Here is a 72,089-nt window from a genome sequence, read left to right on the forward strand (position 1 = left end):
TTAATTATATTCCCTCCAAAAATGGCTTGTTTTAACTGAGTGCTTCCTGCAGGATATTCTGGTTACAGCCAGATTCCAGCACAAAACAGGTCCCATTCCCTCTTGTAATGAATAAAGTCTTAGTAGTGCCAGTTGCTTTTTGCAGACATTATTAACCCTTTATCATATGGATGGTTATTTTTAAATCAGTAAACTTTCATTAAGTGATTTGGCATCCACATTTTCGTATTTGTTTTGCTTTTAAATTCCCTTTCCCATCTCTGTTGGCTGCCACTCAGGACCTTCTTTTGGCTAGGAGGGGAAAGCAAGTAGCTGACTATGCAGCAGTACTTTTGCCAGTGCTTGGCTGGTTGCTTTGGCTGGCTGAGTTGGAGTGATGATGCATAGAAAAAATATGTTGTTCCTCCTCTGCAACTGCGATCGAGGGTGTTTGAAGGCCAAATTAGAGCTGGATCCCCATAACATTTCCTTGCACTTTCCCCCCACCCCCATTCTGAAAGGGTATGCTCCTCTAACTTTATCCTATTGTTGGCCAGTGGGAAGATGGTGCATCCGTGCAGCTTGCTCAAAGTCAAGAAGTTTGCACAGCACCAAGATAGTCTCATGATATTCCCACACCTAGGGGATAAACAGTAAGTAGATCTATACTTGAATCCTGATATTCCATTTTATTTGGGACATATCCTGATAGTCCAAGGATCTTGACCTTAATGTTCCTTCTTGACCTTAACACCCCATTTGTCCCATTAGTTGAGGTTTTAATGGCATTCCTCAGCCTTTTTATGCATTTCATTAGCTCATATATTTTTTACTTCCAAGTCCCTAATTCAGAAAGGCACATAAGCACATACTTAATTTTAAATGTATGAGTTACAGCATTGTAGTCAATGTGACTCTATACATTCTTAAAGTAAGGCGTATGCTTAAAAACACTGAGTCAGAACCTTAAAATGACATTGTTGATTGGTGAATAATCTCCAGAAACACTCTACTGTATATCTTCAGGAGACATCTGTGCACACCATGCCTCTGATAAGTGAAAGAAACCAAGATGTTGGCATACACTCATATGGAGGAATTACCATACTCTGGATTGGGAATTCCAGATCTGTTCACAGTTGTGAAAAGCACAATCATTTTGATTGCAGAGGTTCATGTGAACAGTCCCCTTGATTTAACTACCCTCTTAAATGCTGATTTTGTTCCTGGATTCAAGTAAATATAAATGTATACAGTAAAACTCATTTAAAATTTCTAAATTTCTCTCCACGTTTGGATAAAAGCCACACACAAAAAATAGCTATTCCCTTCTCCTGAATTCCTCATGGCTTTGATGAAAACCACAAATCAGCCAATGCTCTTTTGAAATTGGTCATGGGTTCAGAAGAAGATTCAGTGGTCCTGAGTGAGGCAAGAGTTTTGGTCTGAACATTCTGCAGAACTAAGAAGTTATTCTGAAACAGTCCAGTCCCACAGATGGACTTTTCCTGTTGTGAAAAGATAGTATTTCCCTAGGAAAGATAAACAGCTTTGTAACAAAAAGTCCATTTAGAGGAACTTTTATAACTGCTATTTCTCTTTAGAGGATAAATAGCAGTTATAAAAGTTGGATCTTTTTATAAAAGTTGGATCTTTTTTGATGTGCAGTACTGTATCTTGTGAACTAGGAACTTCACAAGCTGTTTGTACAAAGCCCTCTTCGATTGTAAAATATCACTTACATATAGCACAGTAAGTTCAAAAATGCCTTAATGAAGCACTAAGCATTTATTGAACTTCACTTACTTTAACTGCAGCTGGTAAAAGGTTTCCTTTATTGTCCAACCCCAGAGGACAGTGGTGAAACCAAAATTTCCATGAATGTAAATTCCAGCTTCAGCTAATTTTGATGACAATGACTGGCTCTTCTTTATGAGGTGCATAATGAGATGGACCACAGTCCAGCCAAAAGCCATGACAGGCTCCAAGCATGCCCCAGTGGCAACCACTGCTTTTTGTACCCAGTGTTTAAATACAGACTTGCCTCCAGTCAGTGTTCATGAAAAAATAAGCTATGCAACAGACAAATGACTCTTTTGTTTTACATTCTTCTTTAATTAGCCTTTTTTTAATGACCTAAGTTAATAAGTGTCAAAAGGTGCAAAACACAGCAGGACTTCATTTTTAAAAGAAAGCATTTGCCTTTAATCTCATAAGTAGAGCAAGTGCCTTCTTTAAATATCAGCTGTGAATCCAGAGATGACATTGGGCATTAGAATACAGTGCTGAATATTGTAGATTTCCAGCCTTCTGACCAAATAGCTAATTATACTGAAATCTGACTGTACAAACTTGTTTTGGGGGTGATCACAGTGTTGTATATCCTGTCTCTTCCAATTTTGTCAGAGCGTCTGTGAATTTAAATGTATTTTCAACCCTTCATTGCTAAAATAGTGAATTACGGTTTTTGTTACTCAGTTGTTGGCACAGACCTAAAGAAGTTGTTTTCTGATGAGAATTCAGTTGCTACTGAAAAACAAACAATATAGAATAATGTAGATGATACTATATTTTTTTAATGTATCATGAATTTATGAGTAAGGATATGTTGTTTTTCATGCAGCTCTAAAAAAGGTGTGAGGTTTATCCCAAGTAAATATCCAAAAAGAGTTTAGGTTGCATATTTCTCCTATATTCTTTTTTTTTCTTTTTTTCCTTTTTTTTTTTAAGTTGGCAAATACACTATTTTAGTCTCCTCTTATTTTTCCCTTTTGGAAGCACATTAGGAAACAATTTTGCTTTATTGGAAGAATTTACCAAGAATTAGTATTTTTGTATTACGATAGCATCTACAAGCCCAACCAGGATTGAGGGCCGGTGGAATTAGGCACTGTACCAGTACACAGTAAGTGACAGTCAATTTAGTGTATATAATACTTCAAAATTATTTGCAGGTCTGTGAAACAAAGGAGATGATGTTTGATGGTTATTATGCCGACTTGCTGCACAGTGTGTTAAAGAGGTTATCTAATTTCCATATTTATATGTTATGTCCTGAATTCTCTTAGACTGCACTTGAAAAAGCTACCAAGAGGCTAGAAGTCTACATCCTTTTAGACCAAGTTCTACAGAACAGGGGTGTTCAAACGTCATTGCAGTACAATCCCCATCTGACAACAAAAATTACTACAGAGACCAAGGAGCAGGGATTGAGCCTTAGCCTGCCAGAACCCACCACAATGGGAGGGCAGGCAGGCCAAAACCAAAGCCCTTGGGTTTTGGCCTGTCTGACCTTAGCCCCAGCTTCATGCTTTGGCTTCAGTCCTAAGCCCCAGCAAGTCTAATGGCAGCACTGGCAATCCTACTAAAATTAGGTCATGATCTACTTTGGGCCCCAACCCATAGTTTGAGAACTTCTGCTCTAGGACTGTGGCACCTACCAACCCATTCTACCTGGTGTGCTGAAATTCAATGAAGAAAACCTCATACACTTCCTTGAGTATAAGAAAAACACTTTATAGTCAACGTATAACTTTGGTTGAGTCTCCTAGTTTAAAATATTTGATTTCATTTTATGGGAGAGTTTTGTGCTCATAAAAGCAATGGAGTAATAGCCATGACCAATGCTAGGCTTCATGTGAGTAGACACTGGGTGTCAGTGGACCTGCATATCACTGAATATACTCCTCAAGCCTGACTGTGCAATACCTCAGCTATTTCAGACCTGGGCTTTTCTGAAGAGGAGACTGCCAATCAAGCTGAATTATGCCAAAGTATGTGTAGATTGTGTAATACAGACACTACTTTGCACCAGAGATTAGTATGAGACAACCAAAGTCATTTTTACTTGTGACTACAGATAGACTGCAACCAAAACCCTGGATCCCAAATTCTCATCCTTGTTTGGGAGACATTCCTATAAAGATCAAGAATCAAACTTTGTGGCTCAGTGTCATCTCACCTTGTAACTAAGAACTGGATTTAGACCTAGAGATTCAGAGATGAAAGCCAGCAGACTAATACCTATCTTCGCCTATCTTCTTTGTAATATTGATCTGCTCCTGCAGCTAACAAAGAGAAAATTGTCTAAATACTATAGTACATCTGTACAGGAACATATAGATTGTACAATAGCTAACATAGACACTTATAATAACATCTTTCTGCAGACCTACAAGAACTCATTCTGTTTATCAAGAAAGCACTATCCTCTATAATATTGTATCTGATGAAGATAACAGGAAACAAACAGTCTTTTAAAAGTAAACCTGACTATAATAATAACAGTATATTGTAAAATCATTTTTAAAAATACATTGCATGAAAACAAAACTGGTTTGTGTCTTTAAAAAAAATAACTTTTTTCCCTATAAATCTAAATATTCCTAACTTTACTGGACCTCAGTCATTAAGCAGGGAAGTATACTACAATAATAAAATTATCAACAGAGCTTTTGACTAGCAGTCATGTGCTTGTAAATGAAATTTATTTAGGTGCCACTCAAACCATTGTAATTAAGGGGTACAGAACATATTACCAGATGGTTCCTGTTTAGTATCTATTTCCTTTAGAGAACTAGGTGATTAGAGTGAGCCCTAACTTGTAACTGAGCACTAAAACCCCAGCGGGCCTGATCCTGCTCCCCATTGAAATCAGTGGCAAAATTCTCATTGCCATTCATATAAGTAGAGTTGGGTCCAAAACTGCTATATTTTATTTTCGATAAACCTGTTTAAAAACCAGATACAGTATTTTTACTTTAAAACCTTTGAAATGGAAAATAACTCTCATTCTCACACATTTTTAGGGCTACTTTGGCTATTTTAAGCACAGATTTTAGACCTAGCAATAAACATCTAATTGACAGCATTATCAAACTCTTCTGCATTTAAATAGTTCAAAAGTAGCATTCGGCAGCAAAACATGCCTTTTAGTTTCATCAACACAGAGGACTAGATGTCTTCTTGAACAACTGTGACTTAGAGAAAAAAAAGACCTTTAATATTCATGAAAGAAATTCCACTAACCAAAACCCAGAATGAGATTTGTGTGAGGGTGTATAAAAGATACGTCTAGACTGTGGGGGTTTTCTGGGATACTGGAGATATACGTGCTCTTTCCGGGAGCCCTGTATACCTTGTTCTATGAGGAATATTGGCTCCTCCAAAAGAGGAGGCTTTTCAGCCATTTGGCTCTGTCTAGACAGGGCCAAATGGCAGAAAAGCCTTTTCCGGAAAAGCAATTGGAAAAAGGTTATAGCGTAGACCAGAGAGAGAGAGAGGGTACGTCTACACTGCATCCCTAGTTCGAACTAGGGATGCAAATGGAGACAACCGAAGTAGTTAATGAAGCGGGGATTTAAATATCGCGCGCTCCATTAACATGATCTCGCCAGCGCGTTAGTTCGAATCACAGCTGATTCAAACCAGGAAGTGCGCGCCGGGACGCGTTAGTTTGGACTAAAGCCCTTAGTCCGAACTAATGTTACTCCTCAAAATTAGTTCGGACTAAGGGCTTTAGTCCGAACTAACGCGTCCCGGTGCACACTTCCTGGTTCGAATCAGCTGTGATTCGAACTAGCGCACCGGCAAGATCATGTTAATGGAGCACGGGATATTTAAATCCCCGCTTCATTAACTACTTCGGTTGTCTCCATTTGCATCCCTAGTTTGAACTAGGGATGCAGTGTAGACGTACCCAGAGAAAGTAAAACTCTTAATTATTTAGTTTAATGATACCACAAAGAAAATCTTCTTAAAAATTAGTTTTTAAAAATTACAGTTTGGCATTTCAAAGTGAGATTATACACTCCTGGTTTGAACAAAAGGACAATATTTTTTTTTAAAGGAAGGGAAAAACCCCATTTCCTTCCTGGACTTAAGACTGGTCTACATTACCATGCTACACTGGTGCATCTGCTCTGCTGTAGCACATAAGTGAAGATGCTCACATCAGCATAATTAATAAACCTCAACTAGAATTGGAAACTTTAATGAAAAAATGTTTTTGTTCTTCTAAGAGAACTGATTGCCTATAAGTTGTTGTAATGAATAGGCTAGATCACAGTACACTTGCTTAGAGAGAGTAGCCCCTTGGATGTCAATGGGAACACTCATAAAAGCAAACCACAAGGGTGCGCCTTACATATTGACTCATCCCTGAAAGGTGCTAAGCATTCTGGCCCTGATCTCACACAGCACTTAAGCACATGCTTAACATTATGCATGTGAGTATTGCCATTGACTCCACTGAGTTACTCATATGTTTAAAGTTGAACACATGCTTTAGTACTTTGCGGGACTGGACCCTATGTTCCTGAAATTCTTAGCAAATGTGATAGAAGTTTGCTTTCAATTTCAATAAGAACAGGATTGGACCCTAAAACCTAATAATTTCCTCTGATTATTAACAATTTTGTTAGATTTTCTGCTATTTGTGCATAGAAGCAGAGGCCAATAAAGAATATGGGAACCACATATGTTTTCTGGAGTCTCATAGCAGTGTTGTACCTCTGGTAAAATGTTTTCTGTATAACATACTTTAACTGCTTTATTAGAATTTCAGCCTCAATGGTAATTACTTGCATAAGGCCAAAATGTCCCTCTTCCTCATAATGTCCTTCAGGAGTAAACCAAGGGTGATAAAATTCTGTAATGTTTCATTCAAAGAGTTCTCACCACATTGTTCTGCTAGAGGGGGCATGGTTTGCCCTCCCTCACTCCTATGGAATACCAAATCCAATCCCCAAATCAGAGGTAGATCCAGTCATTGGCAATGGATCATCATTGGCAATGCAGAGGTGACCTGAATTTCTGTGCTATTTCAAGGCCCCCAGCAGCTCTTCTTGCTTCCGTGCCAGAACATCTCAGGCCTGTACGCAAGGGGGGGAGTGAAGGGTGCAAAAGAGCCCCCCATGATCTCCCAAGTATGCATGCTGTGGCCAGCCAAGGGAAGGCAGAAGCAGCACACTGTCCAATCCTCCCTCCCCCATGCCCTGGCCGTCCAGAGGAAGGTTGGGGCTGATTTCCCTGCTTACTTGGGGGATCATGGGGGTGCATTCATACCCTTGCAATCCACATTTACAAAAAAAGCACACACACCCCACAGAAATTCCTGAATACAGGCCTGCATCTGCACCTTCCTCTGAGAACCACCACTTCAGGAGCTTCTTAAAGGGAAGCGCCTGGCCCTGACCTAGGCTGTGAACCCTCCCATGAGCCCTCTCTATGGGGGCTAGGAGAGGTAAATAATGTCATGAAGGGTATTGATCCCCTCCCTCCTTCCCCCATGGAAATGAGAGCTCTATTTGAAGAGGCTCCCGAGAGATAACATGGCCTCTACTTATTGAACTGTATTGTGCCTTCTGTGCCTGTAACCCTTAGCATTGACTTTCATAATGAAAATGTGACACTCAGTTTAAAAATAAAAATAAAATATTAATTCTCATTTAATTAGAAATATATAAAAATATTTCACTGTATATATTTTTAAAAAATTGTAATGATCCCAGTTCTTCTTTCAGTATCGGTATATACTTGCTATTAATTTTAAGAGGTGCTGGGACAATCTATATAGGCAGAATTTTGACCCATTCTAAAAAAAATGCAGTTTTAAAAATGTTAAATGAAAAAAAATGTTTTTCATCTGTGAACTATAGCTATTTGGCTGTTTCCTCCCTTAATCTCTCTAACACACACTTTATATTTTCCTACAGTGGCTATTCAAGTCAGTTAGGGTCCCATTGGTGAAAACTGCGAAATATGAGCTACCTGCATGAATGGTGCAAAGGCCCAATATTGCAGTCCTTATTCGCCTATGTAAGATTTATCCTCACAAACAAGAATAGCAGAACTATTACCTGGGACTATCCATATTGCATGCATTAAAGTGTGTGTATAAATCTTACCAGAATCAGAGCTTTAATATGCTAAAAGTGTAACTTCTTTTAACATCCTCATTTGACTCAACTTTGAGGGTGAGAAATTTATTTTCTTATTTTAAAAACTCTGAGAACATTTTTGCACAAAAGCCCAGGCCTAAGGCCCTCCCACTGCTTGGCAGAATCAGGCTTGTAATGATTTAAATGGTGCTGAAAACTTCACCTGTACTGTTATAATCATAAATAACTACTTTAAGTGTTGTTTTACCATGCAGATTGCTAGCTCCACCATAGTCTCTGCACCAAGGCTTCATTGCAAAATTAAAAACTTCATTGCCACTTAGGAAACAAAATCACATTCAAGTGGTAAGCTACTTTTGAAAAATTAATCAGGAAACCAATCTTCAATTAACATCACTTGCTTTGAGAAAAGAAAAGAAAAGAAAAGAAAAGAAAAGAATTCCCAGTAAAAGTCAGTGAAAATGTCATGTACATATTAATATTTTGCAGTCTTCATTATTTTAACCCACAAATAGATCATTCAGGAACATCATTTCTTGTTCTCTGTTTACCATCTTATGAAATACAGTACTTTTCTGTAAAGCCATTCCTTTCACTGTTTTCTTTTTTCTTTTTTTTTCTTTTTTTTTTTTTTTTTTTTTTTTGGCGCCCTCGCCAGTTACAATTAGTTGCCCTCATTTCATCTAATTAAATTTAGCACAGGCATATTTGTCACGTGTTGTAAACTTTCCTCTTTCTTATCAAATACTCTACATGGTTTAATGACACTTTTTTAAGGAAAAATTCATTGTCACTGAAATATATTAATTTAGATTTTTGAAAGTATAGATTAAGCTAGAATGGGATTGATATATATTTGCCAGAATAACAGTACACCTACTACATTTATAAGTAAACAATGCCAGAATTCCAGTGTCTAATTAGCGTACTGGATCAGAATCAGTTAAATCTTCTTACAATAGGAACCAAAAGCAAATACTTTATATACTCAGACAGCATTTTTAAATTTAACTTATCCATTATCATGCCAACATGCATTTATAATTAACTAAAGTCAACAAAGTGACTAGCTTTTGACACTTCACCAATATCAAATAGAAAGCATGAGATTTCTTTTCTCCATGCTGAACATCAAGAACATTTAAAAAAAAAATCTTTAGCTGTACAAACTTTAATTTCAAATCAAATGATCCTCTCTGTATTCCAAACAATTTTTCCCTCTGACACATTTTAATGACAATAATTTTGTAAATTGTCAATACATAATCATATCAGCTCATGCCTGCTTTTCAATCGGCACCTCCAGATTGTATTAATTAAACAGCCTTCCTGACATGGTATCGTCTTAGTAAACAAATGAAGTGAGATTTTCAGAAGCTACGGTGTGAACTCTTTTCTGGAAATCAGTTATTAAGCTGCAGGTTTCTGTTTCATTTGCCTGCCTTTCACTTTAAAGCAAGCAGCAGCCACTGAGAACACAATAATGAAAGAGGTCATGGAGCACCAGTTGTGCATGAAAGATGCGAAAATTTACTGCAAATGAGACAAGAGCAGTAAATTCATTTTTATTCAAATTACTGTCATCATACATTACCACTTCTCCTGTAAACATTGTGCTTCAGACAGTGTGACAGCATATTATTATTTGTGAGATTATACTATTATTAAGCTATTAACATGTCACCTCCTGCTTGAAACAATGACTCAGCTTGGTACTGCATAATAGGACAAGTTAGGGAGACAAGCTGAGGTGACTGAAAGGTTAGTTGTAAGAAGGCAGGCCATGCATAGAATGACAGCTGGCACTTAAAGGCTAAACATTTATTCAAAAGAGCCCACATAATGAGGTTACGATTCATTTTTATTTAAATATTTCTCTCTTTCCACAAACTAGTTCTTTTTCTTTCCAACTGCACAAACAACCCTATTTTAATATTGCTAATTATTTTTTAAAAAACATATTTCTTCAAAGGAGCCAGGAAGCAATGTTGAGAAACAGCCTTAAATGGTTAAGTTACCAATCAGATAATGTTGCTTCTTTTACAACATCGGTTGGGCTAATTGTGAGTATTGGTGTGCTTAATAAACACAAGAATTCACTAGTAGAGCTCAGCTTTGACCATTCAACTGCTCAAAATGAGAGATCAACAGTGCTTATAAAATGCTATTATGGTCTCTCTTACTTCTGACAGAAAAGCTGTAAGTTGTCCTATAGGTATTATCACTAGATCCCCAAGAGATTGTTAATGATTAAAATTTCATAGTTTATAGGCTTCAAAGGCTTTCAGTGTAGAGTTGCAGTCCAAAGTTACTGTGACATAAAGATCATATTCTATCATATGCTCTACTTTTACCTTGTGTAAATGCATGTGACAATTTCCCCACTGTAGCCTGCTACTAAGTATTCATAAAAATCTTCATTTCCTTTGTAGAAATATTTTACTACCACATACAGTAGAGTCACCAAAGAAAGAAGTGACTGTCCCATTCCATTACTCTGCACCAGCCAATCCTTGCTTTTATCTTTATTTTTATGGCATTTGGTGGCCTCGTCCATTTACCGGTCTTTAATTAGATCACAATGTGTTGCTTCCTTGCATTCTTTCAAGTTTTCTGGCATTTTGTAACCCTAATTCATAACAAGGTGTCCATCCATACTCTCACTGTCCTGGTCCCATATGACTGCAAAATGCCCCTCTTTTTTAATCAGTCCTTTATGTATTGCTGTTTCTGCTTTTGCAGCTGTGTTGAGAGAAAAATGTAATGTTGTGAAATCAAGTAAATTCGAAGCATCGCATTAGCTTTGCTCTGAATTAGTTGGGAAGTGTCTTGTGAGACAGTAACACACTGATGTCTCTGTTTGTTCTACTTATACAAAAAAGACAGACACACAAGGCTTAAAAAAGTCAAAGGCTCCATTCTTTGTGTGTGGGATACAATGGAAGCTACAATGCTTAATTATACTTCTCAGTTGTTAGAAATGTCATTTTAACAGTACTCCAGGTTTGAAGAAGACAACTTTCATATCTTGAAATCATGGCTAATATGTATTATTTTGTTAGTATTGTCCTTAAACAACTTAGTGGCTTAGAACTATGCAAATATGAATCATCAACGGGTCCTTATTTAAATCTCCTCAAAATTATAAACATGGCAATATTTTCTGAAACTGCCATTGGATGCCTACATATTAAGGGAATCGCTGTGTGCCACGACTGCACATTTTCCCTTCCCCTACTGTTTTATTACTTCTTTCATCTATCTTCATTTAATAACGAGTAACATATACTCATTAGAGGGGTTACATCACTTCTGGGAACTGACCCTTGTATTACACACCCCTTGAACAGTAGTAATACTTAAAAATAAAGTCCAGTGGTATTGGTCTTCTTCTTGTCTCTCCAGATCTCATTTTTCTCCTCTGAATTAAACTGGACTGAAGAGCCCAGCTCCAGTTTCTGTCATTCAGCATAGTTGCTCAAACTTCTCCAGCTCCTCCTTACTTTGTCAAAATTCTCAGCTTGCTCCCTGCCTTGGGTATTATAGCACTCCCTCTCTCTGAGCAGCAGGCTAGAAAAATATCTTCATTAGACAACAACTCCATCAAAAAACAGGAAGGTAACCACCCAACTGTAGAAGAGCAGCAGTGTTATCATCTCTCCCACCATCTGAGGGGTAGTTTTATCTTGTGGCCAGACATCCATAGGAGCCTGAATGATCATAACTGCCCAGGGATGTGCAAACTAAACTAATTCTCACTGGTATGGCATATCCTTAACCAGCACCAGTCTACTTAGAAGAGGGACTTGCTGATGGTTTGTACCACAACCTCTGAACACACATCTCATTGTTAGGGCCCAGAACTAAAAGATCATAGAATCATAGGGCTGGAAGAGATCTCAGGAGCTCATAAAGTCCAGCCCTCTGCCCAAAGCAGGACTAATCCCAACTAAATAAACCGAGCCAGGGCATTGTCCAGCCGAGACTTAAAAACCTCTAGGGATGGAGATTCCACCACCTCCCTAGGTAACCCATTTCAGTGCTTCACCAACCTCCTAGGCGATGTCTAGACTGCAAGCCTCTTTCGAAAGAGGCTCTTTCGAAAGAGAGCGTCTAGACTGCACGGAGAAATTTCGAAAAAGCGGCTTGCTTTTTCGAAAGAAAGCATCCAGTGAGTCTGGATGCTCTCTTTCGAAGAAGCCCTATTTACATTGAAGAACGCCTTCTTTCGAAAGAGGAACTTTCGAAAGAAGGCGTTCTTCCTCGTAAATTGAGGTTTACCGCCATCGAAAGAAAAGCCGCGTTCTTTCGAATTAATTTCGAAAGAACGCGGCTTGAGTCTGGACGCAGGGGAAGTTTTTTCGAAAAAAGGCTACTTTTTTTCGAAAAAAACCCTGAGTCTGGACACAGTCCTAGTGAAAGAGTTTTTCCTAATATCCAATCTAGACCTCCCCCACTGTAACTTGAGACCATTGCTCTTTGTTCTGCCATCCATCACTGCTGTAAACAGCATTTCTCCATCCTCTTTGGAACCATAAGGAAGTTGAAGGCTGCTATCAAATCCCCCCTGACTCTTCTCTTCTGCAGACTAAACAAACCCAAATCCCTCAGCCTCTCCTCATAGGTCACCCCTTGAAGATGATAAAACCTAGGAACATTGGTGGGGGCAGGGGACATACTACTGGACTGACTTTAGCTGAACAAACCCAATTAGAACACTTGAGATTGCAGCGTGAACTTCTGCTCCCTAGTTAGAGCAAGTTTCCCACAGATGGTTTTACTCTTGAGGGGTTTCATCCAAAAAGATTTCTGTTCCACGATTACCCACAGATTTTAAATTCTTGTACCCTAGTAGATGCTTCTGTTTGGATTTGCACACACAGACAAAAATTAGCCAAAAATATGCAGTTACACAGTCTGAGCCTCAGTGAACCACCCTATTATCCATTTGCAGGCATGTTCCTAGGACATTTTTTAAAAGCTTGCATAAACCATTTACATTTGCATCACTAGTTTGCCTTTATATGGCTTTTCTTTTCAATTGTTATTAATAATAGACACACAATAAAAGCCAATACAGCTTTTCTCAAGTAATATTACAACATATGAACATCATAAAGAGCAGTGCATATCATTATTTCCATAACATGGACACAGGAAAGCAATTTCCTTTCAACCCACCATGGACTATGACGCTGTCAAGATCTCACAAGCTAAGCAAAACTGTTTTAGGTCAACATTTGGCTTGGAGATGGCCAAAGTCAAGTTGGAGTATTGCAGTTTGGCACATTCCATTTATGTGTCTCAGTTTTATTTCTGAATCAAAACAGCCCAAATACCTCAGCTTAGTATCAGATAATGCCATTCTGTTGGAGGTATTATCTCTTACATGCAACATACAGCTGGTCCCCTCCTCACTTGAAAATATGAATGCTCCTATGTGCTGCAAGGCAATACTTGCCATAATTCATTCCAGAAATGTGACCAATCAGAAAGGATATCTTGCTGACCTAAAAGTGTTTACAGGACTCTAGATCTGCAAATATAAACATATTCCAGTATATACTGGATGCACTGACCTATTAGCACTTGCTCGTCTTATTCATGACTTTAGAGGGCTTGTCTGCAATAAGATTTATTACACCAATATAGTTGTATATAAACCCCAAATGAGTATATATTGCACCAATGTAAAAAGTGACTTACCTTACTTTCACACTGGGATAAGTTGTGCCTATGCAGTAAGGATTTGCACTAGTGCAGCTACATCAATGTCAACTCCTGTCTAGGCAAGGCCTGGTAACAGGGATAAGGACTCATAGCATACGCCTGTGGTTATGCTAATAATTTTGGAATGTATTGTGGGAGAAGCTTAGGCTTTTGTAAGTGTTCCCATAGGACTATTTATTATTATTCACTGTCTACTCTTCAAAAGCTTATAAAACATTTAGGTCATGATTTTAAACATAAAAGTCTAAAATTAGGCTCTTAAAAACATAGTCAGACACCTAAATAACAAACATAATTTTCAAATATGTGGTGTACTCTGCTTACTAAGATGTGCAAATACAAATTTAGGATCCTGACTTTCAGTACTTTTTTAAATGTAATCTAGTATGCCTATATTGAAGCTCTATACCAAAATTAAAGTAATGCAAAATACAGCATAAGAGAGATCCTTTTGAGACTCGTAGGTCAATCTAATAATCATTGCTATTATGTAACATAGCTCAGTGTAGTAAGAAATTACCTCAGAAACCATTAAACACTGTTTTTCCAAAGTATTGCAAATGCAGATATAATTGAGTAATAACTTTAGGCTGATCTGTTATTTAAAATATAGTCAAGCGTCTCTTAAACTATTTCTTTATTTACAGTATAGCAAGTTGTACTTGCATTTCCTTACTTATGAATATCTGTAGTGTTTGGATTCTTCAGATGTATCCAACATGTTTGAAAGATGAAAAATTTATTTAAAAATATGCATTGGTGATATTCTTAACATGGAAAAGTCAGATAAAGAATGGGAAAAAATCTGAAATACAAAACTGGCACAGAACCTAACATCATCCTTCATTTCACCCAAGTGTATTTTCAATATTCCACAGCTGTACATCATGCAAACCTCATATCTGAAAAAATGTGGTAATAAAGAGCCAGAATAAGATCTGTGTCCTTCACACTTTTATTTTAATTTCTAACAACAATGGTTGTTCTTATGTTTGTTCACATAGTGTTGTAAATATGCATTGCACTTTACAACAACACAAGAAAGCCATTACAATCTAACATACACAAGACAAAACACAAGTAACAGCTCAGGTATGGATACATTGTTCCAAAAGGATGCTTATTAGCATATTGATGACAAATATTTGGTCTGGTAAATACAAAATAGTTTGGTCTGGAATATGAAAGATAGTTTGAGTACTTTGAATCCCACCAGCCTGCCAAAACAGAAGCATGCATGCGTGCAGTCACGTGCGCGCACACACACACAGCATTTCCTCAGCTATATCATGCAATAGCCTTAGACGAAGCTTCCTTCAGTAGTATCTTCACAAAGAAGCTGTTTTCAACCATAGGGCTCATGTAAAGAATTTAGGAGTAGCTGAACAAAGCAGAAATTTTCATATTTTTGTTCTCTTCCTTTACATTGCACCATACCTGTTTTTTTAGGATTGTGGAAACTGTTCAAAGTTGCTGAATGGTAGTCACCAGCATGTTATGAATGTGGGATTTCATGTGTTCACCACTGATTAGACTACATTATTTCTATTATCCTATTGGGCTTCACACTAGGAATAGAGGCACTTGCCCTTATTTGAAACCAGCAGACACCAGGAGAATTTCCTGATCGCTAATGAGAAAGCTAAGGTTTTGTTGATATCATCTGGGACATTCTTGCTGTGGTCTGCTATTAAAATCCGGAGCTCTACATAACACACCATATTAAGCAGGCAGTGACTTTATTATGGGATCAGTATAACTTTTCATGTCTGTTGTACTCCTACAGCCTATGCTGAAACACCTTTTTCCAGAATATGAAACATAATATCTTGGTGCTAGCTACATTATTTAAAAAGGGGCAATGTGGTTCATAACTTTACATTTATTGCATACTTTTAAGCCACTTGACCCATATAAATATTACTATAGAGTTGCCCTCAGTTATTAAATTCTTATTGCTTATAAAATGGGCAGCAGGAAATATATAATCTATAGACTAAGTTGGTTGCTTTGTTTTGGGGGCTAGGGTATTTTTTTCGGTGTGGGGGGATAATAGAGGAAGGAGGCACGCTGGAAACAAATGTGTTTCGATTCACTCCATATCAAAGTTAATATTCTTCTGGCTTTAAGCAAGAGTCTATTTATTTAAACTTCAGGAATTATTGGCCAGCATAGCAAGCAGCATTCTGCCCATTCTGCCTCTCAAAGTTAAAATGGAAACCTACTTCTCAAAAGAAATTGAATTTAGACACATTTGTTTCTTTAGCAAAATGAAGACCAGGAAAAAAACAGGACATGCACACTTGTCATAGTTCAGCTATGTCCTACACGAGTGTTTCCCAACCAGGGTTCCATGGAACCCTGGGGTTCTGCAGACCATCGTCAGGGGTTCTGTGAGAAATCATGGAATAAATAAATAAAAAAAAATCTTACAATGTAAGCTGATATATACATATATCTAACAGCTCTTTACAAATACATTTTCTTGACAATAATTTAGGACCTAAACTATGAAGCGCACGCAGCATTCAGTATCATTTCTACAAATGATTGCTTTATTATTTTCATCAGCTTATAAGTATGCACACATCCAGCCTCAAATTTTTCATTATAAAATATATGTATGTAGGAGTGTGTAGGGGGAGAGAAAGAATACATATTTTATATACATACAACTTCCCCCTCTCCTTTGCAAATACGTTTTCCAGAAATACATGGACAGAGTGACCATGACTTCTTCAGACTCCTCAGAGAAGCAGTGCTATCTTATGAGTCTGTTTGCACTGACTCAGACTAACGCCCACCTAGTTAAAGCAGCTGAGAATAAGCTGAACTCAAATGTTTTCTAGCACTGGCACTAGACACAGCCCAATGTTTATACATAGCTCCTTTTCTAGGGGATAAACCTAACAATACACACACGTGTGTGCGTGTGTTTTCTATATATGACAGCAACGACAACATATTAACATAGGTAATTTTACTTCAGAGTTGCTTGGGGCAGAACCTCTAGACCTAGAGGTTACTGCTGTCAAAGTAGGACCTTTTTCTTCCTGTCACTTCTTTCAGAGATGAAGGGAAAGATTTCCCTTAGCCTACAGCATTTAGCGTGCAAACACTCTACCACAACATTTTGAAACTATAGAAATCATGAAACCAGCCTGTGACCTTCCATTTCAGTGACAGTACAGGAATCCCTTGAGCAGCGGAGGCATCCTCTGATATTTGGAAAAGTGTCATGTTTTCTTTGCAGAGAAAACTGTCATATTGTTGTTGGCATAAAATACAACACTTCTTGGAGTTGTGATTTCCTTGTTTGCTACAAAATGTCACCTGGGCAACTGACATGTTTTTGTTTTGCTTAGAGCAATTCACTACTTATGATATTCAAATATAGTTGCTACTGATACCTTATTCTGTACTGGAAAGTAACAGCAATTACAGACATCTGAAATTCTTTAAAAAGAGGTAGTATAGCAAAATACTTGGGCCTTTCTGAAAATGCTCATATTTGATACAAGCTAAATATATCCTTTATATAATTTGCAATCCATTCATGTTTGGTGCAGCATTTTTTCAATAATAAAAAGTATGAGTAAGAAGCAGTTTCAAAGTGAATGAAGTGTTTCACACATGCAAATGATACTCTTGCACAAGTTAGTACAGTAAGTTAAAAAAAGCTAGAATATGTCCAACATCAAACAATAGGTGTAGCTAATCAGTGATTACAAAAGGGATGTTCTTTTTAAATATACCAGATGTATCTTAACATATAAAAGGTATTATTTATGTCTGTCTTAACAAGTCTTTATAATCCTACTACCTCATTTGGGGCACTCATATTATGACAAGTGATAACAGCTATTTGTAAATGTCAATATTACTATTACTCCTAGCACCTGACTTTTTAAAATATGTAGTAAGGTTGAGCATTAATAAACTGTGAGGGATATGCCTAAATAGCATGAAAAAATAAACAGAATAAAAACAGCTACTTTTTGTTTTCCCAATGGAAGAACTGAAGTAGAAAAATCCATTCACGCAAAAAAAATGATCAAACTAAGTACAATAAAACATTTTTAACAATGCAAGTTTATTATTGTTAATAACATTGAATCAGTAGCTTACACTGTATAAACAACCATAAGGTCTTGTAAGTTTAAAAAAGATGAAGCTCAAATACATGTTTGAATATTTTAAGGCTTCATTCTGCATTAGCTTCTATTCTCCTTTCATTAGGAACTTTATCTTCCCTTTTTCTATTCACTGAAATGTTCAACTAGCACTTAAAACAGGATACATTTGGGTTGTTTTACAATAATTAATAAAACAATCAGTATTAATGTACTATTTGTACTGCTTTGTGATTTTTTAAAAATATAGATAATGTTCCTGGTCAAACCAAATTGATAAACAAATAAACATTACGTTAACAGAGAGAATTCTTCTTTAATCATTGCAGTGTAATTTGTGTTTGTTTTCAGACTAATAAAAACAGGTTCTAAGAGCCTAGCATTTAGCAGATACTACACATCACTTAAGAAAGGTGGCATTTAAAAACATACAAACATACATGATTTTTAACAGATTTACATGTTTTGTAAAGTATGTCAAATGAACCAAAGAGAAAGTCTCCTAATTACTCATCAAACAGATTTCAGTCAGCTGGGAATACAACTAGAGTGATATGTGGCATTTTTGTTGGGACACACCCACCATATTTTCTCTTAAAAAAACCCAAACAAACCCCAAGCCCTCTAAATAGAGCCTTAAGCTTGCTCTGCAAAGATTTATGCACATGCTTAATACTTGGCACATCAGCATTACCACTGAATTCAGTGGGACAACTGAAGTGCTCAAAAATAAATATATGCATAAAGCCTTGCAGAACTGGGGTTTTGAATTATAAGAAACAACAAATATTTGCTGCTATTTTTAGAACAAGAAACTGAGTACTCATTGTTCTGTATGTAAATATTGCATCAGAGGATAAAGTTCTACGTCCTCTTAGGACTTTTCCTCTGAGCTTTCATAAGTATCCAATACAATTAGATTTTCAAGGAAGGTAAATTAGAAAATTTTCATTTTCAATTGTTAATGTATAATTAAAAATTTTGTACAAACAGGAGAAAAGTCACCAATAGGCATACTAGTGACTTCCTTTTAGCATAGCCTCTGACTTCCTCAATACTAGAATTCACTTGGAAAAAAGAAAACTACAGAATTAGTGACCTTACACATGGGGATGATGTTATCCGATTATGTATTTTTTACTGGCACAGTAACTGTAGTGAAATTCCATATTTCAATATAATTGTTATAACACAAGGACCTGTGTATCCTGCTATCTTTAGTCAGCCAAAACTTCCATTGACTTCAATGGGAGTTTTTCCTGAACACAAATCTAGAATAGGGCTCACAGTTTATAACTTTTCATGTCTCCCCTAAAGGGAGCTCATGATATTTAGCATATCCCAGTGCAAGACTATTTTAAAGGTAGATTTTAAGGCATGTATGTTATATAGTGGAGTGTCTGTTACAGAATTAATAGGGGTGCATAAAGGGCTTGTGAAAATCCATTCCATACTCTGGCATGACCTAACCAAATATAGGCTATATTCTTCTTACAATGCTTTTCTTGAATTCACAGAGCTCAACTCTGCTCTCAATTACACCAATGTAAATCTAGAGTAATTATTAAATTCACACATTGCAGCAGCAGAAAGCAGAAAGCATGGTCTGTAATTCCACTGCAGCTGAGAGCAGAATCTGGCTCATAATTGTCATTCTCGTATGATTTATTCTGCAATTCATATTTTAAACAGTATGTAATCCATTAGCAGTACTGAAAAACATGCAAGAACTACATGGGTGGACTTAGATTTCTTGGGTCACATTCAGACAGATGGCTTTTTTGTGATTCCTTTTTTCCCACAAGTTTGCTCTCTCTTGTTTTAGGGCTGGACCGATACTTTCATGGATTTTTCAAGATTAGATAAAAGGTTTATTGCTCACAGTCCTCCGAAATCATCATGAATCTATGCTGGCTTTGCCTATAGTTTGCCATTTGCTGCTTTTATCTAATAATGAGATTTTATCAGGACACTTACCCTTCAAAGATCTGTAAAGAAGTAAAGAAAGGCTGATCAGAATAAGTTAGCTGCTTTCAGTTAAACACACTGTGAGATCCTAAAGTAACTATTCTACAAGATGGCAATGTTTCAGTATTCTGCAAAAGATCCTCATTAATAAGAAGGGCACCATGTTTTATAACTGGGTTTTTATTACAAATCCCTGTTTTGTTCTGTACATATAAAAGGAAACTCCTGCTTACTTGAAATAGTTCTTTTTTAAGAAAGGGGAAATGTTTGGGGGGTTTGTTTTTTAAACTGCATATATTTGCTGAGTACAATTACCTACCTTCTATTGCTGAAACTTAACTTTCTTCCTTTATAGTAATATATAGTTCTTAAATTCCAAAGGTTTCTGGTGCTTTTCAGCTGTCACCTCAAGTCAAAATCTTGGAGTTCAGCTATAAAAAAAAATTATATATAATAAATTTAACTTGACCTAACTAGACATTTTTAAAACAGAGAGTTTTGTTTTGATTTGGTTTTTCTTAACATTTTTTAAAAACTGTATATCTATTCAACCCTGTGCTCTCATTTATACTACAAACATGGTTTTCCAAAATTTGGTCTGACAATCAGACCCTAATAAAATTTGTGACAACTCAGTGCTCCAAAGAATATACTTGTAAGAAGCGTAAAAAATACTTTTTAACTTAAAAATGCTTCAGAAAAAGGATAAATCATATGCTTTGACATCCAAGAAATTTATATATACACATGTGCCTCTGTGTGTGTGTGTGTGTGTGTGTGTGTGTGTGTGTGTGTGTGTGTGTGTGTGTGTGTGTGTGTGTGAGGCATGTATTGTTTGATTCTAAAAACATAAAATCCCCATAAACCAACATTTATATGGAATCACAATTGTGCATAATATAACCCTTGACCCACATTACAAATGACCTGGTATTTAGTGTTTACCAGACTATTTTATACACCAAAGTAAACTTTCATACTACAGTTCAAATTTAATCAATTTTTATTTTGCAGTCTTTGTAGATTGAGTCTTTTGTTAAGAAAGGACGTCTTGTTTCCAAAATACACCACAAGTAATCACTGGCATCAGAGTGCCACCAAAAGGCAGAAAAAGAAATTAGCAACCACATACTGACCTTTAGAGAGACAGCTAAGGTTATGCACATAACATTTGCTTGTTTACTTTGCAAAATAAGCAATGAGTTGGAAATTCCTAGCTTAGTAAGCATCTTGGTATACCTAAAAAGCAACTTTGAGAATAAAAACAAAACCCATGGTTGTTATTATTTTTCTGTTGTTGTACGTACAGCCTATTATCTGCTTTGCTCTATATCTATCATGATGCAACTTTAATAACGTTAGCTACGAATGCTCAGAAAATCACAGCTGTAGCTGGAGGCAAAAAAAAAAAAAGCTAAAATGAGGTGCTTCTCCCAAGCCTCACCTAGTGCGCTGAGTATTGGCTTATGCGTGAGAATAAGCAAACGAATCGATCGCTGCAGTAGGTTGATGGCTACTGGTCGTTTTGATGGATATGACTGTAAAAAAAAAAGTCCAGATTGGTTCACAGTGGACCTCAAACCATGTCAGCTAAAACCAAAGAGACAAAAAAGTGACAGCTGTGGAGAGTACACTGCAGGCAGTCAATGGTTCCTGTGATTTATTGTTCCATCTGCCTTGCCGCTGTGAGGACAAGTTCCCCCTGATTTGGTTAAAATGAAAAGGACCTCAGAGAGCACAACGTGTTTTTTGAAAATGTGCAGAAACTATTTTTTTTTATTTCTTGATTTATGTCCCTTTCCCCCTCCATAATGTTTGCACCAATTGTTACCCAATAATGATTGCTGAAAAATGTGAAGCTTCCCAACCACTAACTCCTCCAACCTCCCCCAAAAGGAAAAAAAGAAACAGTAAAAAGATAAACACCGGCAAAAATGACGTACATTGTCAAATACAAAACAGAAAATTAGTCTAATTTTTACCTTCCTTTTTCAATTAGTAGCTACTTACGTATTTAAAAGTCTGAAAAGCTTTTGGATTGTGAAACAATTGAGGTATACCCAGCTGGCTGTACAATTTTTTTTTTGAAGGAGTGACAATCTTATGTATTAGAGGGTTCAAACTCCTATTATGAATTTGCCTGAGCCACCCAAGTATACGGTCAACAGTGTTTGATTAGGGGAGGGCACTGCAGGAATTTAGCCCTGCAATTTACACTAAGAGGAAGGAACCTTTACAATGTTTACATATGAACTTTTGCTGTTTCTGACTTGAAAAGGAACATTTCCTTCATGTGGCTGATATAGCTTATTACCCCATTAAAGAGAAGCCCTGCATGACACTTCTGTCAGTGTAACATGAAAGCCTAATCAACACTTAAAGGTGTAACACAACACAAATAATCTCACTCTTTTGGGAAACTAAAGTAGCAGTCTAAGAAACATTTTGACTTTTCCCTGGGAGAATTGAAGTATGCCATAGCAGAAATATGGTTAATGTTTTAATACATTTATGGTGCATAAATCATAAATGAAGCATTAAGTATCTAGTGCTCTCTAAAAATTTTTAACAAATATGAGCAAATTGAATGAATCTCAGAGAGTGATATATTGATAATTTTCAATGTGTATCACGTTAGGAAAAATGGATTTAAGGCCTTAGAGACCTTTCATATTCCTGCATATGTTATAATTCACTACTTAAAACTACACGAGCCAGTAATCTACAATAAGTTAAGTAAAGGCTCTTACTCTCCAACTATAATATGTGTTTAATGCAGATCAGCAAATTTTTAGCAAATTTCCCATGAAAAGGCCTGTTGGTTTTGATGGTGCATGGAAAGTTCTGCTCTCTTTTGCCTTCATTCAAAGTCCCTGAGGTCCTGACCCCTGTGGCAGGCACTTCCTGGCTGAAGGTTTCTTTAGGCCTCATAGGTCCAACCTGGTGTCAAAAGCTGGCCTTGTCTCCTGTCTCAGGATGTTGGTTTTACCTTTCAAGTGTTTCCTGAATTTGTGAAAATTCTTTTTCTGGCTGGTTGTCCATAGTGGCTTAATGTTCAAAAAATATTTACCTTTTTCAGAGAGAGAAAGAGAGAGAGAGAGAGAGAGAGAGAAGAAGAAGAAGAAGAAGAAGAAGAAGAAGAAGAAGAAGAAGAAGAAGAAGAAGAGAGAAAGCGAAGAAAGAAGAGAGGGGGAGAGAGAAAATTCTTAGTTGCTACTGTTGAGCAGGGGGGTTTCTCCTGGGACCAGTTCTACTTTTGGAACATGTTATTGTCAGGCAGAGGTCAACATCTTTTACCTCTTTTTTCCATTATTCAGTATAAGTATTGATGTTATGTTTTAGCTATTTAAAAGCCAGCTGCCTTGCTCATTTCAGATATTTTTCCTGGTATTATTGTATGTGGTAATAGCTGGCCTGTGTATCGTCTTTCACAAAATCTAGCCTTTCAGGGTCTCAGTTCTTCAAATGATATCAATCAAAATTTATGCAATTCAAAATCCATATGTATAGAGTCCCAGTTCACCTCATTTAATGATAATAGTAAACCACATGTTGTGTACATGTCTAAAACACTTTTCTAGTTCTTGACTGTATTAACCCTAGGGGCACTATGTTTTTGTACAGCTTGCCCAACTGAGCAGCATAATATATTGATTAATACTTGGCAACAACTGCATTCTTGAATAATAAAACTATGAACAAGGTAAGTGTATACTAGTAAAATAAGAAGAGTTTCAATATTATTTGGGGATGTATGTTAGTATATAAGATGTTAAAGAACAGAAGAGAAGTGGGTATTTCAATTAAGCTGAAGTATCTATAACTAATTTTGGTTCATTTCTTAAATGATATCTCTATTAAGTCATCTACATTACCTACTGAAATAGATATGATGCACCCACCATGAATATCTTGAGTTAGAGATAGTTGTATATGCTGTGGACACTATAAGTGGAAAAAGTTAGATATTTCTTTAAAAGATACATTGGGATTAGAAAGTTGCATTATCATCAAATTATTCATGAATATATATTATTTGTAGATATTAGTGTCAAAAACTAGTAACAGTGCCTAGTAGTACAACAGCATTTGCCCCTGACAGACTGCATCATTTACTTAAGGTTTAATATACAGTTACAAATAAGATTTGCTTTCATGGAAAACCACGGAAACATTTGGCAAAGGAAGAACTGAACATTTTCTTTAATTTATTTTGGCAAGTCTGAAAAATAGATCCCATTACACTTTTGCATTCCAAAAACATAATAATGAATAATAATTTTAGGAAAACCAGGATATAATTAAAAATTTGATGACATCATAAGCACTAAGAGAAGCATAGAGGATAGCTATTAAAAGAAAAGAAGAAAGAAAAAGAAGAAACTGACCTGACTGAAGAGCAATTGCACGCATTTATTTTGTAAATAACTTAAAAATGCTAAGTAATACAAATTATTTACAACTAGTTAAATTGTTTTCATACTTTTCTTTAAAAAAAGGAGAGCAACTTTTAAACTCAGATGCTTAGTAACATTTCTGTCATTTGATATTAGAGTTTTGTATGAAAACAAATATTGAAAAAATTGAGCATGGTTATGTTTTGATTAACTGGAATTGGTCCCTAAAAATCACAAGGTATAGCAGAAAAGATTGCATCTGTGTCTTCCTTCAATGCCATCCACATGACTCACAGTGAGGCATGAAAGCTGTTGACAAATTAATACTTTAAGAAAATAAACTATGGTCATGTTCAACATAGAGCAACTTTATCCTGATTAATTTGCGTTGGAGTCAATCCAGCCCCCATTTACAAAGCCCCGCAGTTTGTACAAATGTAATTTCCTAATATTTACATGAGGAAAGCCTCAGCAGTTAAGCTTTGCCTCCAGTGTGAGTTTTGTGGTTAGTAAAAAGACAATAAAAATACAGAGAAGTAATTGTAAGCACATTTGGAAAAAAAAAGATTTTCTGCACTCCTCCTTGCACAGCCCTATAAAAATGTGTTGTGTTATGTTGTGCTTATAGGGAATGCTGTGCCAGTATTCAACCTAGCAAAGTTTTAAGTAATGTAACACCTAAAGCTTAATAACACCTGCATTGCTGCAACTGAACATAACAAACAAACAAACCTTTATAACACTTGCATATTTTTAACTTTGTTATTCTCTAAATGCTGGTATAAATTTAGATTAGCCTGCCTAATCACACAGTCTGTCATTTTATGTCTTTATTTAAATAGAATGTTAGACATTCATACATTTGTATAATTTAATAAATTTGAGTGAGAAAAATGTAGTTTTAATGTGTTGCTTTGTTGGAAGAATATTAAAAATAACCTTTAGTTTTAATGAGATTTTTCCCTCATCAGTTTACACAATTTTCCAGATGCAAAATGAGCTTTTGGCTGTAAAATATTTTATCACATTATCTTACACAATAAAGATTACATGTTTTCACTCTCTCTCAACTCCACCGCAATTATTTTTTAGTGTTTGCAAATCATAATATCATTTAAAAACTATATTTTATACCTCATCTAAAATAGTTTTATAGCAATGTGATGAAAAAACCCACCCAACAACAACATCTATTTAACTACTCTTTTTAAGTGGCTGTAATATGCTTTGGTATAATTTCCCAGAAAAAGACACAGCTAAAAAAGCTTAGCTGTTCTTGAAAACAAATCTCCCAAGCAGCATCTTTGCAAAAATCCCCAGAATTTAATTCCCTTGACTGAAGAGCCCAGAGAGCCTGAATGTAAAAATAGTAGCCCTGTCATTTCACATTCATTAAGTGTGAAACTCGGAAATTAATAATGTAAAAATATGCTTTTTAATTAGTCTTACATTCTGCCCAATGTACTTAAATGGGATCAGCAGCTCCCTAATGATTTTTTTCTTAATAAAGTATTAGCCTGTGATGCACTGCGGTTGACAGGTATGATAAACTGGAAAGTACTTTTGGAGGCGTATGAATGATACCAAAATAGTACTCTCCCATTTAAATGTAATTAACATCAGGGAGCAATATTACATGAGGAGAAGCCTGCAAGATTTTTATTTCAGGGTTTGTGGTTGTGGGTTTATTTTTGTTTTATTTTGTTTTGTTTTTATGAGTAGTTTGATAATTGCAGCAGTTATTTTATAATTTAACTACCTCTGTTTAAAGCTAAGCTTTTGCTAATAGAAGGTCAACAGGATCATACAGTAGTCTTAAAAATATTATAAAGAAGGTAAATCCACCTAAATAACCTAGTGAATTGTAGATATGTGTGCATATATGTCCCTAATTTGTGGTTCTATTTCAGATCAGTATTTCTTCTCTAAAGGGACTTATTTGATATTAATCATGTGGAAAAATAAGTTATGGAAAAACCTAACTGTAAAAAGTATGGGTTTTCTCTGAATAAGAAATGCTGGGAACCTGAACAAAATATTTCTAGTTAAGCCAAATGAACCTCAGATATCATTCAAACAGCCTGAAACGCGGGGAAATTGTAACCAACTCCTCCTCCCAAAACAATTTGCTTCTTTGAATTAATACAATATGCTATTTTAAAACAGAAGATGACAGATCATTGTTGACCAGTGTTGCTTATATAATAACATTCCCCAACTAATTTACATGCCAAATGTCAAAACCCACTGTCTACTTAAGAATTTCTGTTCATATCTCTGAGCAGCAGCACTCCCAAATGATGAATTTTCAATACAGTAAACAAACAGTGAGTACATATGTAGAATGTGACAAAACCAGAGCGGTTCTGGAAAGAATCCCTTCCTATTACAGTAAAGCTTTACAAGACTGATGCCTTTTGGCTGGTAGGATTCTCCTAAACTCACTAGGAATCACATTCATATAAGGTATGGATACAATTCACACCTTGGACCTACTCCACGTGTAGTCACAGTTAAATGTATGGTGTGCCTTCATTCCAATTGAATCTCATTTCTCTTTATTTATATATCCTGGTGTTTTCTAATGCATGTCACATTTCTAAACATGCACTGACATTTCTATATGTTTTCACACTGTTCATCTGTTACTACTGTTGATAACCACAGTGGGTAACATGCTTGGTAGCATAAACTGTTTGTGACACTAATGCACTACATTACTTGCTAAATGATTCCTCAAATCTTTGTAGCCACATTCACACTGATTAAACATAGTATGTGTGATGGTACCTCTCTTTTCCATTTAAATAAGAAAAAAACAAAAATAATAGACTTTGCTATTTCCTAATTTTCCATCAAATGCAAGACAAATAGCTCTGAACCTTCATCCCAGACTGCTAAACAAGCTTTCAAATTCTGATGTCATTTTTCCATGTGTTTTTAGTAATGAAAATGAGTGCTATAAAAGGGAAAAAAAAAACCTAAGTTCAGATTTTCTTGCACTCGTTAAAATTGTTGCAGAGGAATATTTTTAAACAATTCTGATTCAGGTAAGGGCCTTTGCCATACCTAAATTTAGTGAAAGTGATAGCTAAAAATAAGGACATTGGAAGACTTTCAAGCATGGCATTCACCATGAATATTCTGCCATTATGATATTTCAACAGATTTGGAGCGAGCTGTGTGAACATATCTGTAGTCCAACAAGTGTCCAGCTGGTAATAATATTGTATCAAAATCCAAATGAATATATATGAATCACTGGATTCCTTATAGTAAATCTCTTTCTCCTGCTTTGGTAACGTCTAATGGCTTTTATAAATGTGGTCATTAAATGTGATTTCTTTCCTTATTTATATTGGCAGTGCAAATCTGCCTAACTATCAGCCAAATTTAATCTCTCTCATAATATTTTTCCAATCACAAACACCATTGCATTGTTCTCTAGAGAATTATGTGATGGATCTATCTATTTATGTGTTCATGAATCAAGCAGTCCAACTCATTGGAGTTAAAAAAGTTTGTATAATCTATGGCTTTTATAAGAGTCCACTGAACTTATACATCTCTGGGGACTTCCAGTAATGCCACGTTATTGGCACAGTCCTCATGCAAACCCACTGTACAAAACTACTTACAATGTATGAATATTTCGGTTATATAATTAGGAGTTTATGTAAAAATTAAGACTTAAAATATTGCTGTACTTCTGAGTTGCAAAAGTTTCCAGCAGTATATACACCTTTAAAGGGACACTGAGTCAGAAACTGATAATCTAAGTACCCCTAAAGTAGACATATGTTGGATTTTTTGTTACTGAGATGTTAATTACTTTTCTAATAAAGAATAATATAAAGTAAAAATAACAACACTTACTGGGAAATATTTTCCTGGAACCACATTGGATAAACCTTAATTTAGCTGAGTAGGATTTAAGTAAATAGTCCCATTGAAGCCTTGTGGGTATATAACAACTTACCGGCACTGGGAATTCAGGAACAGATCTGCATGCAAGCAGGCTATAAGTCCCATATAGAGGTACCTTAATTAATTATTGTCTGTAAAATGGGATGAAAGACATTCTAGCAATGCCAGGTATTACTGAAAACAAGTTGGTGCCCATAAAGTCTAACTAAGCACTGTTCATTTTTATTTAGTCTGATGTTTTAACAAACCCTGTTGCAAAATGATATTATTTTCATTATATATCAAATTAACAAGGCTATTGTAAAAAGGACTCAGCTGCAGTACACAAATCCTATACAATTAAGAGGTACAGTCAGAGGGGGCCTTAGATCCCCATACCTGGGAAGATGAAGGCAGAAGACATCATGTTGAGGGATGTGCTGTTCATTCTCTTGGAAGGATCAGCTTACATTTTCACTTACAATATCTCCTTAATGGCCAGACCAAGAACTGGCATTTGTGCTGGTGCCAGAGGGACTGCTTGTTTACCAACTGGCTAAAGTAACATGCTGCAGTGGTTAGAGACAAAGAAATTGAGAAATACAGTACAAATTCATGGGATACAAGGACAATACAAACTGCTCTAAATGCAGTGGGGTCATGTTAATGCCAGCAAATCAATCACTCTAAATGCTATTCATCATTCTATCAAAGGAAGGCTAAAGACGTATATTATTTATACAAGTCTGAAATCATTTTATGTTACTTACTGCTGAGTCAACTTCTGAATTGATAGGGAGCTCTTCTATCTCTTCATCTGCATACTGGACTAGCAGACATACTTGATAGATAGTTGTGTCAAATATTAGATCAAAGCTAAAGTAAATTAAATAGGCCCCATTATAGTATCGCCACCTACATAAGTAACAAGTGACTTTGTTTTAAATTTCACACTGTGTAAAGAGATTAAAATGGTTATTATTAGTTTTATTAAGAGAGTTAGCTATCTAATCTGTCTAGCTATTTCTACTACCACAGCATGTCTGAGCACCTTTACAACTCTCTTTGGTCCAAATCATCCGCTGTGCTTCTGTGAGCAGAAAAGACCTAAATCTAGCAAATATCTCCTGGGAGGCACAGAAAGAATGGGGGAGGCACTATGCAGTAGCATTCTAACATCTCTTGGGGCCCTATGAAAGCCCCTGTGCTAGAGCTCTGTGAAGCCATCATTTATATAATTTTATGTGCAGTGCAGTACTATCAAGGCTCCATTGTATAAGGCTCGGTACAAACATATCAAAATGGGATGGTCCCTGCCCCAAAATGCCTAAAATCAAGTTTAAGACAGGAGATTGAGATGGGAGGGAGCACAAGGGGACAGATTGCTGTGAAAAGTGGAGTGAGCAGTAGTTACTGAAAACCAGCTGCACCATCCCAAAGTGACTCCCAATATGGGTATCCAATTGGGTTCTAATGCTACCTATCCCCTCCCTGCCTGCTAGTGTTAGTGTGTAGCTACAGGGGCACTCGGCCAACGACAGCACAGGGGTGCCAGGAGAAACACCAGTACCGTGAACAGAAGATTGATTCTACTTCTAAGAAGATTGATTCCCTTCCCTCTGCATCACCAAGATCAGTGAAGATCAGGGCCTATTTCCATTGTTTCCACCAAAATCCCTCTCAATGAAGAGCCCATTATCTGACAGCTCCATGAAGTCAACCATTCAGTTTCCTGGCCCTCCTTCCTCCTGCATCTTATAGGAGGCGATCCAGTCTGTTATTATAGTATGAACTCTGGGTAAATATATAATCTGGTTCTCCAGATTAATGCTGATGTTGTTTCTTTTAACTAAACTAACCAATTAATTTGTAGTGGATGAATAGATGAATTTGCAGCATAAATAGCAAGTGGTGTGCCCAAAAAATTTTCTGTGTTAACAATCAATAATGGTGGGATTTCGCACTGCACATTTACCAGTTTACTTTGTAAACTCTGAAACTGATTAAATCCTTTATTAATACTTTGAGCAGGTAGGGATTGGTGAGACTTGAACCTCGACCTACAAGATAACCAACATCCTCACACAACCATCTCACAGCAGCTACAAGCTGGCTGCTCACTATGACCCATAATTTGCAGAAGTTGCACAACCTTTGAAGATCCACCTTGAATGATCCAACACAGTTGTCTTAGAGATCCCTTATTAGATCCTTGGTCCAATGAAAATGGAAGGGGCATACCAAGACAACACTGGATTTCTAGCTAGCTGTCATGGTTGTCCTGCTTCACTGCTGCTGAACTCCCAGTATCAACCTCAGCTCTGAATTAAATCCTGAATCTTGCCCAACCCCTGTCACACCAAGACTGACCCTGAAGCCTGGTTTTGACTCTGGCTTGATCCTTGAATCCATTTCTGGATTTAACCCTCATCTTGCCTCCTCACTTGGACTCTGGTTTTGGCCTTCAATTTCACTCTTGACTGACTCCAGCTTTGATTTCTGACTCTCAAAGTCCTACCACTAGTCCTGCTTACTTTCTCCCAGGAATCTAAGGGAGTGCAATTCACACTCCTGATTTCACCTATTGTCCATTTAAAACAAGTACTGTGTAATTTACATTATTCTAATCCAGTTACTTCCAGAAATGGACAGCAGATGGGGCTACAAAAATCATCAAATAAAAATAATGACTACAGCCTTTTAATGTCTGAAAACCAATTTATTCTGAACCATTTCAAAAAATAAATGGGATTCTCCTTTTCTGTTTTAAGACATCAATGAATCTGTTTCATAATGGTCTTTTGTAAACCGATTATCCTTGATAATCTCATTAGCTGAAATTATCTTACTTTTCTAACATGGTAGATTTTTAAATACCTTTTATTTCATATCCCCCTGGGCACATTGTAGCACAATTTACTATTAAGCAAAATAATTATCTATCTCAAACCTTAATGCTTAAGAGTAAAAAAAATCTTAGGGGCAGATATTAAAAAGTACAGGTTGAACCTCCCTGGTCTGGCAGTCTCGGGACTTGACCAGTTCCAGATGAGGGATTTTGCTGTATCAGGAAAGGTCATCACTGGACTCCCTGCTGTCAGCCCATTGGCGTCCTGGCCAGCTCGTCGCCTCCTGCTGGCCCAGCTACCCTACCAATCCCATAAGGCAGCCATCGCTGCCCTGGCTTTTGGATGCACAAGATAGCTGCATGCACTGTGCTAGGGCTCCGGATCCCGTAAGCAGCCTCACCCACCATACTGGGGCTCCAGGACCTGCCAAGTAGCCAGGCATTGTGGATTCCTGCACCACTAATCTACCACAGCTCCCAATGTCTCCCAATTTCACTGGGCAGACCTGCTGCCACTCGTTGGCAGTGGGCTTGCTCTGGGCAGCCCACTGCCCTGCTAGCCCCACAAGGAGCCTTGCCACAGGCCCTCCACTGGGACTCTTTGGTCCAGCAGTATTTGTGCTGGGTAAGAGAATCCTGGGTAAGAGAGTTTCAACCTGAATCAAGAAACTGAGATCACAACTGGAAAAGGTATCCTGCTGAAAAATAAACTAAATTTGGGTATGGGCTAAGTTAAGGGTTCATCTCCTTGAAGTAACTGAGCCAAATTCCTCTCCAGTGGAATTATGTATACTTACACCATGACTGAGTTTGGTGTATTTTGCATAAGTACTCGTTAATAAATTCCTTTATTTATCAAATAAAGGCCTTTTTTGTAAAATTGCACAAACATTCCAGGAAACCAAACTTTCTCACTTAAAATTACACCTAGGATTTCAGTACAGATCAGAGGGAGCTTCAACCCCTTGCCAGTTTCAAAGGCAAAGTCAGCAGCACAGCTGGGGAAAGGTGAAGGAAATGAAACTGACACACAGCTGCCACTTCTGGACAAATTCAACCCACAAGTGGGCATCGGAATCAAAGGTTGCCAAATATGGCCTTGGGTTGGGTACATTAAAAAAGGAGGCAGAGAAGATACAAGTTCAAGCTTTAAGCAAGAAGAAGATGCATTGCCAAGTGAGAGCTGTAATTTTATGCTTCTGATTTAGACTTGAGTAATTAAGAAGTATAAGTTGTTTAAAAATAAGCTTAAATCGGCATTTTATGTATGCAAGTTTGCAGCTGTAATGGGATTATGATGTCAGCAAAGGGAGAGAAGTTTGCAGCTGCACTGGGTTATGGAGGTAGCAAGCAGCTGTTAAAATAGAGAACTAATGGTGATTAATTCTTATTATGTGTTTGAAGATCTTACAATGAGTTCAGGACCCAAACCCTCCCAAAGGGAAAGAAATAAAGGAGAAAGATTTTAAAGGGGGATAGAGAAGATGTTAATGTATATTTGGTCTATTCTGCAGTCTTAAATCTCTTTGTATTTCAGTATTCAACAAATTTGTACTTAAAATTTTATTTCAATTACTGTTATCAGTTCAAAAAATATCTACACTATAAACCCAGTGTTTTCATATTTTTTACTGAATATTATATAGACTAAGAAATTACCTCCATCCTTTAAAATATCCATGCATATTAAATAATCTGGAAGAAATATATGTAAATTGTTTACCACATTGGTTACAAGGTGTGAGGTTTTGCACATACTAGTTGAGCTAGAACAATTGTGAAGATCAGTCATTGATTCAAATTCAGTTTGCTCAATTGGCAGTAAAATGTATATTCTCAGCTGAGAAGAGAGGAACTAATCATTTTGTGCTAAAGTAAACCAGAGCTAGGCAGGCAGAAAGTGGCAAATAATATTCAAATATATTGGCACATAAGAAGCCAGATTTCAAATAGCCATTCATGCACCCCCATTCTGTATTTGCTTTCTGCAAATCTTTCAGCGAGGAAAGTTTTGTTCACACAAATGTCAATGGGAAAATGAATTCCAAGCTTTAACCGAAATTTGTTAACACAATGGAATTTGTATGGGGGTGGAGTAGTAGACCTCTTGCTATTCTCAGTCTATTTATCCAAGAAAAAAGACACTCTTGCTTTAACAGAAGCACCAGAAAAGAGGTACGAGGTTTGAATGTCAAAAGCTATGCTGTGGGTCTCTGTGTTAGGCCTTGCCCCTGGTGTCTTCTCAGGGTCCAAAAAGTGCCTCTCTCCCCCAACTATCTTTTCTTGTTCATTGAGGTTGAGATTATGACTATGAGATGCTCTAGTTTTGCTGTGCAGAGTCTGTGGGGTGAATGAAAATATCCCTCTTGCTCAGCTACGTTGCTACAGTTATTCCTGTGCTCTCTCCAGTCTGAGGACGCATGGGAACAGTTCATTGCTGCACCATGCTAGGAAGCAAGAACTTGGATCACATCCACGTAGATGCAGCAGATTGCCTACACAATCTCTCTGAGGCTATGTAAGCATGCTAATGAGGGATTCATTAGCATAAGTCGCGACATCATTACCATATTTTCTGCCATTTCTTTTTGTGCAAGGGGTTTTTGCGCAAAAAGAAGCAGTCACTCTCTGAGAAGCATAAGGATCTTGTGCAAAACACCTGTTTTGCACAAAAAGAAACAGCAGAAAATATGCTAATGATGTAATGATTTATGCTAATGAGTCCCTCATTAGCATATTTTCTGCCAAAAAAACATGTAGTGTAGACAAAGCCTAAGACTGCTGCTGTGGCAGGATGGCTATACATTGCACACATACAGAGCTATGCTTTAAACCATGGTAGTCCTGTATGTGTGCAGATCTGTGGAATGCTCTTCAGGTTCAAAAATTTAAAAAACACCACCCAGATCACATATACTGCTGTTCTCTACACTCACGTGCCTTGGGCTGTTCTGTGTGAGCCAGGGATTTCCCTACACCCCCCCTATGGGAGTGTATACCCTCCTGAATTTCCCCAACACTCCCCCCCCCAGTTTTGTGAACTAGTTACATGCCAATTTAGTGATTGTTTGGAAATGTGAATTGAAATTGAAACTTCAATACACACTTTAAAAGCATATACTGTGTATGGGAAGATATGTGTATCTGAAAAAGTATAATATATTTGAAAAGTATGAACATAGACTAGCTTCTTTATACAGCTGTTGTTTTTTATGACAATGTCAGTGTATTCATTCTGGTGATGTTGGCCAACCTAATAATTTCAAATTATGATTTGTAAGCAAAGTCAAAATGAGCTCTCCCTGACAGCTAGTGATGAGCTGGGGGGCTGGGGGAAAAGCTTCAGAACCAGATGGTATTTACATTCAGACCTAATCTACCTAGGTATCCAGCAAACAGAGCTGTGTTGCCCAAGTGATAGATTTTGGCTGGGGTTGGGTTACAAATCACTTGAATGCGGGGGCAGAGGGGGAAAATGAAATGTTGTTGTTTCTATTGTATGAGTAAAGGGCAGTAGAACTGTACTTAACCTGTACTGATTGAGGGCATCAAGAGAGAGGGTGGGGACAGGAGTTTTTGTTTTATGGTCTGTCTGAGTCACAAAGTACTATTTGACCTGCCCCTCTCCACTGTTTAAAGACAGAGCTGATTAGGCTCTATATATAGTATTTTGTTTTGCTAAGTGGCCACTACAGCTGAAATCACTGATAATCAGATCTAAGTGCTTAGTCCTGCCATGGGGACAGTGTACCTGTGGGTACAGTGTTTTTGTGTGCAAGAGATAGCCCAGACTGCACTAGCAGCGAGGTTCCCCCACTGAGAGCTCAGCTGAAATCACTGAGAGCTGGGTGGAACCTCAAGAGACCAACTCGCAGAGGTCACAGTGGCAGGTAGCAGCAGAAGGTGACGGCGCAGGGCCATTGGCAACAGAGTGATGGAGTGAATGGTGGCACAATGAACAACAGTGCACAGCTGGAGGAACAAGCAAGATGTCCTCTTGCCCCCCACCTGGGAGGTGTACTCACGTGAAAGCACCTCTGAACTCTGAGTCTCCACTGACCAAGGACAACACCAATGAGTGGGGTGAAGTAGAGGGGAAAATGAGGGGCACATTAAATAAACATTTGTTTGTTGGACTATATTTTAGTGACTTTGCTCCAGAATGCTAGATTTGTGACTGGGAATGGAAACTTATATAAATGTGTTTCCTAGTAGGCCAAGATTTTTAAAACACCTTATTTGCCAAGGTTGTTACCTCACACCGTTGCTATCTTGAGAGGTCATTATGTTGGGGAGTTTCTGTACTAAACATTTTTATTATAATAACTAATTTTTACATAAGAATGGTCATACTGGGTCAGATCAGTGGTCCATATAGCCTGGTATCCTGTCTTCTGACAGTGGTCAAGGCCAGGTGCTTCAGAGGGAATGAATAGAACAGGTAATCAAGTGATCCATCCCCTGTTGCCCATTCCAGCTTCTGGCAACAGGCTAGGGACACTCAGAGCACGGTATTGCATCCCTCTCCATCCTGGCTAATAGCCACTGATGGACGTATTCTCCAGGAATTTATCTAGTTATTTTTTTAATTCTGTTATAGTTTTGGTCTTCACAGCATCCCCTGGCAAAGAGTTCTATGGGTTGATTTTATGTTGTGTGAAGAAGTACTTCCTTCTGTTTTTTTAAAACCTGCTGACTATTAATTTCATTGGATGACTGCTAGTTCTTGTGTTATGTGAAGGATTAAATAACATTTCTTTATTCATATTTTTCACACCAGTCAAGATTTTATACACCCCCTATCATAATCCTCCCTTAGTCATCTCTTTTCTAAGATGAAAATTCAGAGTAATTTTAATCTCTACTCCTGTTTCATACTCCTAATCATTTTAGTTGCCTATTTCTGTACCTTTTCCAATTCCAATATATCTTTTTTGGGATGGGGTGACCAGATCTGCACACAGTATTCAAGGTGTGCACGTACCATGGATTTATATAGAGGCAATATGATATTTTCTGTTATGTGTTTTGGTGTATTTTGCATTATCCTTATGTTAAATTTGCATTATCCTAACAAAACATTTAATTTATTCATATCTCTTTTATACATTGCAGGTCAAAGTGAAAATGAAAAGACAAAAAACAATACAACAATTTTTCCACTCAAAGGCCTCAAAAACTAACCAAGGTGAAGAACCGATCAAGAACCAAGAATATATCAACGTGTCATCTGAAGGGTCAAGTGGTGTATCTACATCCGACCAGCCCGAAGTATAAATATAGCTACTTACTCAAGAAACAGTGTCTCCAAAACCTCAAAGCAGTTCCTGATGTTCGTTGATCAAAGAGTTCCCATTTATTGAAGTTACAAAAGATGGGTACTGGTGCACCTCTTGCAAAAAAGCTTACAAAGAAGGAAAGCTTTCCAATGCTATAACTGGTAAAAGTGGAGGAGCTTGGTTTGTCAGACCGATCAGCAAAGCCAATGCTGACAAACTGCGTGAAAAGGCAGCAGAGTTGTGCAAAATTATAACAAGAAACCAAGAAGGATGTAGACGTAGTGCTTCATAGAAGGCTTGAGTAGCCATCTTTAATTTGTGTGATTTTAAAACATGAGTTAAATCTAATAAACTTGTCATGAAACATTATTCAGTTTTTACTTGGTGCCATACAGCCCACCTTCATCCTCATGGTCTCACCCCTCACTGGCCTGGACACCCCACCCCACCCCGTAAATTTGAACACCTCTCCCACCCCCTCTAATTTAAATTCCTGGGGAAAAAACTGGTGTGAGCAAGATGAGATCATTTGATGTTGTTCCCATCCTATAGTGTTATAACTCTTTTTTCTCTAGAGATATGAGATTTCTGTGATTGTTGGAGGCAAAGCCCAGCTGAGAAAGTGACACTGGACTCAACGATGCAACAGAAGGGCTGGATGTGATGTAGTTGGGGAAGAACTAGCACCTTTATGAGCAGCCTAGAGATGTCAGGCTGTGAGGAGCGTGTGCACGGTTGAGATGCAATAAGTAGGTGCATGATGTGGGACGGCAGGGTGCCCAGAACTTGAGGGGAACTCTATGTGCCAGTCACCTGCCTGGGTCAGATGTATAAAGGTAAGTCGGAAGAAGGGAAGGTGAGCAGGGTGTTGTGAAGGTCATCATAAGGAAAGCTTAAGTGAAGATAAGCATCACAATTTGTTGCCAATTTGGCTGCCTCCCAGGAACTTCTGGCAGGTTTTGAACTCGTTGATTTTTGTTGTTTTACACTACAGTGTGCCTTCAAGCTTCCTCTGCACAACCAAACATAAGAAAGGCAGGACTTGGATAAGCTGAGTTTAGAGTTGACACTCATGATTGGTAAATTAGAACCCTGCTTCCCACATGCAGTCCTCAGCTAAACCACGGTAGGTCAATGGTATTTTAAGAGTCTAAGTGTAGCTGTCCCAAGAGAAAGACGCACTCATGGGACACTGATATTTTGTGGACTCTAGCTCAGAGTCTAGAATATTGATCTGTATTTGCAGTTGATGAAATCTAGAAGTCACTCGCTGGCTTTCTCCATTTATGTTTATCCTGTACCTGAGAAAAAAATGTTTAATTGATGAGTGTGGTTGTGGACCTAAAGGATCTAAATGGGATTGGATACCACTCTGACCACAACCTGTTCTGATGATGGATTTGGAAAATCAGCCAAGGAAATGTATTAACAGGGAGGAGAGGATATTTAATCGATGATCAAAGAGCACACTGGGATTAATAGTAGTGTCCTAAAGAGGCCAGAGAAGTAGATGATAGGTAATTAGTTCCTCTAGCCAGACAATAAATTAGGTGAGCAGGTATCAGCATATCTCCTGCTCCTAGAGGAGATCCAATATATCAATATGAGGGCACAAGTAATGTGACAGATTTTAGGTTCTGAACTATAATGCCATGACCAGGAGTAGCCCTACTGGCTCAGATTATAGAAGTAATTTAGAACATAAGCACTGTGGGAGGTTTGGGTTGAGACAGTATATTTGTGTTATAATTAATAAGCTATTTTTATTTGAATCATGTGTTGTCTTTGTTTGAGTATGTTCTCAGCAAAGACTAAGATCAAGACAAAATCTACACAGAACACAACCAAGATAAAAGGCAACCATAAAGAGACAGACAGAGAAAAAGAAAAACCCAGAAAAAAGAGAAGACAAAGAGCAGAGAGACACCAAAAAGGACACCAAAAAAAGATAGGGAAAATGAAAAGACAAAAATCACATATGATGGAGTGTCAGAAAACATGTAAGAGATGTGCAAAAGGAAAAAGGGAGGGGGAAGAGGAAACTAAGAACAAAAGGCATTGGATACAAAACAGGAGCAGGAACACACACAAAGAAAAAATTGGGAAGGAAGTGCATTGAAGAGATGGGATGAAACATGACCCAAAGAACAAAAATAAATATAATGAGGTGATAAAACAACTAATAACCTTCTAATTTGCATTAAAAATAGTGAGCTCACATGAACTCACACAATAACAGAAATGCTATCAAGCTGAATAAAGACATTTCTCAGGTCCTTAAAATTCTGCAAGACTGTTTTACTTCTGAAGCCCTGAGTATGGATGATTTTGGATTCCCATCTGTGGGGGAGTGGCGGGAGGGACTGGCAAGATGAAGCATTAACTCCTGCTGCATGAGAAATAATAGTAACTAGGTGGAGTTGGAGGGCAGGGGGCTGTGCCAATTACAGCATTGATGCTATAAGAAACATAACAACAGGTCAAGGGATACTGAAGCAGCAGTGGAAAGCTCGTTGATGGTCCCTTTCATCAGGGATGCTTAAATAAAATAAATAAATAAATTAATGGAGATTGCCTATCTCCTAGAACTGAAAGGGACCTTGAAAGGTTATTGAGTCCAGTCCCCTGCCTTCACAGCAGGACCAAGTACCAACCCCAACAAATTTTTGCCCCAAATGGCCTCTGCAGGGATTGAGCTCACAATGCTGGGTTTAGTAGGCCAATGCTCAAGCCACTGAGCTATCCCTCCCTCCCCCCCTGAGTAAAAGAGCTTCCTCTACAAACTCTTCTTCACGTACCACAGTAAACCATGTGATACAAGTTGATTACCTAATGTTATCAAGTATCAGAGGGGTAGCCGTGTTAGTCTGAATCTGCAAAAGCGACGAGGAGTCCTGTGGCACCTTATAGACTAACTGAAGTGTAGAAGCATAAGCTTTCGTGGGCAAAGACCCACTTTGTAAGATGCATCATGATGAAGTGGGTCTTTGCCCACGAAAGCTTATGCTCCTACACTTCAGTTAGGGTGTGTCTAGACTACAGAGTTTTGTCCACAAAAGTGGACTTTTGTCAACAAAAGTATACCTGCGTCTACACTACCGCTGAGTTCTGTCGACATAACATCGACAGAACTCAGCAGTTTTGTCGACGCTGGTAAACCTCATTTTACGAGGCATAACACCTTCTGTCGACAGAGTTTCTGTCGACAGAAGGTGTTATTGCATGTAAACTGTCCTTTGCTTCTACACTACCATGTCGACAAAGCAGCTTGCTTTGTCGACAGAACTGGATGTAGTCTAGACGCTCTTTGTCGACAGAAGTTTTGTCGACAGTATCTGTCGACAAAACTTCTGTCGACAGAAGCCTATAGTCTAGACGTACCCTTAGTCTATAAGGTGCCACAGGACTCCTCGTCGCTAATGTTGTCAGAGGTCACTGATGTGATGTCTTGATAGGTATCGTGCTCTGTCAAATGCTGATAACCATTCAAATGAGTGAATGTGCTCCCTCTGTGTACTGCCTGGATCTGCACAGATAGCCAGCGCAACAGACCCTGCAAGAACCCCCAGTGACTACACACAGTCAGATAAGGTGCCAGGCTAGGTTTATTATCAATGAAGCACGGTCCTAGTATCTAGAGGACTCCATCAGACAACTAACAAATGCATGTCCATTGTAAGGGACAAGCTCAGTCAGTGACTTGACTTTCCACTGCTCCCTAGGCAGGACATGGATAGCCATTCTAAGGTATATCTTAATACCCGAATACAAATAAATTACACATCACTCCTGATGAATCAGAGTGCCACCCTCTGATATACTTGGGTGCACCCATTACCTTGTACATGGTGGTTTGATCAAAACATCACTATCCAACATGCTGTCATCCTGAACCTGGGTCAGTATGTTCTTGTTATCTGTGGAGAGAGTATTGGTACCAAGATGTTTCCAAATGGGATGTTCTGATAGCACCCTTCTGAAATGTGTTTATATGACTAGTGCCTAGTACCTCTTAAGTATGTGTGTTACTGAAATATCAGCTCTGTTCTTGCCAGAGTCTGTGAGCAGGACCTGCCACTTGCTCACAGCTCAACTTTGTGCTATATAAGCAAAGCCTTCACTACTTTTGCCTGGGCTTCAGGCCTTACATCAGGCCTGTGATCTTTTAGGCCCTCTTCTTACTACACCTAATGTCTCTGTACCTCAGTTTCCCCAATTGTAAATTGACTAATGATGCTGCTCAGCCATTTAGGTAAAGAGCTTTGAAATGTATAGATGAAGTGCTGTGTAACTATTTGCAATGTATTGAAATCTATATTGTTTTACTCAGGCTAGCCAAGCATATCATAAGCCAGCAAAACTCAGACTTTAAGTTCATTAGAAATGAGAAATGAAGACAGCCATTAGTGCATTCTTTTCTGAAACAGTGTGCCAAAGTGCTACTGCTACTGAGCCCACAGCAGCAAAACGTTTGCATGTTTTCAATTTTCTTTATTAATTTTTTTTCTAAATGGGTGGCGAGAATTGCAATTAAAAGAACTTTTAAACAAATCTCTTATGATTGTCACAGCTGCTGCTGATTGTACAGGCTTAATGGTGGTTCTGCTGACTGTATCTTCTGATACAGAAGTGTCGATTATACAAGTTAGATTTCTTTAATTTTGACCTAATTGCATGATGGATTTTCCAAAACCAATTGTTCATATATTGACATATATTTCTATGATCATGATTGCTCTGATTTTCTTTTTGCACTAATAGCCCTCCTAATAGATGATGCATTCACTGTCTATGCCTTATCTAGAATGGATTTCACACATTTTTTTTCATGTTTGAGACATCTGTAATTTTTTTACCTAAATCCCATGCAGAAATGAATGGATCAGTGCCACTGATGCAGAGAACCATAAACATAAATAATCCCATGAACCACTGTAGCAAAACCACACACTATGCTTATTTGGTAGACACTGAAGGAAAAATCAGCACTAGGGGGTTAAATTTTTTCTAAATAGTTTTATTTCACATATCAGTATTTTTAGATTTCTGGGTTTTTTCACCTTATTTCCAGGCTACTTCTTCCTAAGAGCAAAAGGGGAAGTTAAGAAACTTCATGGGAACTTCCTGAAAATGAAACAGATCACCTATAAAAAATCCTAGATGAAATGTACAGTTAGAGTTTAATATCTTTCTAAGAAAGAGCTGGCTGTAATCACAATGTTGGATTTAAAATTCATTGTTGTACTCAGTTTATTGATTTAATAATGTATTTATAATTTATGATTTCTACAGCACATGGAATTCTATTTCAACCATTTGATGAAGATTAATCAGGGGATAATGTGGTTCTGAATCTAAAAGACTCTCCTGATGCTGAAGTAGCAGATTGTTTTCCAGCACTCCAATCCAATACCTCTTCTGATTATGCAATTTATGCTACTTCACTACTAAATTATAGCATGATTAATATCTAAGAGTAATATGTGAAGTAAAAGATTTGTATGCATTTAAAGTATGACTCCATGAGAGGCAATTGGAGGAGTGTGCAACATTGATGCTGTTTTTTATTAATTTTTCTAATTAATCATTGAGATTTTCCATTGGTCATTATTCCTGTGAACTTTGCCATCATTTACTATCATTGAAATTATTTTATCAGGGTTCTCTTAAATTCTTCATTTCCCTCATTCAAGATCAGTGTTTGCCATAGTGATTCTAGATTTGACAAGCATTTCAGGTATCAGATCTTAAAATGATATTTGGGTTAACAGCTTTCTTCTATCTGTAAATTAATTTTGACATTATTTCTTCAGTTTACATATCATGAACTACTTTATTCCAGTGCCACATTTTCTGGTGGGCTGAATTATTGTTTTCTTTGAAAAGCACCAGCTAATACCAGTATAAGTGCTAGACCATTAAAAACCATTCTGCAACTGTCACTACATCAATGAAAAAAGCTAAATCAGAATGATAAGATTTTCATGCCACTGTATTATGTACTCTCAAAGACTAGTCTTTCATTTTTACTTTTGTGGATACCTGAGATACTGGTCTTTATAATTTTCACTAGTGCTTGCATGCACTCTTTTTGAACCAAAAGTAATACTGGATAAGGGGCCAGTGCGATTTTCAATATTTTACTATTATGTATATAGAATACAAATGAATGAAGCTAAAAAGACAAGTGAATACAAAAAAGGGAGATGGTATTTGATGTGAACTAATCAGCTGAACCACGAATCAGGGGGGACTTGAAAAATCAGGTCTCAAATGGATTGCAAGAACAGCAAGTAATGAATGATGAAATAGAAGAACAATGTACTCGCTTTGGAGATGTCTTCCAGGAAGTCGCTGCAATGTCATTTGGACCAAGAGTTTCAAGGAAAGAAGAATGGAAACAAACAATGGAAATTGCATATAAAATAGAAAATCCTTGAAGAAGAAGCAAGAACAAGTGACATGACAAGAAGAACACACGTTGCAGTGGGAGTATGTAGACAAAGATTAACTGAAGAAGTTGTGTTGAAAAGATAAGACACAAATGAGAGAAGCCAACAAAGGTGACTCCAACAAACTGTTCCAAGTGTTTAAGTAATTGTTATCCCAGTTCTAGAGTGTAAGAGGTATTGCAAAAAGCATGAGTTGGAAGATTAACAACAAAAACAGGACAAAAGAAACAACAGTGAAAACATTTTAATGAAGTACTCTGCCAAACAGAGCACACAATTCCAATCAATGGATTTACAGAAGAAAGTGAAGAATTAAATCTCTCTTTGCTAGAAGAAGCAATTAAGTAGCTAAAAATAGCAAAATGTCTCATCAAGATACTATCACTGATAAAACACTTAAAGCTAGGGAGGAGGTAGTTATATATGAAATGCATAATTTTGTAATATCGGTTGGGAGAAATAATTCTTCCCAGAGGAGAGGAAAAGAGGTGTAACCTGTAAATTACCACAGGAAGGAAACCAACCGGTGAGACAATTGGTGAGGAATAACATCACTTTCAGTATCCCAAAAAGTATTCTACAGTGTACTGCTGACAAGAATGAAACTGGTCACACATGGAAAAACTGCATACTAAGCAAAAATCTTGTGATGATGATGTGAAAGAGAACAGTATAATGTTAAATGTGAGGGTAGGATTCAGGGCTGCTATATACTACTTCAGTAAGTTGATCTAATTTACACAACTTCCGTTACTCGACTAATGTAACTGAGGTTGACATTGTTAGATCCACTTAGTGTGGTGGCTACTCTGCACAGGGGAGCGTGTCTCATCCATTTCCCTTACACTTCTCAATTGTGTACTCAAATTGATTGGAGAGGGCTCTCCAATATATTTAACATGTCTTTTCTAAGCCCACTAAATCGACACTCTTTGAATCGATTGTGGCAGTGCCAATTTATTAGCAAGTGTAGACATACCCTAAGAATCAGCCAACAGAAAATGAGAGTCCCTTTCAAGCCTGGCTTACATCTGAAAAATTAAGGAGTTTCATGCAAGAATTGAGACAAAGTGATACTATGTCATTGTGATACTCATATTGTTATATGCTTCTGAAATGTGAAAAATGCTTGAAATAGGTAACTTAATGAATTATATCAGAGAGGTTTGTGAAAATACTAAGTGTCCACTAGTGAAATAAAGTAACCAATGGTGATGTGTTACATAGGGTGTGGCCATGAGACTATAGAGACAATGATTCAAGAAAGAAGGCCAACATGGTTGGGACATGTTGTATTGATATTAAAAATCCTGTATTCCTTTGATTGGACACCACCTAATGGAACTCCGAAAGAGAAAAATAAAAGATAACATCTAGGAAAGCCATTGTAAAAATGGCACTGTCATGGAAATAGACTGTAATAGAGCAAGATATTTGGTATTAGACAGATGGAGGTTTTGCCTAATGTGTCACAAGTCACACGAGCATTGAATAAAATAAAAATTCCCCAGAAGTAAAATTCTCATCCACTGCTACATCCTTCTTCTTTCTCACATTGCCTAATCCAATATAATCCATATAAAATGTATCTTCTAAATTGTCTTCCTTGCCCGTCTCTTTGACCATTAAACCATTTCTTTGGATACTTGCACTACTATTTCAAGTGCAAGGTTCTTGCTGTTACTTTCAAGACCCTACATAATTCTGCCCTATCTATTAATCTGCTTTTGACATTTTTTGACATTATCGTTTTTCTCCATTGTCATCCTCAACCTCACCACTGAACTACTGATGCCAGCTTCAGCACTTTGTGCACTTATTATTATATGGATCATCATTTTGAAGCTCACTCACAAAGACATCCAGCAGACCCAACTCTCTCCTGAAAACCCACTTCAACACCTACAAGAAATTAAGTAGATGATTGTGGTGGGCTTGCAGGGTACTTGAGAATGAACAGCCTATAATCTTTATATTTAAAAAATGGTGAGCCAGGTGTTCTCAATCACCAGTTTACTCCTATTTTGCCTCCCTTACATCTTCTGCCTCTCTGTCTCTTCAAACAAAAGTTCTTCAGGGACCACACCTTCTTTTGTGCTCCTACATAATTAGCATGCATAATTGTTGTTATGGGGAACAAAAAATACCACCACATCGAAGGAAACCCCATTCTCTGTGATGAGGATAGTAAGATCTTATTGGGTGTGAAGGGATGCTCATCTTACCATTTAGACCTAGGGCAGTATGGAATCCTGTCATGCCAATAATGCACTTAGCCAGCTTTCTGTGATGGCATTTACTGTGAATATGTTTCTGATTTGAGCATATACAGTCTTCTGAAATGACAAAATAAATTACTTACCTGAATTCAAGTCAATAGAACTACCTAAAAATCAGAACTGAAGTACAATAAATTACCACTAATTTAATATAGTCAGATCACCATCAGAGGATCTCGGAGTATCAAGAAAACAAAACCTTACTGTTCCAAACTTATTGACACACCTCTTTCAATGATGGCCAGTTTGATGTAACCATGCCATGCCATATTTCTCCTTCTTGGTACAGGGGCAGGGCTCTTGGGGAAGCATGCTGGTGCGAGATAAGATTTCTTAGAATGCACTATTCAAAAATCCACCTCTTTGTGCTTGTAAAAGGATGGCCACCCTTCAGTTCCTGCTGCTGGAAAGGCATATGTGCAAGGGACTCAAAGACATAACCATAACTGCCTCACACCCCATCTGAGATCACCTGGGGGCTATAGGATCCTGGTGGGTGTATAAATTGCTTCCTCCAAATTAAATGAAAAGACCCCCCTGCTTCCTAAATTCCTGCTCAGCACACCTATGCATAAGCAGACAGCATTGTCCCTATACTCTTGTTAGTGTTGTTGCTCACTTGCTTAAATATCAATAGAATTACAAGTAATAAAGAAAAATCCTCAATTATATATACCAGATGCACAAACAATCTTGTGAATGAATGCATACTATATATGGAACCATAAGCATCTCTCTACAAATCGTATTTTCATCGGTTCATGCAGCTTACCTCTGAAGTTTTGTGAAGATTCACAAACTCAAAGGTAAACTTTAACAACAGAAGGAAACTGTTTCACTCCTGTTTTCAAAGTATTGACATAAATACAGAAACAATGACTGTAAAGCAGAGTATCAAAAAAATCATCTGTGGCAGATCATCAGCCAGCCAGGATTCCAGCCAGCGGACTCACATGAGAGTACCACAAAGGGAACTCAAAGACCATTAAGAAGTCTGGCTGAGATTCTGTACTGCATCTTCAGGAAGCTTTGAGCCAACTTTTTTTTCCATTTTCTGGGCTTCCCATTAGTGGCTTAAACTCTGGAGACCCCCAATATATTTTTCCTCTCTCCATCTCTACCCTCAATGCCAAAAATTGTGAGGTACCTGTGTAGTGCAGTCTGCCTGTGCTGGGAGTACTATTTCTTGGACAGAAAAGAGCTCTCTGAGTCTGGAGCATAATATAAAGACTGAACTTCAGCTTGGGAGGGATTCTATCTGTGTACAGTTAGAGAATTTTGGACCTGCAGTTTTGTACTTACAAAAAGAATTATAAGGTCAAATCTGAGTACCTGCCCTTCTAACTATCTGTTCTGTACCCTGAAGTAGGATGAGAATAAGAAACATACTGAGATATGCACCTGGCCTCAACTGAATTCCAGAGGCAAAGAAATATCCCTAAATGAGGACCGGTTCAAACAAATTCCCAAACCACACCCTTAAAAGGTTTTAAAATGATGCATGTACATTTCAGCTTATTTCAGAAAAATAAGGCTGTACCCAGCCAGACACATCTTTTCTTCCACATACTAGTGAGATAATATTTGTTAGCATTATAAAACAATAAAATCCAATTGGGTGCTCCACTACCTAATCTGTCTCTTTCCCCTATTGGAACAATGCTGTTTGTTTAGGACCAGCTGCTCTCCTGAGTTTTAGAGTTATCAGTCATATTCTGCTAGAGAGACATTCTGAGGTAGAAGAAATTCCTTAAAGGAATTCAAAAGGCAAACTAAAAGGCATTTTAGAACAATTTTGAAAAATAATATCGATTACTTGCTAATCTGATTCCAGCTACATGTACCTTTCTCTCTTCTTTAGCATGTCTGTCAAATAATGTAATTAATAAGGACTGACAATGTGACTTTTTCTGCAAACCAGTGGTGGTTGTATTAGAGTATTTCATTTTTAAAATTATTGTGATGTTAAATGGCTTTAATTGCTGACATTCTCCTGATTCACAGAGCATTTTTATCACATTTATTAAAAAAGGCCAAAGTTTATTTTACAATCTGCAATAAAGCAGAACACAAAAACAGCAATTGGCTCACTGCTCCTAACCCATTAGTTTTATACACAGACTGCATATTATTCTTGCTCTATAAGTGATGTGAAAAGCAAAATTGAAGTCCTATACAAAATTTGATCATCTTACTTAATAACAACAGATGCTCAGAGCGGTGGCATTTTGAAAAGAGCTCTGTATGCTACTGGTTATTAAATGGCAGGACATTTGGCATGCTCTAGCATTATACCATTTGAAAGCCATAGAGTCACATAAATGGCCGAGGAGAGCTAGAAAAAATTTAACTCCTGTCTGCATAACAAAAATTCACTTCATTTAGATGTTAAATGGCAGAACTGCATTTCAAAAGAAAAGTCTATAAAACTTAGTAGAGTCAACTGCATCTTTTTATCTAAAAGATGCAAGAAAACAAAATTTGGGGGAAAGGAGAAATGGTTTGACAGCGTGGGTGTGCAGCCTTAACTGAGCATTCTAATGGGTTTGGCTGCTTTGTAGCAAAACCTGGTGCCATTTGGAAAAGGATTTGGCACAAAATTTTCTTCTTTATTTTAAAATAGCAATATCCACAATATGTATTCAGAGTAAAGAAAATGCAGCATATATTGATAACATATTTATCACTGTGATTTTGTTTCTTGGTCTATAGATAGAATAGTTATTGGCTAGATATTTAGCTTTAACATTAGAATCATTATTGTCCATCATGTAAATGCACTGACAGAGCAGGTAGTGCATGTATTTTCACATCAATTGGGTATTTGGTTAGAAATGTGTATATTATAAAAAATTCTGAGAAAAAGTGATGCATTCACATAGAAACTAAATTTTTTTACAGTCAGTAATAATTCAGAATTTTTAAAACAAATTGAGGCAAAGGACTATGTTGTATTAATTGGGGCTACAGTTGTGAGCTCACCTATGAAAAGCGTGTGAAAGTTCATATAATGTCACCACAATCTATAGTAACAATGCTGATGGGAAAAGAATAAAAAATGAACAAGGGCGAAAGAGACTGAGTTAATCCAAATACAATTCAAGACTGTGTTAGGCTCATGCCTGGTACACAAGAACAATGTGAAATTAGAATTCAGTTAATCAAAATGGAGTGTCAGAGATTAGGACTAATCGGAGGACAAAATAATGAGGTGATGGGCAATCCCACCCAAAATTCTGTTTTGGGGTTTGGGAAGGGATAAAATGCTACTCAAATGCTGGATAACTGAAAAAAGGGAATGAGTGAATTTTACCATCATGGCTGGCACCTCCACCACCTCCTGGGATTCTGAGCCTTCATCCTGATCCTGAAAGCTATTCAATCTCGAAATGACATTGTCACCTTTATTTGTCTCCAGCTATATCCCAAACACCTTCTCAATGTGAGACTTTGTCTCTTCCCTGGCACCACTGTGTCCTTTTTCTTCTGTACTTCGTTCTTTTCTTTCCCACTTGTAAGCCTGTGGCTAGAGAGCCCTATAACATCAATGTGTGAAACAGCCTGATGCTGGTACAAGTTTGCTAGGTCTCAAAACGGCTAATAAGACCATGCGCTTTGCATGTTTTTCCAATCATAAGGTTGAAATTAAGGGTATGTCTACACTACAGCATTATTTCGAAATATCTTATTTTGAAATTACATGTCTACACACAAAATGCATTTCGAAATAGCTTTTTGCTATTTCAAAATAGCGCGTCCACACTGATTGGATGCTGAATCACAGTTAAGGCCAGCCAGAACTGGTTCCAGAAGGGCATCAGTTCAGAAGTTACCTTGTGGCCAGGACGGCCAGCAGGGCACCCTGGGAAGGGCTGGAGGCCTCCTATTTCGAAATAAGCGTCTATACAGCACTTATTTCGAAATAGCAATTTTGAAATTGGCACTATTCCTTGTGGAATGAGGTTTAGCAATTTCAAAGTAAGACCTCCACTATTTTGAATTAATTTCAAAATATCAGTTGGCTTGTGAGATGCTAGAAAAGTTATTTCGAAATAACTTTGCTGTGTAGACCTACCCTAAGAGTCAATACCACAGAAAGAAGCTACATTTTCCATTATTGCTGTTCTTTTCTCTCCTCCTTTTGTGTACATAGTGTTTTATCTTCTAGAAATTGGAATCAGATATTCTTAACAACTGCGACAGCCACAGCCTGCCTCAACTACTTCTCTTTTCCCAAAAGGACAGTCATTACCATCTAAGAGACTGTCAAACAAGAGGCTTTCTTTCTAAAAACTCTCTGCAGTTAAAAGGAAAGGGAATAAGGGATATTGTAAAAATGAAAGCCTTACTTAGTATTAAATGTTTCAAATGCTTTAACTGTTTTTTCCTGTAACTTGAATAAAGGTTTTAAAAGATTTTTAATGATTGGTTTGCTTCAATTCTAAGCAGCTGCCAAATCCTGAACCTTGTTTAACTGTTTATTGTTGGACAGTTTGGGTATGTCTAGACGACATGGCTCTGTCGCCAGAGCCATGTAGATTAGTTTACTAGACATACGCAAATGAAGCGGCGATTTAAATAATCGCCTCTTCATTTAAATTAAAATGGCTGCTGTGCTGAGCTGATCAGCTGTTTGTCGGCTCAGTATGGTAGTCTGGACACTCTGCAGTCGACATCAAAGGCATTTGTCGACCTCTCCAGTAAACCTCATCCCACGAGGCATACCGGGGAGGTCGACAAATGCCTTTGATGTTGACCGCGGAGTGTCCAGACTACCATGCTCAGCCGACAAATAGCTGATCGGCTCAGCACAGCAGCCATTTTAATTTAAATGAAGTGGCGATTATTTAAAACGCCGCTTCATTTGCGTATGTCTAGTAAACTAATCTACATGGCTCTGTCGCAAGAGGCATGTAGTCTAGACATACCCTTTCAGTGTCATGTTAACATCTTTTGACTCTGGAGTAATTTACACTGTACATTCATCAAGGCAAAAATTATCATGTCTAGCATATTTTGTCTATAATAAAGCAGCAATGTCCTAAAAAAACTCAACCTTAAGCACTTACAATGTCCATATTGGACATTTTACTAAGCATACAGCTTAAAATAGCCAGTTAATTACAAAATTCAGGAAAGGATTCACTGATCCATTATTGTGTGCATGTGATTTTCATGGTTACTTAATAAATCTTAAAGATAAGGGAGTTATAATGGAATTACTTATGTACCCTTAACTATGGGCTTGCAAATGATGGTTCTATAATGAAGGGTATACTGTTTGTTTTATGCTAATCTGCCTTCAATGTGACAGACTGTCACCTGCATGGGGGGTAACTTTCAGCACAATATTAGCCCATATGGCACAAGCTAAATTGTATCTAAGCTATGGGCTAATTATGGATGAGTTAATAAAACCAAGCAATGTCATTCTGGCCATTTCTTCTGGTCCTTTGCCGACACCCTCCCTTCCCCTGCAGCGAGTAATTGCCTGTGTTGCTCTCTTAAACTATTTTCAGTTTTCTTTCTGACAGTTACTGTGGAGCTCTATGTTCAAGACACAACAATCCCTTTAGCTCATTCTCTCCAAAAAAATCATAGAACATAAGAACGGTCATACCCGGTCAGACCAAAAATCCATTTAGCCCGGTATCCTATCTTCCAACTGAGGGAGTGAACAGAACAGGAATAATCAAGTGATCCCTCTCCTGTCATCCATTTCCAGACCCTGACAAACAGAGGCTAGGGACAACATTCCTACCATCCTGGCTAATAAGTATTGATGGACCTAACCTCCATGAATTTATTTAGTTCTTGTTTGAATCCTGTTAAAGTCCTGGTCTTCACAACATCCTCTGGCAAGGAGTTCCACAGGTTGACTGTGCGCTGCATGAAGAAAAAAACATTTTTTTGTTTGTTTTAAACCTGCTACCTATTCATTTCATTTGATGACCTCTTTGCTCTTATGTTATGGGAACAAATAAACAACTTTTCCATATTCACTTTTGTTGGGTGGTGTAAAATTAATAGGGGTCTGGAATGGCCTTGTTGCATTAGTGGTTCTGGGTTCAGCCACAGCATTAGGCTTAAACATGTTTTTTCCCTTCGTTTTGTAGCCTAGGAAAATAGATAAGCATGTAGCTGCTCTAACTTGTGTCTTTTGCTTATCCTCATTGGCACTGTATAAATCTCTTCAGGGTTAAAATCCTTGTAATCTCTGTAACCTTTTAGTTTGTAGCATAGGAATGTGTTGATTTAATTAGAAATTATGTAAATATTAATTAGGGGCAGATGTAATTGTATTCATTATTTGCTTATTAATATTCATTTTATGGGAGTTGACATTACTAAATAAGGTTTTAGGAAAAGTAGTGATAGACATGTGAATTAACATACTAAAATAGATAAAAGAGTCTGACTAATGGCAGGTTGTTGCCATTCAGACATTGTGTTGAATGTCCAAGGTAAAAGTGCGTAGGCAATATAGTGGTTCTGTTTTCCCCATCTGCTCCTGGGTCGCCTGTTTCTTCTCTAACAACTTTTTGCACACCAATCATGATTTTACAGACCTCTATCATATCCCCCCTTAGGGTACGTCTAGACTACATGCCTCTGTCGCCAGAGGCATGTAGATTAGGCTACCAGACATAGTAAAATGAAGCGGCGAGTTAAATAATCGCCACTTCATTTAAATTTACATGGCTGCCGCGCTGAGCCGACAAACAACTGATCAGCTGTTTGTCGGCTCAGCGCGATAGTCTGGACGCGCGGGTGGCGACATCAAAGGTATTTGTTGACCACCCCGGTATACCTTATCCCAGGAGGCATACCTGAGTGGTCGACAAATACCTTTGATTTCGACACCCGCGCGTCCAGACTATCGCGCTGAGCCGACAAACAGCTGATCAGCTGTTTGTCAGCTCAGCGCGGCAGCCATGTAAATTTAAATGAAGCGGCGATTATTTAAATTGCCGCTTCATTTTACTATGTCTGGTAGCCTAATCTACATGCCTCTGGCGACAGAGGCATGTAGTCTAGCCGTACCCTTAGTCTCTTCTTTTCTAAGCTGAGAATTTCCAGTCTTCTTCATCTCTCTTCATATGGCACCTGTTTCAAACCACTTAACATTTTTGTTGCCCTGGGTTATTCTTTATACTTTTTCCAGGTAACAAATTTCCTCTGCTAATCTGTAAGCATTATAACTCACCAAATCTTAAATCAACCAGGTAAAATTTGCATAGAAACCTGTTTGGACAGCAGTGATATACCAGATAGGCTTTACTATATCGAAGAACCTGTTAACATATGCTTGCTTACTTAACCACAGGGATGAAATTGACACAGGAATTTGCCATTTAATGAGCATCCCCAGTGGCAGAAACTCCACAAAGACAGGAATCAACAGGAAATGGCAGTTATAGGCACTGACTCTGTGGGTGCAGAACACCTACCAGTTGCCAAGCTCCCACCTGCAAGTGCTCCTTCCCCCATGCCTCTTGCCCGCTAGTGGCCCTGCTGACCAAATCCTCCCTCTCCTTCCCCCCTCCCTCCCCCCCCCCCCCCAGTGCTTTCAGAGTGCTGCAAACAGATGATTTTCAGCACTCAAGAAGTTTTAGGAGTGAGAGGAGCAGGGATGGGGCATGCTCAGGGCAGGAAGCAGAGAAGAGATGGGGCAGGAGCAGGACCTTAGGGTAGGGGTAGAATGGCTATGGGGCAGGGGAGGAGCATGGGTGTGGCCTGGGATGGAGGAACACCTCCTGGGTAGATGGGAAGTCAATATCTTGGATGGTAGTAACTTTAGTAGGCCATTTTATTAGCTGGAAGATAAGCTCAAACATAAATGTTTTGCCAGACTAGTCCTCAGCCCATATACCGTCCTCCTCTCTAAAAAAGAAGGCCCTTAAAAGTCAGCCACTTTCACTCACTTATTCCGGAATCCCATTTCACTGCGTGTGTAGACACGGGCATTTACTTCGGGCTAGTCAATTTTTAAAATGGCGACCAGCCGGGAACATGCAAATCAAGCGTGGTATATTTAAATCCCGTGCTTCATTTTCAATTCTGGTCGCCTTCATTAGCCTCTCTAGATCGATCTAGGGGGCTAATGTAGACGTATCCTCAGAGAATAGACTGACTCTGGGTCCAAAGAGAGGCAAAGTGATGTGCCCAGTGAATCAGAGCTGCTGGCATTTGGTGAGGTCTGGTCCAGTGGCAGAGGGATTTTGCAGCTGGCTGCTCAGCTTGGACTAATACACACAGAACCTGCACAGTGCTGTCTCCACTCCTGCTGCAGACCTTCAAGCGCACGCGCCCACGTAAGCATCTGGGACACTGAATCCAGCGGTGATGAGGAGTCCTGTGGCATCTTATAGACTAACAGATATATTTGAGCATAAGCTTTCGTGAGCAAAGACCCACTTCGTCAGATGTGTGAGGTGGAAATTCCAGAGGCAGGTGTAAATTTACAGGCATAAGAAAAGGGTACCAATCAAGAGTAAGGCTAGAGATAACGAGGTCAATTCAGTCAGGGAGTATGAGTCCCGCTTCTAGCAGCCGATGTGGAAGTGTGAAAACCAAGGCTATGTTTACACTGGCGGGTTCTTGCACAAGAACCCACGGAACATCCACACTGTCTGCCTGTTCTTGCGCAAGAAGAGTTACAGAAGATGTCAGAAGATAGGGCTTCTTGCGCAAGAGCTATGCTGTTTTCTAACAGGTGTAAGCCCTCTTGCGCAGGAGCTCTTGCGCAAGAAGGCAGTATGGACGCATAGCGGCGGTTTCTTGCGCAAGAAAGCCCTATCACTAAAATCAGAGCTTTCTTGAGCAAGAGAGCATCCACGGTGCCATGGATGCTCTTGCGCAAAAGCACATGGCAGTGTGGACATATTCTCACACAAGAGTTCTTGCACAAGAACCCGCCAGTGTAGACATAGCCCAAGAGAGGAGAAACTGCTTTTGTAGTTGGCTAGCCATTCACAGTCTTTGTTTAATTCTAAATTGATGGTATCAAATTTGCAGATGAACTGTAGCTCAGCAGTTTCTCTTTGTAGTCTTGAAGTTTTTTTGTTGCAGTATGGCTACCTTTAAATCTGCTATTGTGTGGGAGATTGAAATATTCTCCTACAGGTTTTTATATATTACCATTCCTTATATCTGATATGATATTTCCACTACATGCATCTGACGAAGTGGGTCTTTGCCCACGAAAGCTTATGCTCCCATAAATCTGTTAGTTTAAAAGGTGCTACAGGACTCCTTGTTGCTTTTGCAGATTCAGACTAAGATGGCTACCCCTCTGATACTTAAATCCAGAGGAGTGCACACTCAGAGGGTGGGATAAATGGTGGCAGTGCAAATGCCAGATAGATAAGTTTCCTTTCTTTCTGTGTACTTTTTAATTGATTTTGTTCACTTTCTATCTGTTAAACTCAGTTCTTTAAGTTTTAAGTAAAGGTGTGTTAATTCTAATGTACTCAATTAGATATATCTTATTTATAACTGTTGTCTTGGACTTAGTTCCAGGTTATTACTGGAATAATTTTATTCCTGGAGGCTCCCAAGGCACACCATCAGTGTGCAGGGCCAGCAAGGAGGAGGCACAGTCATTGTATATTCTTTAGGCACAATGGACTGCAGCAAGGGGGTGGATAGGAAATCCCCAACTAAACAATATCACCACTGGTGTACTCAGGATCTCCTTTTATGTTAAAAACATTAGGCACCCAGGCACGCATGTGAGTGTGACCTGCTCCCAAGTAACCCATGAAGGAGAAGGGGGGAGGTACATTTAAAGGTGTATTATATAGCAAATGAAGTCATAGTCAGACATCATTCCCTCTCCCAGTGAAGCCCCTTAAGGAGTCAGCAGGCGTAGCACTGATTATCTCAGGCACTGTAGTCTCCCAGGGAGTAAGACTGTTCTAACTCTACCCTGCTGTACCCACCATAGTGAACCTGGCCTTTGGTCTTTGTTTTCCTTAGTGTAACATACACCTTTGACTGTCACAAACAGCCAAATCATGGGAGATGTTGAGTACCTGATGTGTGTCTGAAAATTCCACTGAATTCAATGGGAGCTTCAGGCACTCAGCTTCATTAAGGATTTGGTCCAGAATGCCTACATAAGTAAATTTAATAATTCCACTTGTTCCTCAGGAGATTATGTCATCAAACTAACAATATTTAATACAAAATGTCCAATGGCCGAAAATTAGCAGGCTTAGAGTCTTACAAACTCAATACCCTTCTAGTCCAAACATTATCATTGTAAAATAGGCAACTCCAAAAGGAAATACCATGATACTAGTTTACTTTGGAGCTATTACTTCCACATTACACACTCATATCAGTTTGAATACAAATGTGTAAGCAATAAGTAGAGCTCTTGCTCTTTATTTCCTGTCAGGAATGATACCATGTTTAACCCAAAGATTGTCAAATATGTGAAATTATGGAGGTAACTGACTTTAAATTCTTCTTCTGTTAAGAAATATTTCATTTGGAACCTGAACTGTTTTTCTACTTCCAAATTTTATTGTTGACCTGGTTTTTCCTCATTCACTATTTTCCCCTTCTTCCCTCAGTTTGTAGTCACAGTTTTGCAAAGTGCTCTATTCCCAACTGGTGATTCACCACTAGAGATGTACTAGTAGGATAAATTCACACCTGTGCAGAAAGCAAGTGAGTTACTTGTATAAGGCCTAAGCATCACTTAGTACTACCAGTGGGCCAGATTCTGCCACCATTATTCATGATGATTAGTATCTTACTCCATGAATGGTTCCATTGATTTCCTTTAAGCTAATCACAGATTAAGATACTACTCAATTTGAGTAAGGGTGGCAGCATCCAGCCCTAACTCAGCTTTCTAAAGCAATCAGGGCATAGATTTTTTCCTTATTCTCTGGCAAGGTACTGAGCATCTCCTGCAAGATATCAATTGTCCTCAGCGCCTTGCAAAAAACAGTACCTTGTAGGTATAGGATGCCAAAGAGAATTTTTAGGAATTTCCTACTACACAGCTGTAGAATAAAATATATCCCCATGCTTTCTTTTATTGTAGAAAAATCTTGGTGAATGACCAATTAGGCACCTTGACCAGGCTGGTTTTCTAATGCAAAAATACTGTAGTGCATTTTGCCTCAAAGTCTTAAGTCTTATAAATCGCTATTCGGGTTGCTTTCTTCTTGTTATTTGTTCCTCATCTGTATCTCCTTCTGTTTGATGAGATCTAAAGATTAGACCATTTAAAGGAACACAGGGTTTACTATACACATTATTTTTGCATGATCGTAGACCATTTTCTTACAGTGAGCTGAGAATGGAATAAAACTGATCATATGTGCCCTATTCGTAAGGTCAACCACCAAAATGCTTTAGTTACAGTTTTGTGCAATGTTTCTATCATTATTTTATTATCTTTGAATGCCCCACACTCAGTAACAAAAGGATTTTAGAAGCAACTCATACAATCAATCTGTGCCACCAATTCATGTTGCTCTTCTTTGTTTACTTCATAGTTATAAATGTGGACATTTTAAAAATACTTACTATACATTTGCTATACTTGTTTTCATCATCAACTGGAGATTAGCCTGAGGTGCAAAATTGGGATGTAGAGAGGATAGAAACCATCCCAACCACAGGCTGCCCAGGTTGGGCTTATGTCTACTCAAAAGTCAACAACACAACAGCGGTCAGCTTACACAGCAAAGCAATGTTGCTCTGAGAGAATGAAAACTTGCCCCTCATTTACACCAAGGCCTTTTTATATTGCTTTGGCAATGGAGTGGATGTCAATTACTCTAATATCTGTTGCTAAAAATCAGAATGTCTCCATCAACATATCAATGCTAATAGCGTTAATATATTTTTATAACTGTTAAAGGTAAAAAAGAGGATACGTTTTTGCTTCACAACAACTGGGCTCCATCCAGCTCCAAATGACCAATAACACTGTTCCCCCATGCTTCCTTCTCTGCCGTGGCCCCATTCAGTGTTACATGGGTGTCCAACTTCTCTCTCTTCTTCCAACCCCTCTTTTGGCAGTAAGGCTTATAGGAATGGCTTTAGTAAAACCATCAGACTCAATGCACTTCCAAACATTCTGTGCCTTGGAGATTTCTTGCTTGGCTGATTAACAATAAAGAAATCTTATAGGGACAAAGATCTTCAGGCCTCTCCCTGGAAACCTGCTCTGAAACAGAGGTCAGTCATGAACAAAAGAGATGACTCATCATCAACAAGGACAAATGCAAAATACTCCACTTAAGGAAGAACAATCAATTTCACACATACAAAATGGGAAATGACTGTTTACAGGCTCACCAATAAGGGAGGCAAAGGGAGCAATAGCCCTGGGGCTTGGTGATTCAAAAAGGCCCAGGGTTCCCGGTCACTGATCTTGCTAGGCAGCTGGAGCCCTAGGCTCTTTAAATCACTACTGGAGCAGGGCACATTTCAGGTAGTGCTGCGGGCTGGCTGAGCAGAGCCCTGCCCCCTTTGCCTGAAGCCTCACCCTTTCTGGAGATGCAGAGTTGCTGCCCACGCACACTTTGTCCATGGGACCACAGATGTTGTTGGCTTCCATGTCTAGGGAACAGTACTGTAGAAAGAGATCTAGGGGTCATAGTGGACACAAGCTAAATATTAATCAACAGTGTAACACTGTTGCAAAAAGGCAGACATCATTCTGGGAAGTATTAACAGGAGTGGTGTAAGTATGGGTATGTCTAGACTACTTCCCTCTTTCGAAAGAGGGATGTAAATTAGACTGATCGAAATTGCAAATTAAGCCAGGATTTGAATTTCCCATGCTTTATTTGCATAATGGCAGACACGTGTTCTTTCAAAAACGGGTATTTCAAAAGTGAAACCACTATCTAGATGTGGTTCTTTCGGAAAAAAAACCCTTTTTCATAAGATCCTGTAAAGCTCATATTTTGAGGGCAAAGGATCTTTTGAAAAAGGGCTGTTTTTTTTTTTAAATGAATCGCATGTAGACAGCGGTTTTACTTTTGAAATACCCATTTTTGAAAGACCATGCAGCCGCCATTATGCAAACGAAGCACGGGAAATCCTGGCTTCATTTACAATTTCGATTTGACTAATTTACATCCCTCTTTCGAAAGAGGGATGTAGTCTAGATATGCCCTAAAACAGGAGAAGTAATTCTTTCATTCTACCCTGGCTAATTAGGCCTCAACTGGATTATTGTTTTCAGTTCTGAAAACCACATTTCAGGAAAGGTATGTATTGGAGCAGATCCAGAGAAGAGGAACAAAAATGATTAATGGTCTAGAAAACATGAGCTACAAGGGAAAAACTGAAAGAATTGAGTTTGTTCATTCTGGACAGGAGGAAACTGATAGGGGGCATGATACCAAATTTCAAGTACCTAAAAAGCTGTTGCAAGAAGAGGAAGAAAAATATTTTCCATAATATCTTATGATAAGGCAAGAAGCAATGGGCTTAAATTACAGCAATGGAGGTTTAAGTTGGACATTAGGAAAAACTTCCTAACTATCAAGGTGGTTAAGCAGTTGAATAAATTGCCTCAGAAGGATGTGGAATCTCTGTTACTGCCGATTTTTAAGAGCAGGATAGACAACCATCTGTCAGGGATGGTCTAGATCAGGGGTTCCCAACCTTTTTTGGTCCCCATACCCTCTTGGCTTTTACTAAACCTTCCCGTACCCCCTATTCAATATGAAAGGAAATAAATTCTAGACTCTAGAATCCACAACTTTTTTCACTAACACTACTACGTTTGGAATATTTCAGTTAGGATAATCTAGTTATTTACCAAATATTCCCCATACCGCCTTGACAAGCTTCTTATACCCCCTGGGGGGGTACGCGTACCCCAGGTTGGGAACCCCTGGTACTGCCAATGAGTGCAGGGGACTGGACTTGATGACCCTTCCAGATCTACAATTTTATCATGTGAATAATTTCTTTCATAACCCTCATGATTACAGGGAAGGGAAGGGAAGGGAAGGGAAGGGAAGGGAAGGGAAGGGGATCAAGTCCATTTTCAGTCAGAAGAGCTCTACAATTTAGAGCTTTTGATTTGTAGATCAAACAAAAGCTTAGCTTTAGGCTCCCTCCTACCTCTTTAGTTATCAGATGCCTAATTCACCAGACACTTTTCACCAGCAAGTGGGGCTGGAAGATGTCACGGGGAAACTTGATCTCTTGCTCTTTGGTCTTGGCCTTTTCACTCCTAGCTGCAGTAGCAATGAGTTAAAAAGACTTTTTTCTTTTGGCTGGTTTCTTCCCAAAAGTTACTGTTACCATCCATAATAGGGATTTTAAATTGTTGGTGAGCCCTTTTCAAGAGGCATAAGTTGTATTTCGAAGTTAACTGGAACTGAATAAGAGCTTTTAGTGGAATCTCCTTGTCTTCCTGAAATACATGTCCTGAGTACATGGCCCTCAGAGTCACACAAAAAGTACAAAAAGTGATTATATTTTGTATTATCTCAAATTGTCTCATGTTGAGGCAGAGAAGAGGTTACTCCTGTCTAATTTTCATGTATTGCTATAAAGACACCTTACATAAGTGATGTCATATATAATGTAGGCTAACCTTGGATAAAGTGGAGTCAGATGTAATGCAGACTTTATGCAGCAATATGTTTCCCAGCAGTACTGGGAATCCATATATTTACATAAACGAAAGGTTCTCTTTTAGAGTGGAAAATTCAATCATTTGATATTCCGCAGCTGGTTACTGTAAAAATCATTCTTCTTCTATCTCACATTAATTTGCTGTAAGCTGATACACTTGAGCTTTTTATACACTCAAAGTTGAATTTATAAAGATTGCTCAACTTGGAAAGGTCACTTGCTCCTGTACATATGAACATAACCATAGTAATCTGCAAAGTGCAGACATTGTTCTCATTGTTTGTGAAGAGTTTAGGAATGTAAACAGCAGTATCTTGGCAATTTCTTTGAGATCTATCAAATTCACAAGCCATACATGTGAAGTCTACAAATGTGATACATTTGCATTGGTTCTGGCAACTCTAGTCATCATCTAACTAATTCAAACCATTGCAAAGATCACACTCAACATTTTTAATATCTAATTTAATTAAAAGCCATCATTCAGAAGGAATATTTTCAAAGGTTTTTCCTCTTCTTTTGCATACAGACATAAATGTTTACCAGAACCAAATTCAGCATTGATTTTGTTTTATCCTTTTTGTTATCCTGAAGCCCTCAAGGGATGAACAATGAGCTTAAGAACATTCTGCACAATAGTTCTTACAGTGATAACTAGAAAGCTAAATACAGCATCATTTGGGTGAACTGCCTTATCAAGCTGCTTATCCCTATTTAATTTAGTGTAGAGGGCTCCTACATTAAGTAAATACTTCTCTAGTGCATCTTTAAAAGGCTCCTTTGCAAAGTTTGAATTAAACATCAGTTATGAAAAAAAAAAGTTAATACTTTACTTCCTTTAATTTATGGCCACCTGTTCTGACAGGGTCATCTGGCTTGAGTTGTTGTCCTGTCTGATGTACTTGAGATGAACAAGGACATTTAAAATATGGTCATAACAAAAAGAAAAAATACTATACATAAGTTTAGTGCTGTATTTTTGGCTTTCAATCATACTTTTCAATCCCGCATGCACTATGAAATGTAAAATGTTCATTAGCCAAGAGTGACTCTCTCAGGGTATGTCTACACTACCCCGCTAGTTCGAACTAGTGGGGTATTGTATGCATACCAAACTTGCTAATGAAGCCCGGGATTTGAATTTCCCTGGCTTCATTAGCATAAAGCCGGCGCCGCCATTTTTAAAAGCCAGCTAGTGCGAACCCCGTGCCGCGCGGCTACACACGGCACGGGCTAGATAGTTCGAACTAGCTAGCTATTCCGAACTATCTGTACGCCTCGTGGAACGAGGCGTACACATAGTTCAGAATGGCTACGTAGTTCGAACTATCTAGCCCGTGCCGTGTGTAGCCGCCCGGCAGGGGGTTCGCACTAGCCGGCTTTTAAAAATGGCGGCGCCAGCTTTATGCTAATGAAGCCCGGGAAATTCAAATCCCGGGCTTCATTAGCAAGTTCGGTATGCATACATTACCCTGCTAGTTCAAACTAGCGGGGTAGTGTAGACATACCCTCATTTACTAATGTAAGGTGCCTTCATTTTGCGCTTTTCTAAAAATTAACACAACAGGCCAGATCCTTATCTGCATGGCACTTTGGCTGGATATTCCAGGCAGCAAGGTGACCTAGTGGTTCAGTCCTGGAGTTAGCTGGAGGCACAAGGATGTAGGCCCCTGCTGCTGGGGCCCCAGGCCTAGGAATTCCAGCCTCTTATCTGAGTCTTGTTCTTAAGTTCTTCTGCCCCCCTCCCAGCCCCAGAGCCCTTAAAGGGGCATGGTCTGGCTACAGTGCCCGTGCCAGGTGCAAGCCTGCCAGCACCCAGCCAGCAGACCCTGCACCTGGCACGGCTCGAACCAGCCACCCGCTGCCACGCAGCCCTCCACCTCTTCCCGGGACCAGGCTGGCAGCTACCGGGAGCCTGCCCAGGTCCGCAAGAGGTGGGGGCCCACCTGGTCTAGTGCGGAGATCGTGGACCTCATCCACGACCTCTGCACTAGCCACAGGAAAGTGGCCGTCTAGGGCAGGATAGCTGCCAGCCTGGCCACCCAGAAGCAGGTTTGCATGAAAATCAAGGTGGTCCAGTGAGACCCCCGACTCTGAGCCCTGAGCTTAGAATGGCCGTACTGGGTCAGAACAAAGGTCCATCTAGCCCAGGAGCCTGTCTGCTGACAGTGGCCAACACTAGGGACCCTGGAGGGGATGGACCGAAACAATGACCAAGCCTTTTGTCTCATGTCATCCATCTCCAGCCTTCCACAAACAGAGGCCAGGGACACCATTTCTACCCCCTGGCTAATACCACTCCATGGACCCAACCTCCATGACTTTATCTAACTTCTCTTTAAACTCTGTTCTAGTTCTAGCCTTCACGGCCTCCTGCAGCAATGAGTTCCACAGGTTGATTATTTGCTTTGTGAAGAAGAACTTTCTGTTATTAGTTTGAAGCCTGCTACCCATTCATTTCATTTGGTGTCCTCTAGTCCTATTATGGGAACTAATGAAGAACTTTTCTTTATGCACCCTCTCCACACCACTCATGCTTTTATAGACCTCTATCATATCCTCCCTCAGTCTCCTCTTTTCTAAGCTGAGACGTCCCAGTCTCTTTAGCTTCTCTTCATATGGGACCTGTTCCAAACCCCTGATCATTTTAGTTGCCCTCCCCTCTCCTACGCTCTCTCTTCCTTTCACTGATTTGTTTACCTAAAGAGTCTGTAGCCATAGAGCCTCATAGCTTCCTTTGGCTCCAGTTCACCATTTCCAGCCAAGGGGAGTCTCAGGAAGCAGCGATGGCTCCCCTTGACTGGAAACAGTGAACCAGAACCAATGGGAGTTGTGAATCTCCATGAATATGAACACTTTAGATAAATAGCAGTTTTCCCAAAGTGGGCCCATGGCCCACTTTCAGGAACACTGTCAGGATATGTTTGAACTGCCCACGGCTACATGCGGCATGGACTAGGTAGTTTGAATTAAAGCTCCTAATCTGAACTACCATTATTCCTCCTGCAAGGACGTTTAACAGTATTTCGAATTAGGAGCTTTAATTCTAACTACCTAGTCCGTGCCGTGTGTAGCCACGGGCAGGTAGTTCAAACTACGGGCATTTAAAAATGGCGCCCGCCAGAGAACATGAAAATGAAGCCCAGGATATTTAAATCCTGGGCTTCATTTGTAAGTTCGAATGCCTACATTAGCCACCCTAGTTCGAGCTAGGGTGGCAGTGTTGACATACCCTCATAAAGGTAAAATCTGGAGCAAATGTTCTCTGTTCATGAAAATTGGACCAAGGTGCTGCAGCCTCTTTTGTTGTTAATAAAAAGAATTTCCAAACAAAGGAAGTGCTCTGAATTTGGTGCAAATTCATAAATAAATGAGAAAAACTACAGAACAAATTAGCTGTTTAAATAATCCAAACAGAAAACAAATGTCACAGCAAGCCAGTAACCTGCAAAGAATCTTGATTGGCTTCATTTAATATGAAGGTCTTTGGGCAGGAAAATGTGGCCTTTATTTACTTGATGGCTCTTTTGATAACCATAAGGACAAGGAAATGCAATATCAGTACCCCATTAGAATGTAAAAATTGGACTCCAAATTAGTCCGGAATGTCTTGTTCCCATTTCAGAAGGACTCATCCTCTCATCTTGACTATCAGTGGGTCTATTATAACAATTCTGAATAAATTAGTTAGGTCAGTCCACACGTGTAATATGGTTTCTCTAAATAGCTCAGCATTATAACATGGTCCAGTATGGCAACCTCTCCTAAAGCCCAGCTTATATTGGTCACTGGTAGCTGGCATTCCAGTTTATAGGTTGAAGTTCTCATGATGGATACTCTACAAGCCAGTTCCCTGCTGATGTCTAGGACCTGCATTACCACTAAAACAAGTGATGTGGTTATATAACTCTGTACAGTGACTTGGAAATACATGCCAACTTTATAAATGTACATATAGCCTTCACTATTGAAATTAGGGATGTTAAGGACTAGCTGAGTCTCCCCCCCCCCCCCCCAAGATAGAGCCAGCAAAAGAGGGGAAGGAGTACTTCAAAGTGTCGTGCCTCACAGCTGAGCCGGTGTTTCAAATGGGCAGCCACTAAACAGTTGATCCACGGCTCAGCTGTGAGGCTCTGCCCCTTTAAAATGCCGAAGTGCCGTGGAGCCCGGGGTCAGCTGGGGACTTCCCAGCTGACCCCAGACTCCATGGCTGCCCCTTTGAAACGCTGCCTCCGCACATTTCAAAGGGGCAGCTGTGGAGCCTGGGGTCAGCTGGGGACTCCACAGCTGGTCCCGGGCTCCTCACAACAATTCACCAGAACTTGGGGTCAGCTGGGGAGTGCACAGCTGATCCCAGGTTCTGCTGAAATGCTGTGCAGAACCAGGGTCAGCTGGGGGCTACCCAGCTGACCCTGGGTTCTATGACTTTGAAATGCACAAGAGCCCCCACTGGGGACTCTTGTACATTTCAAAGCAGGCAACCGTGTGCAGCAGAGTTCCCCATTCCTACTTTGAAATGTACAAGAGTCCCCATTAGGGGCTCTTGTACATTTCAAAGAAGGAATGCAAAAGTGCCTATCAACTAATCAAGTAGTCAATGCAAATTCCATTGACTACTCAACTACTCAGTTAACTGCATTTTAACATCCCTAATTCATATGCCCTCTAGGTCTGCATGCAACACACTAAACCACATTAATAAATGTACATCACAATTAATTATAAAGTAGGAGTAATTTCTTTGGATTTAGCATATAGTACTCACTAAGGGTACGTCTAGACTACAGGGTTTTGTCGACAGAAGTTTTGTCGACAGATACTGTCGACAAAACTTCTGTCGACAAAGAGCGTCTAGACTACATCCAGTTCTGTCGACAAAGCAAGCCGCTTTGTTGACATAACAGTGTGGACGCAAAGGACAGTGTAGATGCAATAATGCCTTCTATCGACAGAACTCTGTCAACAAAAGGCGTTATTCCTCGTAGAATGAGGTTTACATACGTCGACAAAACTGCTGAGTTTTGTCGATGTTATGTCGACATAACTCAAAGGCAGTGTGTACGCAGGTATAGTTTTGTCGACAAAAGCCCACTTTTGTCGACAAAACCCTGTAGTCTAGACACACCCTATGTGGTTATCCAGCCAGTTATGCACCCACCTTATAGTAGCCCCATCTACATTGTATTTCCCTAGTTTATTGATGAGAACATCATGTGAGACTATATCAAATGCTTCATTAAAGGCTACGTTTATCACGTCCACCGCTTCTCCCCTATCCACAAACCTTGTTATCCTATCCTGTCCCAGTCTGTGCCACTTCCTACAGCCCCCACCTCTAGCTTAATGAAAGAATTGGGGTTGATCCAAGGAGAGACAGATACTTCCTTCTGGTTGCTACTGCCAGTTGAGCAATGTCATTGTTATGTTCTGCATTCACTGTCACATACACATGCTTTATATAATCAGAAGGTAGTGGTTCATTTATCTCATTTTACCTCTTTGCAATAAATTGAATAATAGTTACCTTAGACTGTCACTCTTCACAGATGTATAAATGTGTGGTATAAATTTAAAATATAACAGGAAATTTGTTTTCTTAGACATCACTTTTAGTACTTTGCAATCTTATTAGTATCCTCATTCAGTTGGGGGAAGTAGAAGAGTACTGTTTATCGACAGAAAAGGAAAAGCATTAAATTTAATAAAAAATGATAATACATGCAAATGTTTTAACCCCTTATTATTGACTCACAGAACTAACTTATACTGAGTGGAGCAAAGGAGTTAGTTGTACAGGCATACAGAGTTTTTGTATATATCTCACTCTTCTGATTAGTGAGATAATAATGATAACTGATTTATCAATCACTAGTAATATGCTCTTGCATTTCCCTTACCATAGTCAACATATGATGATTAACAACAGCAGTAGTCTTTGGTCCTCTTGTGCTCAAAAGAAGTACATATCATGGATTCTATCCTGGCTTTTTTTAGCTGTATTGTACTCAGTTCTTGAGATTTACAAATTACCTCTTTTCTGTAGTTTACAAAGGGAGAAAATATTCTTTTCAATTATTTTTAAAGTCAATTTTTGCACAAATGTATTCAAGATCCTATAAACATCCATGAGATGCAAAGGCAGACGTGGAAACCATATGTTGCTGTGTCCAACATGATTCCAAAAGAAAACCCAGGTAAGTGCTATTTGTGATTTTTTCACTTGCTGTTGGTTATAAAACTGATGCTAGCTATGTTATTTTCACTCTCCAGTACTTCATTTGTTACTCCTGGTCATTGTATACCTGCCATACTCTCTATATTCAAATATCAGACCATTTTCCCACCAATCAAATGAAGGAGTCTCATTCTCCCAGTTGATCAAAAAAACTAGAAAAAAAACCACCACAGAAGAGCTAACAGGAGAATATGGGGAGCATGCCTATACTTACCAGGAGATTGGATTGGCAGCAATGGATCCCCCAGGGGCTGATGTAGCAGGTCTAATAAAGACCCACTAAATCAACTGCCAATCGCTCTCTCTTGTCAACTCTGGTACTCCATCAGAATGAAAAGTATAAGGGAAGTTGAATAGAGAGTTTCTCCCATTGATCTCCATTAGTGGGAACTCAGATTAAGGTATGTTGACTACACCTATGGTATTTACATAGCTGGAGTTGTGTATCTTAGATCATCAATGCCTTATAAAGTAGACTGCCCTGGGAGGTGGAGGCTTAAGAGAAGCTTAGTCAGGCTAGGAAGAATACTAAAACCTGTGCATGTCTCCTGCCTCCTTCAAATAGTCTACCACAGGAAGTATATTACCGAATCTAAACTACAGTAAAAGGTAAGGAAACTGACATAAAGGGAAAAAATATTGTGAAGCATTATAATGTGCTTAATCCTATTCAGCTACTGTTGGATGTGACAGGAGTTATTTTCAAAGTTTCTTTGAAATATCATGTGGTACTTTAAAACTGCATGATTACTGTGCAGGGATCCCAGTGGAAAGAATAACTCAGTTATGTCTGTAAGCATCCAGCACATTATGGGCAACACTGGAAATTAATAAATAACAATAATTCATAATAAACATAAAGAAACACCACCAGAAAATCTCTAATTGTATCCTATGGCAAAATCCTAATGCCCATACTACAGCTAAATTTCTTTTGAAGGCAACAAAACCAATTCTCTCTTGTTTTAGGGCTGCTTTGTACCACAAGGTAAGTGCAAAACAGCCTTAAACAGTAGCATAGCCATTACAAGCAAAAAAAAAACAAGTAACGGATCCAGAAGTGGCTTAGACCCACTGAAGTAGTTCCTACGTTATCCTTTTCAGCCAGACATAGCCCTTGATCCTATTGATCAGCAACATATGCTTCTCAGGGAAGCATCAAGGAGTTTTGAATTAATAAAGATTGTGGAATTTAGGGTATTAGTCATAAATTGGACTCCAGAAGCTAAAAAGCCATCTTTATGCATAGCCTAAAGAGAGAAAAATTTCCACCAACAATTGGTTGAGTGGAGGGGCATGCAAATCAGTTAAAGTACATCTACACTGCACGCTTATTTTGGAATAAGCTATTCTGAAAGAAATACTCCAAAATAGTTTATTTTGAAGTAGCACATCTACACTACAGGGAAGCCTCGAAATAAGTAGAGGCAGGCTCCCCTAATGTAGACACGCTACCTCAATTTAGAGCCCCAGGAAGCACTAGGGAGTAATTACTTTCAACTAGCTCCTCCTGGGGAGGAGCTAGTTCAAAATAGCAACAGTGGAGCATCCACACTACGGTTATTTTGAAATAGCTATTTTGGAATAGGTGTTATTCCTCATGGAATGAGGTTTACAGAAGTCAGAATAAGCCATCCGTTATTTTGAAATTATTTCAAAATAATGGAATTGCTGTGTAGATGCTCGCATTGTTATTTCAAAATAACATCAGTTATTCCAAAATAACGTTACTGTGTAGATGCACCTTTATAAAAAACAGTTAGATAAGGGCTAATCCTAGGTTGGTGTAAATCCACATAACAGAATTGGCTTCAAAAGACTGATGCTCTTTTACACTAGGGGTACGTCTAAACTACATGGCTCCATCGACGGAGCCATGTAGATTTGTTGTTTTGGCAAAGACAAATGAAGCTGCGATTTAAATGATCGCGGCTTCATTTAAATTTACATGGCTGCCGCGCTGAGCTGACAAACAGCTGATCAGCTGTTTGTCCGCTCAGCGCGCTAGTCTGGACACTTCCCTGCCGACATCAAAGCCCTTTGTCGGCAGCCCCGTTATTCCTCGTGGGATGAGGTTTACCAGGGCTGCCGACAAAGGGCTTTGATGTCGGCAGGGGAGTGTCCAGACTAGCGCGCTGAGTGGACAAACAGCTGATCAGCTGTTTGTCGGCTCAGCGCGGCAGCCATGTAAATTTAAATGAAGCCGCGATCATTTAAATCACGGCTTCATTTGCCTTGCCCATGTGTCTAATCTACATGCCTCTGACGACAGAGGCATGTAGTCTAGACACAGCCTAGGTGAAGATCAGTCCCATTGTACTTAAACAAACCATTGACAGTCTGTGTTAAACTTAATATTTATTATTTTTCATTTAAAGAGTAAAATAAAAACCTCTCCTATCAATTCCATTTGATTTTTGTTTCATTAAGAATATCAGTCATGGCCACCGAAAGGTTGTCCAGCTGCTCTGATTCATATTCAAATTGGCTTCCAAACAACAGGGCTTCATGGAAATTTGGACACTCTTAGCTTTCACTTGTTTTGTCTTCACGCGGATTGTGTTTCCCCCTTTCAGCTCAATAGCCTTTTTCAGTATACAACAAACACAAGTATACTAGGGAATATCACAAAACAACTCCAAAGATGTAGTGCAATTTTGTATTCATGGGCACGTCAATTACTAACAACACAACTACCTACTATTGTGAACTGGAACCACTTTGATTCCTGGAAAAATCCTCTGCTTCTGCAGAAAATATTTTTGCTCATCTGGGTGCATGAACAATGACCAGATTCTGAAATCCTTATTGGTGAGCAGTCTTTGTTTTTGCTACTTGTCTGACTGATTTTAATGGGAGCTATTCTCATGAGTAAAGGGATAAAGCATGGGCTCTTCAGAATTTAAAAAGTTGGGGGGCAGGTTTTTGTTTTGTTTTTTGCTTTTAGGTTTTTGTTTGTGTTTTCTTCTGTTCTTTCAAATAAATCAGCTATACACACAGTGGATCCAATTCTGATTTCAGGGTATATCTACACTGCAATAAAAAACATATGGCTGCCCTTTGTCAGCTGTCTCAGGCTTGAAGAACTTAAGCTGCAGACCATAGCACTGTACAGCACTGCAATGTAGATGTCTGGGCTCATACTGGAGCCTGAGTTCTGAGAGTTCCAAAGTGAAGGCTCTAGGCCTGGAAGTCTATGCTCCAGTTTTACTTATCAACTATGTGGTCTTGGGAAATGAGGGTGTAGTATCCAGTCTGTTGGACTCACAAAAGACCTCCCCTGCTGCCTCTGCTTGAACCAAGTCCAATCAGAAGAAAGACTTGAAAAGGCAGGGGAAGACATACTCCTTCGGGCAGGGGTGACAGGATTAAGGAAACTACCCTAGCCTCATTTGCATCAAAGATGGGACAGGGAAGCATTTCCATTAGTGTACAGTGTGGAGAATAGAGATTCCAAGGCAAGAACTGCACTGAACTTTGGAATCAGGAGAGAAGGAAAGAACTCCATGATGGGGAATCTCTGCTCCTGATGTTAATAAAGCCACATCTACATACACTCAGGGCAGTAATTACCAGAGCAATTCTAGTAATGAATTCTATATTGATATCCTAAATACAAAAGTTGCCTAATTGCATGATGAGTCTTCTGGAAGGAAAACCATCCATCACCAAAAATGAGCAGTTCCTATTGTCTAGCCTGAACAAAACAACTTTGGTATAATCCCTTCTGTTTACCAATAAACAAAATCTAGAATTCTCCCTTGAACCGTTTTTATTTCCCTACCAAACAGTTACCCATGCTCAACTAGAGGTTCTGATGGCTGGATCCGACATCTGCATGAGTTCCAATGGGACTTCCATCTTCTCCTAACTGATCATGCTTGGGGCTCTACCTGTCTCCAGCACTTTGGATCCTCCACTTCCATCACCACCTGGCAACCCTGGTCAATTTAAGCTTCACAAAATGGTGAGATCCATCTCTCTCTCTTTCATTCTCTCTCTCTCTCTCTCTCTGGCTATGTCTACACTACGGCTTTTACCGAAAGAGGAAATGCAAATGAAGTGTTGATTAGCATTTTGTCGCACTTCATTTACATAATCTATTCCAAGTCGTTTTTGCACAAGGGGTTTTTGCTCAAAAACAAGCAGTGTGGCCGCAGCCATGGCCATTTTGTGCCAAAAATTCCTTTTTGCACAAGATCCTTATGCCTCCTCATGGGTGTTTTTGACTTTCCATTTGCTCTGCAGCAACACTCCTCATACTTGAGCTATGTATGAGATCTCCTCTTACAGATACTTGCAGAGCCCAACAAATCTGTCGGGTTTGCTCATCAAGTGGGTTACTACCAGAATAATTGTAACATCAAAATGGGGATGGGGATGGGGATGGGGATGGGCTTAACCTGTGGCATAGGAGGATGGCTGCTTAGAAGTGCTACTTGACCCAGCCAGGGACATATAAGGGGTCAGCTTGAGAGTCTAATTATCCTAGTCCTCTCAGACATGCTGTTATTTTGTGTGCATATGTTCATCTGATTCTAGGGTGGGAAGAAGCCCTGGGGAACCAATGATAGCTCCATTGGAAGCAACTTGCACAAAGGGTGAATAGGGCTCCATATGAGAACACAACTGACACAAGCAGTAGATTGATAGAATTACAGACTCCTCCCCAGAAGAGTAACCCTAATACATGAGTGTTCCCCAGAGTAGTGGGCAAATCTGGTAACAAGCCCAACAGCCCAAGCCCTTTGAGCCTAAATCAGATGATACAGGTTAACCATTGATGTTTAATTGCAGTATAGATATAAACTCAGTCACCCCAGAGTTAAGAGTTATTCTGGATTTGCACAACAGTAACTGAGATCAGAATATCAAAATATCAAATCAGAATAACTTTATAAATGATGGCTTGTTATTTTTAAAAAGTCTGAATTTTTAAAGAATTACAAGAAATTTATATAGATTTTACTTATAAAGTAAAATTGTTCTGAGATGTTTAATTATATGTTAGATCAGATTTTGATTGCTATAAATTAAGAATAATCTGTTGTGGAACTACTGTTCAATTACACTGTGTAACTTAGAGCACACCATGCTCTGTAGTATTAATACCTGATACTAATAGATTATATTATGGATTTTCAAGAAAATTTAGACTTTAAAATAAATAGCAGCCACTTACAGAATTCACATAATACTATGCTTCTGGATGAAAACACACAACCTCCACTATTTATTTTATCATCTCCATGATCACTGAATAGTATAGGAGAAATAAGGCAGGTGCGCGCGCACACACGTCTACATGCACACACACGCACATGCACACACACACACACACACACACACTCACTCTTAAAGGAAAAAGTTTTATAAGTTTGGTAGAACCTGCTGCTACACCACTGGAGTTTACCGCTGAATTCAAAGGGAGTAGGAAAAGATTCTAGGGGAGAAAAAACAATTTAAAAATGATTCTTGGAAATTTAAAACATGGTTATGTTTTAATCATTCAAAACTTTCCTCCTCTGACTATCCTATTAGGTGACTAATCAGAACCATGATAAAAATCTACTCAGTAAGCACCAATGAAAAATCTCCAGCTGGAATTTTAAAAGGACAAATACCCATCTTTTTTGCTGCATATTGTTCTGTTTTCTGCCATGTTTCAATGCAGCTCATCACAGGCTCAAACCTAATATTTATGATCACAAATTCTCCATTTCTGATTCCACCTGTGTTGAAAGGGGGTTTCCCTAATGAAATTAGAAAATGGCATCAGCAATTAGAGTGTGTCCAAAAGCACGTTTTGAGCCTTGGCTTTTTCCTTCCCCAGAAGGGTCAAGGACACGCAATACTGAAAGCCTTAATTTGTGAATGTCATTTTTTTTGTCACTTTACATACTATTAATATAGATGACTGATCTTGTATATAATCAATGTTCTTCAATAGTCCTAAATATTACAAGTGATAAATATTGAGACTAACAAACAACATTTTTCTGCTGGTTTACTACTTTTTCTTCTCTGCTCTTCCATGATTATCAGACCCCTCATGAGCTAAAGCCCTATGTTTCTTCCATGAAAAATGTTTGGAGATGTCTCACTTAGGTTAACAGTGACAATTATTAGAACTGGCACAAATAAACACAAAAAAGCAAGAGGCATTAGCAGGTCTATTCACCAAGGGTTCTGCACTCTTTATACGAAAAAACCTTAAATAAAAGTAACATGCCTAAATTGTGTAAATGTCAAGGTTTTCTTATTCATTAATTCCCATAACCTTGATGTGCAACTTTCCCAAGTCTGTCTATGCTCTATGGGAAGGTGCTGGACAGGAACAAAAAAAAGTCA

At 38.6% G+C, this 72,089-nt stretch overlaps 2 long non-coding RNA genes across 3 annotated transcripts; one reads left to right on the forward strand and one right to left on the reverse strand.

Annotated features, from left to right (window-relative positions):
* Positions 1-18,162: 18,162 nt before the first annotated feature.
* Positions 18,163-28,551, reverse strand: LOC106732913 (uncharacterized). The gene is made up of 3 exons (XR_003086855.2): positions 28,414-28,551; positions 20,031-20,142; positions 18,163-19,731 (listed from the first exon to the last, which is right to left on the reverse strand). It is a non-coding gene; the product is annotated as an uncharacterized LOC106732913 (long non-coding RNA).
* An 8,333-nt stretch (positions 28,552-36,884) lies between these two features.
* Positions 36,885-38,374, forward strand: LOC142830508 (uncharacterized). 2 transcript variants are annotated; one of them, XR_012905804.1, is made up of 3 exons: positions 36,885-36,977; positions 37,136-37,267; positions 37,936-38,374. It is a non-coding gene; the product is annotated as an uncharacterized LOC142830508 (long non-coding RNA). The 2 variants fall into 2 exon arrangements; XR_012905805.1 differs by having other exon boundaries at positions 37,947-38,374.
* Positions 38,375-72,089: the final 33,715 nt, after the last annotated feature.

The sequence above is a fragment of the Pelodiscus sinensis genome, chromosome 8 (assembly GCF_049634645.1).
Source record: "Pelodiscus sinensis isolate JC-2024 chromosome 8, ASM4963464v1, whole genome shotgun sequence".
Lineage (NCBI taxonomy): Eukaryota > Metazoa > Chordata > Testudines > Trionychidae > Pelodiscus > Pelodiscus sinensis.